Raw genomic sequence first — 72,089 nt, 5'->3', positions numbered from 1 at the left:
TTCAATCCAAAATATGCCTGTTCAGTTTTTCTTTTTATATAAAAGCGACTTTGCATGCAATGCAATTGTATCTCACTACTGTTGAACAACTATTCCTATTTTCGTTGTTTTCATCCTTTAGAAGAATTAGGCTTTAGTCAACATTCAAATAGTAATGGCACTGTCCTTGATGGAAATATAAGTAAAGAGAATTGTGTGAAACATTGATTTTGATCTTTATTTTCTCTCCATTCAATCTTGATACCACATAGACCACTCAAACAACATTACCTCACCACTACCTTTCTCAAAATACTAGTAGTTTTCAATGAGCAAACTAATATAGAGAATGGATATGAGAATACCAAGCAAATGGATCCAGCTTAATCACATCAATTATGATTGAAATAGTATAATGAAGATCCTGCATGTTACAAGTCCAATCCGGCAAAGTGAAAGTAATACCCAAACCCACAGAACCCAAACCAATGTGGGAAAAAAAGGTAAGAGTAAAAGAAAATGAGAGGTACAGTTTTACACACCCAACATATTGACATGTCACCAGCACCTCCTACCTGTACTGTACCCCCAACTGTGTATTTGTCTCATCTAGTATCCAAATCCTGTTTTCTCACTATAGATACAAATGGATTCTTCAAATAGTGAAAAATCACTATAACCAAATTGTTTGATGGAGTAAAGAATAAAACTTTTTCAGGGCCCTCTATGCTTGCGGAAGCAAAAGCAACCCTGCTGCTGATCATGAGGGATCATACCTCCACCTTTGGATATGTCAATGGCCTCCAGCATGGAAACTACCTCATCCATCTCCGGCCGCTTGTCAGGGGAGGCATCCCAGCACTTCTTCATTACATTTGCTAGAGAACTAGGGCAACATCTTGGTATTTCTGGTCTCAAATTCTAAAGTTCCAACAGAAGATAATAATATAATCATAATGGATTCACAGAAACCGAATCCACAGTGATAAACAAGCACTGCATGCTCAAGTGAGAAAGTTCAATCAAAGCAGAGAAGAAAATATACCTGGCGAACAACAGCCGAAGTAATTTCTGAGAAACTTAGGTCAGGATATGGCATGTCACAACAATATATTTCCCATAAACAGATGCCAAAACTATACACATCACATTTCCTGTTATAGGGGTTGCCGTTTAAAACCTGTAAACCATTCCCACAGGGAAAATAAAAAATAAATAGTCAATTACAAGGGCTTTCTCTTTGATCAAATTAAAATATTTTATCTTATCTTTTTTCTTTTTGATTCACAGTTTCAGACACTATTTTCTGCAACATTAAGGTCATCATCATGCATCCTCATTGAAAAACTCTCTGAATATGGCAATTGGAGACATCTACCCCACTTGGATGAAATATGGGGACCGGATACACTAATTCCCCATCAAAAATCTATTTGTACACTACATGCCTTTGCACTAAGGCCTCCACTGTGTCACACATACTAGCACAATAATTTCTAATTTGTAAACGATTTTAAAGGTATTGACTACACACCTCTGGAGCCATATAACCAAGAGTACCAGTCTCCCCAGTCATATCATTAGGATTTGATGCCTCAACACGTGCAACGCCAAAATCAGCAATTTTAACTGTGCGGGTCTTATCCAACAACATGTTCTCTGTCTTTACATCTCTGTGGACAATCTTCTGAGAGTGAAGATAACTTAGCCTGTAAAACCAAGTGAATTCAAGTTGAGTAGTTACACAGACAATAACGAGAATTGTTGTTCTCAACCTGCTAAACCACAATAGAAAATGTAATTACCCTCTTGCAAGATCAAGTGCCAGCTGGATGACAACCTTAAAAGCTAACTTCCTCCTCCTGTTCTTTATAAGGTATTGTTTCAGATTGCCTCCAGCAAGATACTCCACAACAACACAACAGACATTGCTCGGCATGCCAATTAGACCATTATCAGTTTGTATCTGCAACTCAGAAGACCCCATCGTTGCGCCTATAAACTAAAAATGGAAAATGTAAATGATTAAAAAATCTAGGATAGAAAAATGCTTGCAGAAAAGTGCTTAATACCCTATGGAAAGAGAGAAAACAAATTAACTGCAAAATATCACAAGATTGAACAGGAAAGAGAATATGTCATGAAGAAAAAGAACAAAAAAGGTAATAGGGGCTTGATGATTACACTTGTTTTCCATACCTGCGTGCATCTTTAGTACCAGGACAAATGGACAAGGACCAGATCAGGAAACCCCCAACATACCAAATGAATGGACATAAATGTAATGAAGATACAGAATATCTTTTCTTTGGTCCAAAAAGGGTCTATGTTCATTTGAAGGAGAATGTGATAATAGACATCAAATTTTCCAAATAACAGATTCACTATAAACAATAGAAACCTGAAGACTAGAAGCTTTCATTGCAAGTAAATTTCAAAAAAGGCTGGCTTATTTATTTACAAGCTTCTGTTGGAAAGGTTGTAGTTAAGTTACTAGTTCTATAATCAATTCATAAAGGATAGGCTATAGTCAATAGGGAATTTTATTAAAAAAAGAAAGAAAGAAAGAAAGAAAGAAATCCAAACTTGTTAAAATTTAGTCCACTAAATATTATCTAAAAACTCTTGAATTCAAGCACTGTATCTTGTTAATAAGGTTAGTATAAGCAACTAATGCCAAAAGTAAATGCAATGATACTTCTGTGAAGATCTTCTACGAGAAGACTCAGATTAATCTATTCCAACTTACATATCACAAGAATCTCAGATATCAACAAAGAAACAATAAGAAAGAAAAACATATCTAGGACAGTTAGGTTCATATGTCGTGAATAAACTTCAATATTTTACAACAATAAAAGTCTGATCCCACTGAGATTGCCTACATGAATCACACGATGTCATTGGACTCAGATAAAGATCAAATCCTCATAGAACTTATTCATCTTGAGATCTCTCTTAAGTCTTAACAACTTCCTCCACTATCATTATTGGTCTCCCTCTCTCCCTTTTAACAAGACTAAAAATCATGCCATCTACTTTTTTCACGTGTCCTTCTAGATGTTTTCTTTGTAGGTGTCCAATAAACTTCAGTATTATAAGATTAACATATTATTACTTCTGTAAAATACTTGAATTTCTCATATTTCAGTGTTCTACCAATGGATTACTAGAATACCATTACAGTAGGTAACCTGCATACATCATGCCCGTATAACAATGTGCATGAAAATTTTTAAAACAATTATTATAGCCCTCAACAACAAAAAAAGGAAATCCCTTCCATAATTGCAAGCAGATTCAAGTTTAGTGTGGATTTAAATCACCTGTCCCATTTTCCTGTCTCCAACCCTGTCCCCCAATAAAATTATGACACATCAATTAAAATGTCCATTAACTTCATTAGTGTAACTTCCTATTTTCTCTTTGCATGCTCACCTTCTCCACCATTAACATGTTCTCGATCTCATACACCACACCAGAATACTCATTTATGAACCAGAGACAGTTAACATTCATCAATCCTAGATTACATTGTTTCTATATTGCTTCCTGTTTTTGTCATTTTACATTTCACCACACTACTTCTGAAATTACTGGGACAGCCGGATGGCATAGCAGACTGGAGCAGGGTGAATCCTCTGCACTTCAGTTTCGCATTTCAGTTTCTTGCAGTGCCAGCTCAAAAATGCAGTTATTGCTTGGGTTTCATTGCTGGTAAATGTGGTCACCTGTTGGATTTTCATTATCGCCTGAGATTTTGGACGTTATGGTGCCGCTATTGGTTTGGAGATTTCCTGGTGGGTAGTCATGTTTGGCATGTGGGCACATCTGGTGTGGCACATGATATCAAGAATATGTTATGGTGGAGAACATGACAGTAGGGGGGAAAGAGAGGAAGTTACACAAACTGCGCCTTAATATCTGTTAAATTCTTTTACACATGAGCTGGACATTTTAATTGACGTGTCATAATTTTATTAGGGGATAGGATTGGAGACAGGAAAATGGGACAGGTGATTTCAATCTGTTTAGTGTAGGTGAAAGGAGAACAGAGAGCTAAGGTGGGAAAGTGGTGATGACGTAGTTAAGAAGGAAATCCCTGAAATGTAAAACCCACAAAACTTGGCATCCTTGAGAATTAAATATTTATCAAAAGACATAATTACAATGACAACACAAGATTTTAACTTAGGATTCTATACATACTACTTCAAATCCCTCTATCACTAGGCCAACTCTAATAGTATCCAAAGACATAATTACTTGAACCCTTTGAAAGACATCATCAATTCATCATATACAAGTATGCAACAACAAATAAAGTATAAAACTGAAAGCAGATCTGCATAGACATAATATGCAAAGGCATATTTATAAACAAGGACTGATTTGGATTCTATTAAAAATGATACCCTCTGCTAATAATATAAGTTCACAGGACCTCAGACGGCAGGAAGTTCTATGTTTGGATGGATCCCTCCGTCCAAATAATATAAAATAAAATCAGCATACGCAACATTGAAACCACAGTTCAGCTCGACAAATTATAATTACAATAACAATAACACAAACAAAATAACATAAATTGATGTTGAAGAAATTGAAATTAACCTTTGTGACATTGGGATGAACAAGTTTATGCCAAACAACAACTTCCTGGGTAAACGCTGCCCTCAACGAGGCAACTTCTGCTTCTGTCCTTTGTCCTTCTTCTCCCCAGTCCAACAATTTCACTGAACATTAAGCAAGTAATCACACTAACTGTGATCAGTTAAATGCAGAAAAGGAAACCACTAATTTTACCCAAACAATAACATCGTATTAATTAAATTCACCACCCATAAGACCAAAACCGGAACGGAGGGATCACATGAATTTTAAGACGCTAAAAGTATCATCCAAATCTACACACTATTATTTCCACAAATTCAACCCCACACCAAATCATTGTAAAAGTCAACTCTTTTCGAGAAAACCCAGAAGGGAACTAATTGGAGGAATTTAATTCAGATGATAATTTTGCTGAAGAAAATAAGAACTTCTACAACTTCATCCGTCGAAATTTATTTATTATTTACACGGATTAAAAATTTAATTTTGAAGAAGAAAGATGGTTAAAAAACACATTTTTAAATAAACTCCACCAAGTGGGAGGGGAATTATGCATCTGAATCTGATAAGTAAAAAATTGATCCCAAAAACTTTCTATTTTTTTTTTTTTTTTGTGTCAAGAAAGAAAACACAGACCAGCAACATCTTGGGTATCATAGACACCACGATGGACTGTGCCAAAAGTGCCACGAGCAATAGGACTCTTGATGATGAGTTTAGAAGGGTCAATCTCCCAGTCCTGCTTTCGCTTCTTGAAGTTAACGACAGCAGTGTGTCTCTTAGATGCAGTTGGAGAAGCAGTGGCGCTGGTGGTGTGAACATGAACTTGATCAGCATCTTCATCCTCTTCGGAGCGCTTTTTCTTATCTATGGTCAACACCTTGTTGAGGTGCCTCTGCAACTGTTCGTCTATGCTCTTCAGATCAATCTGATCCGCTCTCACGAACCCATCACTGGTTTCCTTCATCTTCTTCTATGTCCTTCTTCCTCTCACAGAGAAAGAGAGAGAGAGGGAGAATTTGGGTCTTAGATGTTTGAGTTGGTGTTGGTGTGTTGCTTGTTGTTGTTCTTCATCTTCTTCTTGCCCTCATCCATGTGGCCACATGGAATTGCCTGCTCATAACGTGTCCATATGACCCACTTACATCTCTCCTCTTTCTCTTCTCGTATTTTATTTATATATTGTTATTATTATTATTAAGGAGATAAAGATATTTTTGTGTCTTTAATTTTATTTAAATATTTTAAAATTAAATTAAAAATTAAATTTAAATAATAAAGATATTTAAAAACTTAAAAATTTGAGTAATTAAAAATATTTAATTTATTTGAATAATTATATAAGTGATTATTTTTTATTATTTAAAAATTTAAGATTAAATTTATCTAAAAAGTGTAAAGAAAAAAATAATTAGAAATTCATGTATCCCTTTTATATGTTGATATATTTCATATTTTTATATTTTATTTTAAAAAAATAAAATAATTAAGATTAAATAATAAAATAAGTGATTTACGACTTGAATAGTTATAAGTGATAACTTATTTGAGTGGTGAGAATAAAAAAAACTTTTAATATTATTTTTTATTATTTAAAAATTTAAAGATAATAAATAATAAAAAAATATGAATTAAAAAATTATTACAAAATGATATATTTTCTTTATATATGGATATATATTAATAAAGTAATAAATAAAAATAAAATAAAATAAAAAAGACACCACGTGATTATATAAGATCAAAATGAAGTCTAAAGAATCAAGATACAATCTTGAATCCCTTAAAGTGTTATAAATTTTAATGATAACAAATAATTTTATAAATAGATTAGAGTTTTATAAAACACATTTTATGACAACAATAAGAAGTCATGAGTTTCTCTAAAAGAGATTATTTTAGACGAAATAGATGTTATATTTCTTTTGTAAGACTATATTTATTTCTCGTTAAAAAATCAGATTATTCTTTAAAAAATATTAATATTTTATTCCTTAACAGATCAAATGAAAAACTTTCTCGAAGAAAAATGAAAGGTTTCAAAAAGAGAAAGTCAAATCATTATGTCGGGATAGAAAAAGAAAATCTCGGATATCACGGACAAGACACTAAAAGAGATTACTTTACACTAGCCTCAACTATTGTATGCTGACACCACTCTGTCACACTCAAAGTAAAAAGAAAAAGATGATAAGTAGTTGCCTAGATCAGATAGGGGATACATGCATCTCTAATCAGCATTTAGTGCTTTCATTAAATACATCAAAAGTAATCCCTATGATCAGGCAAGAAGATAGACAAAGTAACACTTGAAGAAATATAGACGTCTAAATTTGAACCTTACTGCAACAATCATCTTCTCTAAAGCTACTATATAAAGGTCAAGCCCTCAAGCAACAAATAGAATAGAATGCACAATGTGAATAAGGATGGGTGTAATATGAATGATGAAGTAAGAAGAGTATGCAAACAAAACAAAAGAAAGTGCTAAAAAACAACAAAAAAACAAAAAAACAAAAAAAAATCTTACACTGAGAAAACTCACGCAATGAGAAATGTAAGCTGAAGCTCTACGATAAAGATCTTCATAGCAAATCTTGTATAGAGTTCTTTGTAGACTATGTGTACTTAATTTGCATAACATCATGTTTAGAAGAGACAAAGCTATATTTTTGCCTGGAGAGACTTGTGTAAAGAATATTTAGTGTTTGAGCCTAAATGAGTTTATTAAAAGAATACTTGGGTTTGAGCCTAAAGAGACTTGTTAAAAGAATACTTGAATTTGAGTCTAGAGAGACTTGTTGAAAGAATACTTAGTTTGAACTTAGAGAGACTTATTGAAAGAATATTTGTATCTTCTTGAAGATAGTAGAACTCAATCTGATTAGATTGAGAACTGGATATAATCTCTGGATTGGAGACGAACAAGCATAAAACATTTATGTCATTTCATTTGTTGTTAGTACTTCGTCTTATCACCTTTTGGCACTTTATTTGTTTGCATTTTCACTCTCTCATTGCAAAAAGGCAAATTTTTTATATATAATATTCAAACCTTTTTTTAGTGTGTATCTTTTTTTCCAACAACGATATTAAAAAGAAAAATAAAATAATAAATTTATCTTAATAACTTATAAAATTATTAAAAAAATTATGTATATTTATTAAGAATAAATTGAAAAATATAAAAATGGCATCAAATGAATTTTTTTTATTATTAGCAGTATAAAAACATAGATGTGTACGTATTTTATTAAATAACAATTGCCCTATATGTAGGTTTAAGAAAAATGAAATATAAGTAGAATATGAAGATGTAATTAATGTGAAAAATAAAAATAAAATACCAACAACTACAAGTTATTCATCACGATTCAATAACATTAAAAAAAAAACAAGTATCGGTTTTTGTAAATATAAAAAATACAACTAATTTTTATATATTAAATATAAATTTTTATTTTATATGAGAGTGATTTTAGAATTTTCTTCAATGATATAGTTTTTAAAAAAGTTTAACATCTTATCTAATTTAATTTTTATTTATCATAATTATTTATTAAATAAATATTAATATTTTAAAATAAATTATCAATAAATAAAATCTTTTTTTTAAATTAAAATTATTATCATAAATTTAAAATATAATTTATATATTTTAAAATATTTATGTATACTTAATTTAAATATAATTTATATATTCAAATATATTTTATATATATATAATCATTATAAATTTTAATTATATTATATATAATAAATATGTTTATACATTACACATGATAAATTAGTAGATAAAATCAAAAACTACTAAAGATGTTACTTTAATCAAGTTTTAGAGATTAATCAATGATACGTTACATTAATAATATAATTAGTAAAACTAAATAACTTTTATCTAGTATTTATGAATAAATATGATAAAAATATTATTATTTAAGTATACTTTTTATAATATTAATTCCAATTTTATAAATAAATAAAAAAAGAATCCTAATGCACCTGATCATAAATTCAAATTTTGATGTCATTTTTTAATTTTGATGAATAAAAAATTATAAAAAAGAATTTAAAATTAAATTATTTATAATTATATATGAATGACGTAAATTAATATTTTTAGAAAAAATAAGTAATATATTTATTTTATATATATCATCATTCAATTAGAAATAATTATTTATAATAAATTATTGACTTTTATAATAATTAAATAATTTCATAACAATTAAGTAAAAGATAATATTAAATGTAGTTTGTGATTAATTAATAGTGTAAATCTATTTTAACATTGTGATTACATTATTATTAAACTCTTTGTCTTTTGTGCATGGAGAAAGCGAAAACAAAGAAACTAAAATGTAAGAGAAAAGGAAAAAGTCTCTATCTAAAAGATCCACACGGTGAAGTTTGGACGTGTATCCCAGTTGAGGTGCCTTCATTCTTAGCACCACATGCTGCTAAACTATCTATCACAGTTTGCATCTCTGCTGTGAATATATATGTCGGAGTGAAACCTCTTAGTCTTTATCCAAAAATTTGTGGATATCCCATAACAGGTCTCTCAACATGTGGTGACCTATCACTCTATGTCCCAAATGCTCGAGGCTTTTGTTCCAAAACCAAGTCCTTGTTTCTAGTTTCATCATATGACTACTCCTTCTATACCAAAATGATTAGTCGTGGATGTATAGCTACCATCTGTGTTTAATTTCACGTAGGATCATCTTCTAGGTTGTGGGTCAGGAACGTAAAGCTTGTGTGTGATATTAATGTTACGAATTTACATACATTATGTTCCATTTCTCTTGAGCAAGGAGCATGTTATTTCTCCATCTCTATGCCCACCAAATAACAGCAATGATTTTGGGAACCTTGTGATTCAGTAGTGGCCTCCAGATAGTTTCGGTTATGTTCTAGAGTCGTCGAGAGTGGAGCAGTCTCTAAGTATGTGAAATTCTTTTTTTCTCTAATATGTCTAGCTATATTTCTTTTAAAAAAAAATATTTGTTTTCAGTCAAATTTATTTTTTAAAAAATATTTTTTCCTAATGTCCAACCACAATTTGTTTTTTTCTAATTTTTTTTCTTTCACAAATAAGTATCTGACCTAATAAATAACTCTTCCAATGTAACATTTACTTAAATGAATAAGTCAGTTATAGATTTTTATTATTTTTTATGAGTGGACGATAGGTTTTTAATTTTTCTACATAAGTGGATGATAGATTTTCTTTTTGTGAGTGGACTCATGATTCAATTTGGCTCATTATGCGTTCAATTCGGGTGAGCCTGGTTCTTAATGGGCTGAGTTTAATTTTCAGCAATATTAAAATTTGTAAATTTTTTTAATCTCAACCAGGCTCGATCCTATGGTAAGTTGAGTTGACTCACGGATCGTGACTCATTTTGACAGCTCTAATTTATCTCATATATTATAACCAACTTTGTCACCACTAGAGTCATGGCTCTTGCCACTATTACAACTATATCTTCACTAATTATCAATATTATTATCACTACTATCATTATCATTAATACATTTACCAGCCTTATTAATGTCATTAACGTTTTCATTGTTGTTGTTAATATGGTTACCATCACCAATTAAAATAATAATATTAAGAAGGATAATATTGTAAATTTTATACTACCTTTATTTGTATATAAGATCTAATTGCCTAATTCATTAAGATTAAGAAAAATAGTTAATTTAGTTGATAATAATACATTTGTCTTATTTATATATGTTTTTCCCTAAAATTACTTTTATGCTATTTTTCTTTCCTATTTAATATTTATATATTCTCTAACAAATTAGAGTGTATGACTTATACTATTTGTCTCTCCTAATTAATATTCATTTTTTTCTTAACCAATTAAAATACTCTTTAAAAATTTATAATTAATAATATTTAATCAAAATAATAAAATACACTTTAATTAAGTATAGTTTAGTCTAAAAATTATTAATATATGAAACAATATGAATTGAGTCTTATATAAAAATAATTTTTTAAATTAAGTTTTATTTTATAAGATAAAAATAATATTATTTTATTTGTATTACACATTGTATACCAAATAATACACAATAAAAAAATTGTTTAGTAACTCAAGCATTTGTAATGTAATGCTCCCCTTATGCTTGTACCTAAGCGTGTGTAACTACACCATAGTCTTATCCACATGTAATAGTTTCACATACTAAAAGTGAACTTTTACATATTTAGATAAGACCAAACTTTTGCATATTTAAGTGAATAAAAACATACTTTATCACATCAATTTGTTTAACATTATATATATATATATATATATATATATATATATATATATAATAAAAAAATAAAAAAAGCTATAGAATTATTTGATACTCTCTGTCTTAAATAACTAATTGACTACAATTTTAACATTTGAAACAAATTTTAAAATAACATATTTTTTATTTTTAATGTAATATTAATTGTGAGACTATTTTAATAATATATAATATTATATCAAAAGTGGTATATTAAATTGTTGTTCTTAATGCGATGAGGAAAAAAACGTGTAAACTTGATTCGATTAGCTTTCATCATATATTTCATCATGCCCGAGTCATTCTTTATACAAGTTAGAAAACTTGTGAAAGTTGAGTACCTGAATTTGCTACCTTTCTCGTCAACAATTGAATCCCCTTTGACACATACATATATATGATCGGATAAAAAATAAAAACATGTGTCGTACGTTGTTAAATTATCATAAACATATTTTGTTACTTTTATTTTTTTTAATCCAATATTATCATGCATTTGTACACTGGTTTTTGGTTGAAGCAACATGTTCTTTATTATTTTAACCCTTTCTTTGTGACATTCTTAAGAACACTGATTAGATAATACATCACTAATTTGGCTTTATAGACTAAAAATAATAGGATAATATACAATTATTTTTACCTGCCAATGAATTTTGACATCTGTGGTGGTTATGAAAATTTTTCAAATATGAAGTTATATTAGTCTACAAAATAAAATTATAATTATTTTTGACACCTAAAATTATAATGTTAGATGGCATATTAAATTTATTAAGTTAATAATATTATCAAATGTCACTACAAATTAATATGATAAAATATATTTTTATTCTTAATTAAAAGTTCGATTTTAATTTTTGTCAAACATAGGATGCAAAACCATAAAGTCATATAAGGGTTCATTGAATTGTGTTAGGATCCATGTAACACCATAATTATATGTGACGATAGATAATGTGCCATTTTCATCCACTCGGATTGACAAAGTCAGCTTGAGAAAAAGAAAGGTTGCATTTTAAATTTAGAAAATAAAAAACAAACGTTCTCCTATTTAAAAGGCTTAAAATATATTTAACCTTAATTGTACTTAGATATCATCCATTTATAATAATATAAATGAAAATGGTTAGTTTGTCACGAAAACATGTTTTCAAGCATTTGGGAATTTCAGTCTCACCCGCATTTGGTAGGAGATTTATTATCGCCAGCATTGAATGTTGGTACGTGTCTTACTCACCAATGAATTTTATTGAAAAAAGGAAAGAAAAACTCTGATTCGCTTCATCCATCGATTGAAAAATATGATACTGTAAATGGTTTAAACACCAAATCAGTTGACTTAATCCCCCCGAGACTAATTAAATGCGCCAATGGTGGTTGCAACATACAAAATTCCAAAACGTATTTGAATACTTTCAGATTAAAAGTGAAATCAAGAAAAAGAATTTCCCATCAATAATAAATGAGTAGCTTACTTGAAAATTATGTTTCTTACCAATTATTTATTAAAACAAATACAAAATGCATATTTTTATAAATATTTTAGTTTCAAATTTCAATTCATAAAATGTTAGGATACTTAAGTGATAAAAAATCATGAATTCCAGTTAAAATTCAATTGTAACTGATGTCAAATTGATCATAATATTAAAATTTCACATTTTTTTAAATCAGGAAGGTTAATATTTTAAAATTAAAGAACAAATTGAGAATTGGCAAAAAAAGAAATGACTAATGTGTAATTTAGCTTAACAAAAATAGATAATTATTAAGTAAAGTCTCTATTCAAATCTTATGTATGAAAAAAAATGTAATTAAGAGAGAATATTTTACTAAAAATGGTGGGTTAAGTTTTTTTGACACAAAAATTAGTCATCAATAAAGTTGGTAGATATTTTATATTAATAATATAATCATAAAAAATATTAAATATTTTTTTTAAAACTTTATATAGATGCATACTTTAACAATTATTGTTCTTAAAATAACAATAAAATTAGATTTTAAAAGTTAAGAAACAAAGCTTAAACACATAATAATAACAAAACAACAAAAGTAAAAATCCAAACCTCCTCTTTGATTTCTCCCCGGCCCTGCCCCCCTCACTAAATCCTATGGTTCGGTTCACCATTTTAATTAAATTCAATAGTAAACCAGTAACTAAAAAAAGACACTTTTTTTTTTATATAGCTCAAATTCACTACAACAAAATAGATTTTTAGTAACATGTAATATGATTTTTAGTAGCAATAAAAATTGCTACAAAATCTTTTACCGGCATTTTTACATTAATTATTGTATGCTCGCTAAAACATTTAGCGGAAATTATTCTAAACATTTTTGTGACATTTTTTATTTTTTAATCGATATGGGACTTGTAAGATGAGTATAAATACTCTTTAATTACTTTATTTCTAGTCGATGTGAGACTTGTAAGATAAAAGTTGTCTTCTACTTATATATTTTTTAATTTTCTTATTTTTTTAATTACCTTATTTCTAGTCCCTTTAAGTTTAAGGACTATTGAGTTTGATAATAGTGAATAATCTCATACCAATTTAGAATAGTAAGTTATAGGTCTAATTCAATCCTACATAACAAACTTGTAAGATGAGAGTTATTATCCATTTATATACTCTTTAATTATCTTATTTCTAGTCGATGTGAGACTAAAGTTTTTCTTAATGAATAATTGTCGCTAATAGTAAATTTTGGTGTGATATAAATACATTTTTAGTGACCATTATATATTAGTCATTAATACTTTTATTAAATAATAAAATAAAGACAATTAACTTATTATCGTTAAATAATTGTTGGTAAAAATAAATTTTGTTGGTATGCACAGTTAATATAAAAAAACTATATTATTAATTAATTAGAAATCATGACAAGTAATAGTTTTAAGATGATTATAATAAAAATTTAAAAAATTATATATATATATATATATATATATATATATATATATATAAAGTTCTAATTAGATTATGTTTATATATATATATTACATTATTTACAACTATTTACTTGTTTCTATATAATTTTTACAGGTGAAAATTACAATTATATATAACAACAGAATTCTAACTTAAGATTTATCAATCTTTCACAACTGTCAGATCGATAGTTATTTATTTTATATGCTCTGAAGTTTAAATAATATAATTCGTTAGGGTCAATGCCGTAGGTGTCCCCCCCGAAAATGATTTTATTGTTCCTAAGTTACTGAATATTCAATGAATAATCAATGGTATCACCCATATACACGTTGTCTTATTCTTATATTTATATAAATTTTTTTATTTGATTATAACTAATTGTATATAATACTTATAATTTTGTTTTACTATGTACTCCCATATTAATATAAAATATATAATGTCAACGTAGAATTGACGTTTTTCATAAATCTCATTCATTGTATAAAAAAATTAGTTTTTTATCCATCAAATCTAAAATCATGTGTATACTATCTCAATCCTCTCATTATTAAACAAACTTTAGTGGTTTCATAATTTGATATTATAATTTGTTTTTTTATGTAGAAAAATGAAATTTCTTATTTGTTGCATTTTTGCATAAACTTAAATCTAATACTCTATACAAAAAGAGTATATACATGAATTTATTAGAGGAGTTATATTTTCTATGTAAATTTAATATATAATAAAAATAAAAAATACTAAATAAATTAGATTATTAGAACTTTTTATATGTCATATTGATGCTTCATGTCCTTATGCCAAGAACACTCTAAATTTGTCATTCATATCCTCTTGAAACACCGATTGACATGAGTTTTATTGGGATTTAAGATGGAGTTGTTATACCAACAAGAAGTTGGAATTTGGATTTGACTGCTTAGTTGCTTGATAATATGATGAATCAAAGACACTACTAGCTTTAATAATACCCTTGAGTATATTTGGTTATGGTGTAATGAATTTGTTTTCCAATGAAGAGTATATGATATAGGTGTGATTTTAAACAAAATCTATCCTTATTAAAAGATATTGAGAGATATCCAATGTTCAATTAAGGTCAAAGATGTATTAGAGGGTTCCTCGACTATTACAAGCCAGTTGCAATCTATATCATTAGGGCCCCTTGTCTATCAGTATTCCAAAGGTAAATCATGATGGTGTATTTTGTGGTGTTTTCAAGGATATAATTATGGTCATTTTATCCTATATTTTCTTACTCCTTTGACCCCTATTTAGTTATTGTTGTTGAATTATGGCCAATGATATACAATCTAAAGGCTCATCAGTTAGTTTGAGTTTGCGAATATGATTGTCAAACAAAATTCTTAGGTGGTTCCATCTTTGATAACAAAGAATTGTGACAAGTGACATTTGTGTTTTCCTTGGTGGATGCAGTTCATACAATGAATAGCAAACTAACTCATTTGGTACCTTACATATCTTTAAAGTGTAAAATCAAGTGACGAACTTTTTAGCTAGGTTTGGACTTTCCCTTACCTTACATAAAATGAGTTTTAAGAGTACTTTTTCTTTTGTTTTGATTACCCTAATAAATATCTTGCTTGTATCGCTCACCGTCATAGTTTTTAATTAGTGAACCTCTACTTTTGTCCCTAATAATATAATGTGTATTCCACTAAATCCTTGAAAGAATTATAATTACAAATTAATCCTCGAAACTGCACTTTGTCAATCATTTCAGCCTAAACATTACACCTTTTGTTAGTAACTCTAGCAATAGGTGAATAGTGACACATTAAGTTCTCACTTAGCACATCCTTGCTCTCCTATGTGATCTTGTATCACTTAGCCAGCTTAGATGGACTAATTTGAAGGGGTTTTAAGGAAGTCGATGGAATTTTGAAGAGATTTTGACATTTTGTCTTATTTATGTATTTCTTGCTAATTCGTCACTAAGAAGTAATGAAGCGAAATGTTATTGTTTTTTCTCTCTAAAGTGCTATGAAGGATATCGATGAAGGTGTATTCGAAGATTGTAGGGCATTAAAGCTCATTTGCAAGGTATAAACTATCTTATTCATTTTGTTGTTGTGAAACTGGCTAGTTTTGTAAACTTGAAGCTCGTTTTATTTTATTTTATTTTATTTTTTGTAATGGCATTTGGGTGATTTAAAAAAATGGTGGAGCTTTACAAAAATTAGGCAAATCAACATGGTAACAATTAATTAAGCAAAAAAAAAAAAAAAAACTTTCGTTATTCCCTCTGTTTTGGCATTATAATACTGATAGTGGTTTGTTTGATTGGGTGTGTGCGAGTTCCCTTATATGTTATGGATTTTTTGGATGTAGGATGGTTTTCATTTTAACATTAGTGTTACACCATGGAGATAGGGTCAATATAAACAATATGGGATTGAGAGAATATGTTGATGGTGAGATTTGTGTTTGGGAGGATATGGAAGATCGGACTATATCCTTAAGGAAGGGACATAGAGATTATAATAATATTGGTAATTTATTTTTCCTTATTGTAGAACAATGGAAGATGAGTTAGTGGAGATTACAAATGATGAACATGTACATGTTTTATGTGAATATGGTTCAACAAACAAAAAGAAGATGGAAATCATCTATTACAAATTTGAAGATGATCTTGAAATTATGCCTAGACTCATTGAATGTTAAGAACCTATTTAAAAGGAAAGAGATCAGGAAGGACATTAGGATGATGTTGAAGGTGATAAATATAGGGAAGCATAAGTGGTAGGTGATGGGATGTGAAACCAATTTATTAAATGGGGATAAAAAAACACTAGAGTGATGAATCAAAAGACTATAAAAGTGTTAAAGACATCTTGTACAAGCCACCTCCACTTGAGTATGAGGATGATATTAGTACAAATGTTGAAATGGGAAATTAAGGTGGTGATGATGGGATATCAGAACCAAAAGGCAATGAAATTGATGCGTAAAATACTTGTGCTTATTTTGTACAAAATGGTAGGAGGTTAAATAGAACTAATGATTGATTTTCAATACAATCTAATTATTCATTTGAATATTTGAATATGAATGAGCTAATTATTCACCATGAACTAGGGACTAATGTTGATGATAATAGGTAAAAGTCAAATGTTGATGAAAGGGCTTAATCATCCAATTATCACTACGAAGAATTGAAAACACATGTTAGAATAAATGATGTAGGCGACCAAAGTGGCAGACCCACATTCCCAAAATTTATAGATTGGTCACAATTTAGTACTATACACTTATAAATTGGTACATAATTTTGCAAGTTGGCTAGTTGTTAAGGATTTCACTATCTGCCATAGGGAAAAATTAAATGGATGAAAATGAACCATTAAGGTCGACTTAGTAGTGGAGAATTAGAATAATATGCACAAGGTCTTGAATTTGAACCATATTATCTCATAATAATTCTTATGGATGAATAAAATTGGGTGAAAAATGATAAGATCAAGGCAAGAGCAAAGTGTGTTGCAAAGGATTGTAAGTTGGAAAAAAAAAATTGTGAATGGAGTGATGTTTAGATTTTGTGGCAAGCGAATCAAGTCTATTGTAATATAGAATTTAAGTATGGATTGTTGATCCATAGAGACTTGAAAGACATTTTCTAATTTTTAATATCTTAATTAAAACTTGAAAAAGAATTGTTCTTACCGGAAATCTGCTGTAGAGATGATCCTCCGAGTAAGATCGGTGAGCCTCCTTCGCTGGTACGCTTGATGCTCCAAGATGGGGGTGGTACCTGTAAAAGAGACTCCGATGCTAAAGTTAGTGTTTGTGGGTGTATGAGTCTCGTATAAGTAATGCACGTACCTTTGTGTGTATTAGGGTTTTGTTGGGCCTTGAGCCCGAGATCAGTTTATGACCTAATTAGATAGCGAGCCGATGTCGCCTAGCGCGTGTCCGAGGTCACTCCGCGCTGTGATGCCGAGCTCAAGTTCGGCATAGCGGTACGGATAGTACACTAGCCCCCCGAGCTCCGAAGACCGTAGGTTGAGGAGTTAAGACTGAGCTTGACAAGGGGTCGTGACTTTTCGCGTACGCCTACGCCATGTGTCATAACCGTCACCTCGTTCCCATAACGCATGGGCAGCGCGGTGACAAGATTGTATTTTTATTTGTTTGATGACGTGGCCTCTTTGGGCCGATGTGGTGTTCTGATGTCCATGTTTCATGGTCGGGCTGAGGAGCTCGGCAATAATGAGCTTACTGCTTGGTTAGGCTGGTAAACCTTTGACCGAGTCAGCAGATTGGTGAGGGACAAGTCGGCAACTCGGCTGGGCAGTACAGGAATGATTTTTAGTTGAATATGAACACATGATTTTGCATTGAGGATCAAAATTTTCACCAAATCAAATTTACTCTACCCTTTTCAAATGGCTAAATGGATTTGGCTCTATTGCCAATCTTGCTCTACCTCTAACCCATTGAGCCCTTGTAGATTGGCTAAGTGGATTTGAAGGATTTTTGAGGTCTTGTGTCTTCATTCAATATGTAAGCAAAAATAAGGGTTCATAAGTAAAAAAATCTATCAATTCTTAATAAGTTGACTTATTTATATATCATTTTGATTTCTCTAATATTATAGGGGTTAAAATACATATTTATTTTAAACCTAGTTAGATAAATGTCAAAATAATAATAATTTTTAAGTAAAATTGACACTTATCAAGTGAGCAAAACAAAAGTTTTCAATTGAAAATATATGGTTATATTTTAACAGTTAGATCAATTAACTATTAAATATTTTCTTTCTCTCACACACAAACCTAGTATAATTTGATCTTTTCTTTCTCTCACACATAAATATCAACTTTTATATATTAAACACAAATCTATCTGAGACAAGCATTTTTAGAATTTTTTTTTGACAAAATATTTTTTTAGGATTTTTTTAAACTTCTTATCTAATTCTATTTTTATTTATATAATTATTTATAAATTTAATTTAATTTTTTTAAAAAAATTATTAACAAATAATTTTTTTTTGTTATAATATAAATTATTTATTATAAATCTAAAATATAATTTATGTGTTTAAAAATATTTATTTATACAAATTTTAGTGATAATTAATATATTTAAATATAATATTTATTTATATATAATTTATTATATTTTATTTAAATATAATAAATATTTAACATGTGTATTGTACATGTTAAAATATCAATATATATATCTATATATATAGAGAGAGAATTAAAATAATAAATATTAACTATTAAATCTTAAATATAAATTAATGATCAAAATTAAAGTCACTTGATCACTAAGAAGAGTCATCTAGCATTTAAAAAAAAACCAGGACTTGTACATTCTTTTACAAGATTAAAAAAATAGAAGAAAAAAAAAGGTAGAATAATATACCCAACTAGTTTAGATAAAATCTAAAATATATCAATTAATATAAAATATTTGAAATTTCGAAGAAATTGTCTGCGCAATTTATTAAAAGGAATTTAGTAAGTTTAATATTTTTTAAAGTTACTCTAACATTTCCCATAAAAAAAAAAAAAAAAAAAAGTTACTCTAACATTCCCTTAAAAAAGCGTTACTCTAACATTGACATAAGTTAATTTTTTAAGGAAATATAAAATAAAAGTAAATTTTGGTATTCATCTTTATTAGAATTAAATCACTTTATCAATAAGTCATTACTTTAAATAGTACAGAATTTGATCGTCAATAGTGGCCTTGAACATGATTAAAGTGAACAATCACTCAGGCTCCATTTTTAGAGGGATACCAATTTTTTTTAATTTATATAAATATAAAAATAAAATTTATGGAATTAAATTATATAAGAAAAATTATTATAAAAATAAATTAATCAACAACAATTAATCAAATGATATATAATAGTTTTATTTCTCAGTAAAAATCTACTTATAATTTTAGAAAAATGACTCGATGATGTTAAATATAAAGAGAAAAAAGTGATATATAATATAATATAATATTAACTTATTTCCTTTAATTTCTCTTTAATAAATAAGAATTGTCTTGAATTTTTTCTCTTTCCCTATATATATATATATATATATATATATAAAATATAATATAATATAATATAATATAATCTCTTAGATCTCTCTCTTAATGAGAATCTCTTATATTGTGTTAAGATTCTTAAAATTAAATTAAAAATTTTTATGTGTTAATCACTACAAATTTATTGGTCAAGTGCCACTATTATTATTTTTTCCATTACAACAAGTGTTCAAAGTGAATGTTTCAAAACAAGGAATCATGTACTATTGTTTTATCTTATTGTCAGTTACTCATTAAAGATTTATAATTTGAATCATAAATTATAATTTACTTTTTTTTGTCTATATTTTTTTAATTGTTTGGACTTGAATATATTGTATACAAAATAATATTATGGTCATCTAAAATGAAAAAAAAAAATTTGATATTAATCTTGTAAAGAGTGCTCTTGATTATTTTTTTGTTAAACATCTATTAATTTTCTTTGAAATGATACAAATCTAGATAATCTAACCTTCAAAACTAAGAATTTTGTGAATGAAGAGTCTAATATTATAGTTAAAATTAGTGATAATAATAATGATTATTGTAATAAAATTAAATATTTTAATAATAAAAATTAATATATCTATGATAGACAACTTAATTAGTATAATTTATTATACATTTATGATCTAATAACATGAAATAATTTTATTAGAAGTGATTTACAATATGAATTCCTAAAAAAAATACTACTAAATGAAATATAATTACTTTAAATAGTCTTAAAAATATTTTTAATATTCTAATAATTTTGTAATAAAAAAATACCAAGGCAATAACGACATCATGTTTTGATTCTTCTAGAACCTTAAAACTGAGGGTTGACTCTACCAATCATCTGAACAAAACTTAAAATTGAGTCATGTAAATTGAAAATTCATAATCAAGAGAAGAGACTCAATAAAAATGGTTGATTAGAGTCTTTGCCGCACAATAATTATTAATAAGGTTAGTATTTACTGTGATACCAATTATATTCCTTTAAAATTTCAGGTAAGTAATATATATAACATGAAAGTGATTATCGGAGACTACCACAAAATAGTCCTGGTTATTGTACATTCTTTCCGATGTATTTATGAGTGATATTTTAAAAAGATTAATATGTTTATTTAATTAAAAAAATATTTTAAATTAATTTTGTTCTATTAAATAAATATTTTAATTAAATTTAGTCTTGTTGACTTGATCTTTTAGATTAAGTCTTATCTTATATTTTAACTTGTCTTTAAAAGATAAGTATAACATATAAAAGGATTTGAGAGTGTCTTTTCACATATATCTTCTCTTAATTATATTATGAGTCTCATGAATTATTCTTACTTAAAAAATTTGTTAGTTCTATTACCTTAATTATTAATTAAAAAGAATATATTATATCTTGAAGACTTGTACATTAAACAAATAAATCTTTAAGAAAAGTGTTATCACGCGTGTTAGATTATCGTTAATTTTGTGATCCTATAACTTTAATATGAAAAAGAGAATTGTTGTTTTTGATGGATGAATTTTTGTTTGTGATGGATGCGAAGATGTACAAAAACTTTACAAGACTTTCATCCCTGTGTAATTAAAAAATCTGTCCAGTCTTTTTAACTAGAAAATTAAAATCATTAGTTTATTCTTTATTACAAGGAGTGAGAAGTGATATTAGTGAACAGTGAATAGGTAATGCAGCCATTATTAGACAACACAGCCCGCTGGTGAGTTACGCGGAAGCTTCGGACATGCAAAAAGTCATGCCACGCGACTTCCAACTAAAGCATTCAGTAATTCTTAAATATCATAATTAAAGGAGCACTTTGACTTGACTAGAAAACTAAAGACAAGTTAACTATTTGACCTCGTGCTGTTTTAAGATGTCCACATCATGTTCCTCACCTATATATGATACATGAAGCTGCAAGGCAAGCCTCTCGATCCATGTCCTAATCGTATTTTCGGTTTGGAATTTTGTTCTCTTATATGCATTATTGATGGCATTATTGATGGTTTTATGTTATACCACGTTTGTAAAATAAAGTCGCAATATATGGTTGGTAGTATGTACATTAAAATGGATGCATATAACACGTGATTAATTATCAGCGTTTGGTTTAGACTTTCATATTGCCGGTTTAGGAAATATAACACCTGACTAATTATTATGTATTATAACATTTAGTTTAATCTATATAACATTGTTAATTTTATGTATAAATTTTTATTGTTTATATATCAATTATTGTGGAGAATTTTGTGTCAAAAGACCTTGAAACTCCAGACAGTTTAATTAAAAATAAGTAGATTCAGCTTAAGAAGATTTTTTTTTTTTTTTTTTTAAGTTTTGGATCTCATAACTCAAGTTTTCAAAATTTTAGAAAGAAATTAGAAAAAAATTCTCCGAGAACAAAACCATTTCCTTCTTCCTTTTCACTGAGAAATCTTCCTTTTCTTTTACCCTTCAATTGGTCCAAGTTATCAGTAGCGAAGATCCAAGCTTCCAGTTTTGGAACTTCAAGTTGACGGGTGTAGAGTCTATGGTTCTTCTCTTCCCTCTTACAGTCTTACTGATTTGGTTCTTTGAGAGGTAAAGGGAACCGTGAATTGAGTTAATTGAAGAATTATATTGGTTATTGTTGTTAAAATTTGTCAAACTGTTGGCTGTTATGAATGATTAAGAAGAAGAATGAGAGTGGGTCCTTAAGTTGTTGGTGGTGCTGGAAAAAGTTGTGATGATCTATGAGTTTTAGTGTTTGCATGTTGTAAATGAGGTTGCTTGAGTTTTTTATAGTGCCTAAATGTTGTTTTATGCAATGCATGTTGGAAGGTTGCTAGTTCTCAAGTAGATTGGATCAAAAATCTGGTTCTACATAAGTGTAGAACTGTTACCGTGTATGGAACACTTTTAAGGCGTCCATTATGACTCTAAAGAGGGGTCTCTATCTTGCTTACATCGAGTGCAAAATTGGTGACATCAAACAAGAGGAGAAAGAATCATTTTAGATTAGAATCATGTCAAGCATGGGTTGAAAGATACTCGGCATGTGAAGAAAGACTCGTCTCTGCCTAGATTCATGTCAGACACTAATGGAGTGGGTTTTGCCATGCCAGACGTGAGTATCTTAGTGTTGTAAATTAATGTCATGGTAGACTCATACTCAAACTGTTTTACTTTAACATTACTACTATACTTCCTTATTTAAGTGACAGAATCTAAGAAATCAATTTAAGTCGTCTATACTTCAGACTCCATTAGGCCTAACATTTTTTGTACCTGACTTGGTTGAAATAGTTCAAATGTAGTTCAATAGGATTTAGCCACTTAAATTACTCATCTCTATTGTAGAAGATCTCTGTAGTTTATAATATGCGTAACGATGCATTAGTCGTATATTATTATATAATGATTATGTTGTTGAGATGAAGTTGAAAGTTATTTATGTTGTAAGTTATATGAGTAATATTAGTGACGGGTTGGATTTGATGTTTTTGTTCATATATCTTAATTCGATATTGTCATTGTATTTATGTTATTTTATGTCCCAAGTTTATCCTTCCGTGTTTATCATGCAACTTGGAACTATGATAATCATACTTGTTATACAAGTAAAGCATAAATAGATTTTAATTAGGGTTCAAGAGTGGAGACCACTAGGTGAACGATGACTTTTGTTGTGTTTTGGTGCTACTTTTGAGTAATTTTGTATAGTTGTATTTGACTGGTATTTAAGTTGTACATTCAACGTTTATTGGATTATTATATATATAGAGTTAATCACTTATACACTGCTAGTGTAAAATTTTACACTGGCAACCAATCATATTTTTTAACAGTGACATATCAGATGCTTATTTAATAAAATAAAAATAAAATAAAATAATTTAAAAGATATGATTAATTGTCAGTGTAAAAAACTTTACACTGGTAATGTATGAATGATTAACTCATATATATATATATATATATATATATATATATATATATATATATATATATATATATATATATATATATAAGTATCTGTGAATATATGAGGTCGTCATTGTCTCCCTTATTACGAACCAACTTGAGGAAAAAAGATGTTTGAAACAGAGCGGAAAAGAGGTGAATTCTCTGAAAGACCACTTTCACAAGTGGTCCATGGGTGCATCATCAATTTTCACCCTTAGATGCATCTAAACTAGTAGACCATAATACACCTTACCACACTGGATCTAAATTTTCGAATTTTTTACTGATTTTTTTTTTTAAAATTACCCAAAAAAAAAACACGTGGCAACAGACGCAGCTGCTACTGACACTCGGAACGGGCCATTCTGAAATCAGAACGGGCCGTTCCAAATGAACAAATAACACATAAATATTGGACCAGAACGGGCCGTTCCAGATGACAAAAAAACACATGACGAATGGAACGGAACGGCCCGTTCCAACATCAGAACGGCCCGTTCCGAATTCAAAAATGACACATCAATAATTAAATCAGAACGGGCCGTTCTGAAAACGGAACGGCCCGTTCTAACTACAAATTTGTCAAACGAATTTTTTAAAGCAAAATAATATATTTTTTTCCATTCTACTATATTACATCTACACCCTAAGCCCTAAACCCAAAAAATCTTATACTAAGGTCCATAATACAAGACCAAACAATATAAACTCTTGTACTATCAAATATATAAGAAAAGTGGTCATCCACTAAGGCTCATAATACAAGACCAAACATTATAAACTCCTATACTACCAAATATATGAGAAAGGCGGTCATCCATGTAAAGTCCAAGTAAAGAGAACCTTAGGCCCACCAAACCCATTGGGCTCACTAAGCTCAGAAGTAAACAAAAGCCCAAAGGCCCACAAAGCCCAAAACTAGGCCCAATAAGCTTAAAACCCAAAAAGTCTTATACTAAGGCCCATAATACAAGACCAAACATTATAAACTCCTATATTACCAAATATATGAGAAAGGTGGTCATCCATGTAAAGACCAAGTAAAGAGAACCTTAGGCCCACCAAACTCATTGGGCTCACTAAGCTCAGAAGCAGTCAAAAGCTCAAAGGCCCATGAAGCCCAAAACTAGGCCCAATAAGCTTAAAACCCAAAAAGTCTTATACTAAGGCCCATAATACAATACCAAACATTATAAACTCCTATACTACCAAATATATGAGAAAGGTGGTCATCCATGTAAAACCCAAGTAAAGAGAACCTTAGGCCCACCAAACTCATTGGGCTCACTAAGCTCAAAAGTAAACAAAAGCCCAAAGGCCCATAAAGCCCAAAACTAGGCCCAATAAGCTTAAAATCCAAAAAGTTTTATACTAAGACCCATAATACAAGACCAAACAATATAAATTCCTATACTACCAAATATATGAGAAAGGTGGTCATCTATATAAAGCCCAAGTAAAGAGAACCTTAGGCCCACCAAATCCATTAGGCTCACTAAGCTCAGAAGTAATCAAAAGTCCAAAGGCCCAAGAAGCCCAAAACTAGGCCCAATAAGCTTAAAACCCAAAAAGTCTTATACTAAGGCCCATAATACAAGACTAAAACAAAAGCCCAAAGGTCCATGAAGTACAAAACTAGGTTAGTGAGCCCAATGGGTTTGGTGGGCCAAAGGTTCTCTTTACTTGGGCTTTACATAGATGACCACCTTTCTCATATATTTGGCAGTATAGGAGTTTATATTGTTTGGTCTTGTATTATGGGCCTTAGTATATGACTTTTTGAGTTTTATGCTTATTGGGCCTAGTTTTGGGCTTCATGGGCCTTTGGACTTTTGATTGCTTTTGAGCTTAGTGAGCCCAATGGGTTTGGTGGGCCTAAGGTTCTCTTTACTGGGGCTTTACATAGATGACCACCTTTCTCATATATTTGGTAGTATAGGAGTTTATATTGTTTGGTCTTGTATTATGGGCCTTAGTATAAAACTTTTTGGATTTTAAGCTTATTGGGCCTAGTTTTGGGCTTCATGGGCCTTTGGACTTTTGATTGCTTTTGAGCTTAATGAACCCAATGGGTTTGATGGGCCTAAGGTTCTCTTTACTTGGGCTTTACATAGATGACCACCTTTCTCATATATTTGGTAGTATAGGAGTTTATATTGTTTGGTCTTGTATTATGGGCCTTAGTATAAGACTTTTTGGGTTTTAAGCTTATTGGGCCTAGTTTTGGGCTTCATGGGCCTTTGGACTTTTAGTTGCTTTTGAGCTTAGTGAGCCCAATGGGTTTGATGGGCCTAAAGTTCTCTTTACTTGGATTTTACATAGATGACCACCTTTCTCATATATTTGGTAGTATAGGAGTTTATATTGCTTGGTCTTGTATTATGGGCCTTAGTATATGACTTTTTGGGTTTTAAGCTTACTGGACCTAGTTTTGGGCTTCATGGGCCTTTGAGCTTTTGATTGCTTATGAGCTTAGTGAGCCCAATGAGTTTGGTGGGCCTAAGGTTCTCTTTACTTGGTCTTTAGTATAGGAGTTTATATTGTTTGATCTTGTATTATGGACCTAAGTATAAGACTTTTTGGGTTTTAAGCTTGTTGGGCCTAGCTTTGGGCTTCATGGGCCTTTAGACTTTTGATTGCTTTTGAGCTTAGTGAGCCTAATGGGTTTGATGGGCATAAGGTTCTCTTTACTTGGACTTTACATAGATGACCACCTTTCTCATATATTTGGTAGTATAGGAGTTTATATTGTTTGGTCTTGTATTATGGGCCTTAGTATAAGACTTTTTGGATCTTAAGCTTATTGGGCCTAGTTTTGGGCTTCATGGGCCTTTGGACTTTTGATTGCTTTTGAGCTTAATGAGCCCAATGGGTTTGATGGGCCTAAGGTTCTCTTTACTTGGGCTTTACATAGATGACCACCTTTCTCATATATTTGGTAGTATAGGAGTTTATATTGCTTGGTCTTGTATTATGGGCCTTTGTATATGACTTTTTGGGTTTTAAGCTTATTGGACCTAGTTTTGGGCTTCATGGGCCTTTGAGCTTTTGACTGCTTCTGAGCTTAGTGAGCCCAATGAGTTTGGTGGGCCTAAGGTTCTCTTTACTTGGTCTTTAGTATAGGAGTTTATATTGTTTGGTCTTGTATTATGGACCTAAGTATAAGACTTTTTGGGTTTTAAGCTTGTTGGGCCTAGCTTTGGGCTTCATGGGCCTTTAGACTTTTGATTGCTTTTGAGCTTAGTGAGCCTAATGGGTTTGATGGGCATAAGGTTTTTTTTACTTAGACTTTACATAGATGACCACCTTTCTTATATATTTGGTAATATAGGAGTTTATATTATTTGGTCTTGTATTATGGGCCTTAGTATAAGACTTTTTGGGTTTTAAGTTTATTAGGCCTAGTTTTGGCCTTTATTCATAAGATGTTTGATGTCATTGAGGAAGGGGCTTCATATCTCGCTCAATTGAAAAACTATACTTAAATTTTAAATGTGATTTAGTAGAATGAAAAAAAAAAAAAACAAATATGTAGCCAGAACGGGCCGTTCCGAATTCAGAACGGCCCGTTCTGGTTTAAGTAATCATATGTTATTTTTAAATTTGGAATGGGCCGTTCAGATTTCAAACGGCCCGTTCTGGTATAGTTTATCACGTGTTTTTTTTCCTTATAGAACGGCCCGTTCTGGTGCATTATTCCTGTGTTATTTTTTCATCTAGAATGGGCCGTTCTGGAAGTGACAGCTGCTGCGTCAGTCATCGTAATACGTGTTTTTTTTAGGTAATTTAAAAAAAAAATTCAGTAAAATATTCAAAAAATTTATCCAGTGTGTGAAGGTGTACAATATATTTTCTCACTAAATCATAATCTCAACCATTCATTGTTTTTAATATTATATCTATAGTGATTTTAAATGCACCATCCATGGACCACTTGTCCAACTTCTCCATCATAGACATCACCGCGGAAAAAATGAGTGTGCGCATGAAAATATTCATAATTTCGGCAGATAATTTTCGTCAAGCACAACTAAAAACAGCAGCGGGGGCCACCATCGTTTTATTCATACTACTTTTTCTTTCTTATTGAAGGTCTCCATTCCTGTCCAAATAGCACGCAGCATTAAAGGGTGGCAAAATGGCATATATATTTATTCTGACCGGAATTTCTCTTTTATTACATCCGATTTTTTTTTACAAATTTTGTATTAAAATTTTATTTGTAGGAATACTTTCGTGAATAATATATTTTTATAAATTTTAAAATTCGTAAAAAAAAATTTTGCAAAATGTTTTATGAAAAAAATTTACAGAAAAGTTTTCTGCAAAAAAAAATTCACAGAAAAGTTTCCTGCAAATTTTTCGCATAAAATTCTGCAGGAATATTTTTTACAAAAAAAATCAAAGAAATTATTACAAATTCTATCAATAATTTTTCAACTTTCAAATGATTACAATGGATTTATCCGAAGCATTTATTTCTACGCTTCCAACATGTGATATATAATCTTTTAAACTCTAAGATTGTAGATTATAAGTCTAACACTCAACCATACAAATCAACTTGTAAGGTAAGTGTTGCCCCAACTTATTAGGGTGTACTTAAAAGAAATAATATGTTATAGTTTATTAGCTTGGTAGCTCTCCTAACAAAAATGCAAATTTTAAGCATCCTTTGAAGAGAAGTTTATTGATGAAATTAATGCTTGAAGTTTGAAAGTCAAGTTTAAAACCCTAATTCATGTCCAACTAATAATAGTGACATTTATAATATATTTTTTCTATGGGTCTGGGGCGTTCATATATACTTGAGGAATCAAGGGGTAGGCAAAATGAACTGAACTGAACTGAACTTATAAAAACTATACTGAACTTAAAAATAGTTCTCATGAACTGAACTAAACTAAATATTAGTTCAGACGAACTGAACTGAACTATTTTTTTGTGTCATTGAACTGAACTGAACTATACTATAAAAACTTGAACTAAATTGCAATTTAAACTGCATTAAACTGTTATGATATTTTGAATTGAACAATTTTGACTCATTGATCTATCAAAATAGGACACATTTGCCAACATTACTTTATTTTCCATTTTATTTAAATTTTTCAAAGAAAAAAATATAAAATTAAGTCAAACAAACTCAGTAAACTTTAAGCCTAAAAATAAGTAGTCCAACATAACTCAATTGATCCGTTAGATTCGACAAAATTGATACAATTTTTTTTGGATCACTTTTTTTTTCTAAAGTTTTCGGTATTAGACTATCGAGTTAATCCATTAAGACATAACATGTTAGACACATTTAATTTCTATCATTTTATAAAAATAGTTCAATTTTTATAATTCAGTTCAGTTTTATAGTTCAGTACAGTTAACTTTCTAATAATTCAGTTCAATTCAATTTTTTTTAAACAGTTCAGTTCAATTTTTTTACAAACAGTTCAGTTTTTTATAGTACAGTACAGTTCAGTTCACCACCAGTTCAGTTCAGTTTAGTTTTTGAATCAGGAATGTGATATGTGCCTCTAAGCTATTTTTCTTCCATATATCTTGGGAAAAAATAAATGGTCATCATTATTTGTGTCGCACTTGCAATTTGTGGTCTCAACCTATAATTTTTCATCCGCTTTACATTCCCGTAAAATGAAAATGTTATAATCATAATTCTAAATTGATGATTCCACCATCTGTTGGCGAAATATTACCATTCCATTGCTGTAACTCACAACTGCGATGTGAAGTTGAATAAAAGTAGTAAATATTTTGAGTCACAATGAAACTGCATCACTTTTTTTTTGTCAAAAATACACAAAGATCCGTATTTCAAACTTCTATTCTGATGAGTGTGGTCATATGAGATAATGGAAGAGGGAGGAAAGTAACTGGTAGTCACTGCTGGAGTGTTGTTTGATTCATACTAAGAGCATTGGAAAAGGAAGTGTGAAGTTAAAAGTTGTTAAAAAAAAAGTTCAATTGATTTGTATTGTTGTAAAGTTTGATTTTTATGTTATTTAAACAAGCGACAGCAAACATAATGTTTTGAGGGTATATACTTAAAGCTAGCGTTAATTCATAATTTTGATCACAGCTCCAACCCTACATTTTAACTACAATAACCTTAAATATATATATATATATATATATATATATATATATATATATATATATATATATATAAGGTTGTATTTTATTTTAATGAAAAATAAACTGGCTGTGAAGTCTATAAATTAAAACCATTAGGAATATTAGTTCACAAGAAGTGACTGCGAACCAAATAATAAACTCATGAAATTAAGTAGTAACGTACATTATCTGAACACGTGAAGAGAAGAAAGTTCTTTAAACAAGTAATTATAACTAAGTATCCGTGAAACATTTGCAACCTAAGCTTCGTAATACTTCAGATTAAGGTGCTACGGCATGCATATATAACTGCGCCCATTGGCTATTGGCTATTGCATGTTGTCATTTTTTAATGTGTTGTTGGACGGGGCTCTCTTGATTTGCCTTAATTCATGATATGTATTCCCAGCTTTCTAGTGGCGCAATCAACTCCCGAAGCCTTTGATGTACTCTTGTAGGCTCAACACCAACTCTTGATATTTTAACCTGATACCAAAAAAAAATGTTATCAAAATGAAAATAAATTCTGTGATCATTCTTCACACCCTAATTAAATAACTGGGCCCATAAGAGAGTGATAACAACTCGAAACTTACACATATCCACACACATTACAAGGCCTTAATTTAATTTACTAGGTATATGTGTCCGTGTTTAATTGGATTTGAGTATATATGATTGTACCTGAGCATGAAGGGTGTAAACGATCTTATCAGCGACGGTAGAGAAGTTAGCACTGACAACTTCAGCGCCTTCTTCCTCAAGGACACTAATTACTTCATAGAGCATGAAGTTCTTGTTCAACCCACTAATCAACATCACTTCAATGCCCGAATCGAAGTACTGTATATTGAGTAAAGGCAACTCTAACCCAATATTGAAAATTTTATTATTGTTTTGGTTTGATCTCATCATGTTCATCGCTTGCTCCTTCTCCCCCTTCAATTTCTCTATTCTTTCTCTCAGATGCTTTATATACGTGGCCGCTAGATCCAGCTGATCCTGCTGCGAAAGCATGTCCTGAAAATAATATTCATTCTCTTTTAATCAATTCTCAACTTGTATATTTTTCATGGATATAGTAAGATACTTACTTAACCTTACGAAATCCATGAAGTACATACCTTGGTGGGTTTGAGATACTTAGAAGGAATAGTAGAAACAAGCTTGAAGCATAGAGCTTTCATGTGGATTCTTCGGTTCTTTTCAATAGTTTTGCGATCAAGTTTTGATGAATCACTAGTAGTGGCGTTTTTCATTTTTTGAAATTTACTATGTAGTGCTTGAGCTACTTTGGTTTGAAAATGAAGAGAGGCACATGCGTTTATATATAGATAAAGAGGGAGGAAAGGTGAGGAAGAGTGAGGTGGATACAAATGAATAATGATGGATCCTTTCATTAAGAAAAGCTTATGTGTCCCCCACAATTGAAATGACGAAAAAGTCCATCAAGTTACTGATGGGTATACGGCACTGGAACTGGGACCCAAAACTCTGCCTAATAAGAACACACCAGTCAAGCTGGTCCAAGTCATCACTCACACTCAATCTGGTCAATCTTCACACTTAAATACAGTTTTCTAGATGAGTTTAGTATCACAAAATGATACATTTTTAAATAAGAAATATGATATACATTTCATATCAGTTTTAGTTTTTTTCTTCCTCTAAAATGTAATGGATTCTGGCTTATACTCTTTAATTTATCGATGAGTTTAAAATTCATTTAAAGTTATATATTTCTTCGATTCCTTTTTATTTGTTAGAGCTTTAGTAACATTTTATTTTTATTTATTTTTTATTTTAAAATTTTAAGATAACACTAATTATTATTTTATCAATTATACTTTAACATCTTATTTAACTTTTAATAAATTTATATATAATAAATAATATGTATTTATTATGAAACAAAAATTTTAAAAAAATATAAGAGAAAACACCAAAATCATTTTGTAGAAAATAAAAAATTTATCAGGTTATTTGATTTTTGTAAAACAATCTTAAATAATTATTATAAATAAAAATAATAATATTTAATAATTAATGATAAAAATAATTGTATAATAATAATATTATTATTAAATAAGAAGTCTATCTCAATTAATTGTGAAATCAATTCTTATAAATAAATATGAAAATACTATAAATGCATATATATATATAAAAAAAACAGTTGTATATATAATTTTTTGGCAATAAACCGTTATTTATACATTAAGAAAAACAGTACTTAAAAATACTTGTAGAATAAATCTAAGTTGTCTTAAAAATATTTATAAAACCGCGTTGGCCCATCTTGACAGAGAGAGACTTCTCCAGAATAAATTGAATGGGTTGGCTGATTTCAGGGATGAATCTCGGTGGCCGAATTTTGTCATTTCCACGAAGCTGACATGCAGAAATTCGGCGCTAAGCCTGTTTTTTACTAAAATTACTATAATGACATACATATGATAATTTTATTAATAAAAATATTAAAAAAATAAATTCTATATAATGTATTTATCAAAATTTTTAATAAATTTAAGTATAAGAATTAAAATAATATTTTTTTGAAATTATAATAATTAAAAAAATCTTTTAAATTTAAAATATTAAAAATAAATTTATTTAAATTTAAATAATCAAAAAATATATTTAAATCAATTAATTTAAAATATGTTCTATCAGAATGAAAAAGGATAAAGAATTTTAAAATATATAAAATTCATTTCTTATATTCCATTTGGATGATTTTTTAGTTTTTTAGAAAATAAAAACATTTTTCATATCTTATTTGGAGATTGGAGTGTGTTTTGGTTTTTATTTTTTTGGTTTTTTTTAAAATTAATATTAATTTCTAGATTTTAGTTTGTATAATTTCAAAAAAAAATTATAATTATAATTTTTTTTGTCAACCTTATATGCAATCGGTTATGTATTTTACAAAAGTGTTTTATAAATTTTTTTGGCACACTTTTTTAATGAAAGGGTTCTTAAATTTTTTTAAAACTTCTATCTTAATTTAAAACTTATTCATTATAACTATTTATAATTAAATTTTAATAATATCAAAATAAATTATCAATAATTAAAAATAACTTTGTATCATATAAATTATTTATTATAAATATAAGATATAATTTATATATTTAAAAATTCTTATTAATATAAATTATAAATATAATTTATATATTCATCAAATATAATATTTATATGTATATTTAATTTATTATCAATTTTAATTATATATAATAAATATTTAATTTATGCATTGCATAAATTAAAATACTAGTTTTCTTATAATAAGTTAAGGTTTAAATATATTTTTTATCCTAAAATTTTGCCAACTTTAATTTCTAATTTTTTTTTCATAAAAAATAAATTTAAATGTCATGTAGAGATGGGAATACATCAAATAATGTTAGAATTTGAATAGGCTAGCCTACATTTTATTATAAACGTTTTTTAAGCATAATTTGACATTTTTAAAAATTTGGCATGACTTATTAATCTATTTTACATTAATAAAATTAAATATAACAACTTAATCTTAAGTAAGTCAACAAACATATTTGTAAATAAGTCAATGATTTTTTTTTTTAATTTGTATGGTAAAAAAGGTGAATTACCCAATTACTATTAAAAATGATCTTTATCTTCAATGTGAGAGTTTTCAAGTTTATTTTAACTTCTTATTTATTCAATGTATATTTTATCATTTTTAAAATTAAATTTTAATATTTTAAAAATTATTTATAAATATTTAAAATAATTTTATATCATAATATGAAAGTTTTAGCCTTCTTATCACATAATAAGGCATGTTTCTATTGGATAAACTTTCTATATATTTTTTTGGTACTAATAAAGATTCCTATATATAACATTATGTGTATATTAAAATAGTTATTCCAAATCAAAATATTTTTAGGAACTATATTCTTTAATGACACAGTAGATTTGAGATTATTTTTTTCAATATCTCATCTCTTTTGATTTATTTTTTATTTTAGTTTTAAACTTAATTTCAATATTTAAAAGAAATATCAATAATTAGACATTTGTATTATAATATAAATTTTTTGTTTTAAATCTAACATATAATTTAATTCAAAAATATTAATTTATTATAAATTTTCATTATAAAAAAATTTAAATATTATAAATATTTATTTATTATAAAATATATCTATATAAAATAATGATTAAATTATTTTTTATCCTTTATCTTATTTATTAGATTCATTTTGATTTTTTTATCTTTTTAAAAATATTTATTTTGATTATTTATCTTCTAAATTTGAGTGAATATAGTTCTTTTAAAATAATATTTTTTTAAAAAAAAATTTAAGATATAATTTTAAATATTATTTTGATTAATTTAAGACTTAAAACTTGTTTAACTACATTTATATATGAAAACTTTAGAATATAATTGAAGTTCATACAAAAATGTATTACAAAACATGGTGAAAATTACATAAAAATAAATCTATAAATAATTATAAAATTAAAAATATAAATCATATTAATTTTTATTTACTCATGAGATATAAAAGATTGATTCAAAATCATGTCACAAAATTAAAGAGTATTATTTTTTAAAAGAAGAAAAATGATTCAAGTATAAAAGATAAATAATCAAAATAAATATTTTAACAAATAAAGAATCATATATAAAAGAAAAAGAATTTAAATGAATTTAAAAATTAAGATAAAAAATAATTAAAAAAATAACTTAACCTAAAATAAATATTTATTTTATACATTATATAATAGTAAATTTTGATGTGATGCAAATACATTTTTAGTGACCATTATATAATAGTCATTAATATTTTTATTAAATAATAAATAGAGGCAATTAATTTGTTACCATTAAATAATTATCGGTAATACTAAATTTTATTGTAATCCTTATAAATTATCAATATATATAAACTAATTAAAAATTAGGTAAAACATATATAATACTATAAATGAAAAATGGTAATTAATGTTATTTTGAACTTCCATAGAGACAAAAAATTAAAAACAAAATTTTATTTAAAAGTCCATAATTAAAAAATAGAAGGAATAGCATCTATCCCTGTATTCTATGTTATAAACAATAAAAAAGAAATACATATTTTTTTAAATATAAATAAATTTTAACTATTTTTATTTTTTTATAATATATTTTATAAATCATCTTTTTTAATGTTTGATATATTAATTACATTATTTCTTTTATATCTATACTTATATATAAAAGTAATTATTTATTAACCGTTTATTTTATTATTTTAATTTTTATTATTTTTAAGATTTAAAGAAACACGAAGTAACTCTTTTTCATTAACTATAATAAAGATAAATTGAAAAGAATTTTATAAAATTAATTTTTTTTATCAAGATTTTATAAAATTAATAAAACTTAATATAAGTAACTGATTTTTAATATATGTAAAATAAATTTTTATTTTTCCTATAATTTATACTAATGATAAGGAAATTTTCTCCTTTGATGTCAACTTTTACTTTTTCCAATTTATTCTTAGAGACTATACATATTTTCTAATAATTATACAAATTATTAGAATATATTTAATTATCTTTTCTCTTTTTTAACATAAACACGTACTTTTTTTTTTCAGAGGTAGAAATAAAGGAAGTTTTAGTTAAGGCTAAAACCCTAATTTGGTCTCTTATAATATTAAAAAAAATTGGTCTCACTTTAATTTTTTATTTTTATTTCATCCTAATTTATTTAAAATACTTCAACGTGAGACTTCTGACCAAATTTCACAAATAGCATTAAAGGTCCGTGAGAATCATGCCCGTGATTCTAAATCACGACCGTAATTCTCACGCCTAGTGTTAAATTTTTATGGGAAAGAGTTTTTCACATCCTTGTTTTCGTTCTTCGTTCTCCGATCACCACTAACGTCGGAAACAGCCGCACGTCACCTTGTTAAATCTTGGTGGATAGAATTTGATTTTACATATATCTTATTTACATTTCAAACAACAAATATTTGATTCTTCTCAACTTACTTTTAAAATATTGTATTCAAATGCAAATTAATTTACTTAAAATTAATTATTTATAGTTAATTTTACCCAAGTTGTTTTTATCTAAATTTCAAATTAACGATCTATTAGTGGCTATTTCCATTGCCAATACTACATTATTAACGTGATTTAGAAGTTTTAAATTCGAATTTCTCATTATACCTAAATTTTATAATTTTGCTTACAGATATTACTTCGGTTTTAAATATAATTGTTATAATAAATGAATAGTAACTGGAGAATTCTTAGTAGTATGAACTCTAAAAAAATTTAGTTGTCGTCTTGATCTATAATATTTAATAAGTGTAATCTTACTTTTCGTAAAATTATTTTTTCTTTATATATATATATATATATATATATATATATATATATATTAAAGATATGAATCTTTTCCTCCGATCTCAATCCTTTAAAATACATATGGATATTATTTCCTATAATGAGCCTATAAATCACATTTATAATCGTAATCAAACATATACAAGAATCATGGGAATCATGATTCTGATTAGTTTTAGGGAACCCACTCGACATGAAACCCATGAGTGACCACAAATTTGGCTTGCTCGATTGGATGGGGATCTAGAGGATACATGACCCTCCGTGTTCAAACGTTATAAGTGTGAAGAGTCTTTGCTTGATTGACTAGAGATCTTAAGGATATGTTTAACATAAGCTCATTAATCATGTTTATGATTGCAATCAAATCTACCTGAAAAATACGACATTGGTTAGCCAACCCCCTTGATCCAATTCGGTTGGGAATCTATTATTGACTATAAGTTCAATTTAGTTGGTCAAAAGAAGAGTCATACATATAAGCTCAACCAAGTCAGTTGGCTGGCAAGTTGGATGGTACATGCTTAGTTGGCCAAAAGAAGAGTTGTACGTATAAGCTCAATCAAGTCGTTCGATTGGATAGTTAAATGGTACAGTAACAAAAAAAATATTTATGCTAATTAAGAAAGTTAGTTTATATAATTTAATTTTGTTAATCTCATCTAAAAGATAACTTGTTTTTTAAATTATCCTTCTCTAGAGCTTGATATTGAGAAAAACAAAAATATTGAAAATATAATCTCGATTAAACAAAGAGGTATTTTGAAAATGATAACATTAAATAGAATGAAACCAATTGAAATTTACTTATATTTAAAGAGTTAATTAGTCATATACTGTTAGTGTAAAGTTTTTTTTACACTGGCTGTAACGTAGCAAGTTGTTTTAGAAGACCCAAAAGCCCAGTATGGTTGATTCAGTAGCCCAGTATGGGTGATTCAGTAGCCCAGAACGGGCTGTTCCCAAACTAGAACGGGCCATTCCCAAACTGGAACGGACCATTCCAAACTACTGAATTGACCTATAAAATGTAGTTGAGAACGGACCGTTCTAAATGGAGTACGAGCCGTTTTGGATGGAGTATGGGGCGTTCTGGAGGGAGTACGGGCCGTTCTGGATGGAGAACAGGCCGTTCTGGATGAGTCCCGGAACGGGCCGTTCTGCATGTGATTTTTGCACATGAGGAAGAGGTGCAGAACGAGCCGTACTGGATCGGAACAGGTTGTTCTGGCCACTCCAGAACTTCTATAAATAGGGGTTGCCATTTGAGGAGAAAGTGAAATTTTTAGAGAGAGGTTTTTAGAGAGAAGAACTCTGGGTCTGTGAGCTCCTTTCTCTCCCAAATTTCTCTGTATGATTCTTTTTCTCCTCTAGATCACTAATGTCTTCTGTATTTTCTTGAAATTTAGACTAGAAAGCTTGCTTTGGGAGGATTAAAGTTCCGGGTTGAGCTTCGAAAGGGAATTCTACTTCTTTTCAGTTATTGGCTATTTTGAGCCAATCTTCAGGTGAGGGAAGCTAGAATGTTTGTTGTTTAAGTTGCATGTGAGTTTAGAAACTCAATTGATGCATGAAAGTTGAGGATCCATGGCTGGATCGGAGAATTCGCTCATTTTTTGGGGTTTTCATAAAAATCGGGTTTTTCGTGAATTTGATGCATCAGATGGGTGCATGTTGATTTTGAGTTTGTTTGGTGTTGTATGAGGCCTATGCATTGTGTTTTTGTGTTTGCATGTGGTTGGATGAGAGTTTTTGAACTCTCTGACTGGGATTAGGCTAGGTGCAGGTTAAGCGCGCCAGGCGTGGAAGAGCTTAGGGCTCTCGGGTTGGATGTTGGGCCAGGCGTGATTTGGTTGCGTTAGGCGTGGAGACTCTTAGGAGTCTCTGTCTCAAGGACACCGAGCGTGAGTTGAACGCACCGAGCATGGATGAGTTTTAGGACTCTCAGGTTGGGATTATGCTGGGCGAGCTCAGGCTGCGCCGGGGGTGATTATGTTTATGAATGAAATAATGCTAATGCATGTTAAGTTGAAGTTTTGGATAGTCGGTGGGCGAACTCCACAATTGACTTGGTTATGCATGCCAAGGTCGTGGTAAGCCCGTACCCAACTGTGTTATACCTGACGGTGGATCTGGACTTTCAATTGTGTAAGTGACATCATCCGAGTAAACTCGAGTGAGGATTATATCCTGTTTAGCTGTGACCGAGCAGACGCATTGGGCGTGAAAACGGTTGGGTGGTTTCGATAGGATAGAATGTCACTTATACAGCTCTGTTGTTAGGGAGATCTCCTAGGTGTATGCGTGACGACGCATTAGATGATTGATATGCATTGATATCTGTCATGAGATGCATTTATTGCATGATTAGTAATATGATGAAGTGTGGTGTTTGAATTCATGATTGGTGGATTGTATTTTATGCATGAGTAGTATTGGATAGAGTGTATGGTGTGACTCTATGAATATGATTAATAGTTGGTTGATTGTGTAGTATAGATTATTGTTCTATACTTGTATGATTGATTTTTGAACTCTAGCTTACCCTTCTGTTTCCATGTGGATGGACTGCGATGATCATACCTTGTATGAGAGCAGGTCAAGGCTAGCTTGGAGTTGGGGTGACCGCTGCAAGACGGGGAGTTTGATCCTCGTGTTAGAGTTACCATTTTGGGTAACGGTTTTGTCTGTGTTTGACCAGCACTAGGGAATATTATTTTTGGGATGACTGTACATATATGGAGTTCTATTTTTGTATTTAAGAAACTTAGTTATTTTTATTCTTATCTATACCTGTATGTATGAGTTATCCAACTTAATATTTCTCTTAGTTCACTAGTAGTAGTGCGATTCCACTAAGTGTAGAGACCATGGCGGGTCGTTACACTAGCAACCAATCATACATTTTAATAGTGTCATGTCATTTGCTTATTTAAGCAAATAAAAATAAAATAAAATAATTTAAAAGATATGATTGGTTACTGTGTAAAAAACTTTACACCGATAGTTTATGGATGATTAACTCATATTTAAAACTAACTAATATGAGATTTTTTTTTGTTTATATTCAAAATCGAAGAGAATATGTACTAGATCAATTATAATAACCATGTATTAGTGTTTCAAATATTTTGACTTTGTTTGAATAGTTGAAACTTCATTTAATAACAATTTACATTCTGCATCCCATAATAAATGTTATCTTAGCTTGTTTTGCACAAATCAAGAAAAACTAATAAATAGATAAAAAAAATGATTTTAAAAAATTAACCTTATAGTTAATTTTCTTTATTAAAAATGATACAATACAAAATCCACTTTCTACACAAGACTGTTAGGGTATATATATATAAAAGGTAATTAATACCGCATTGAAAAATTAATATAACACTTATTTTGAAACTTGTTTTTCTTATAATTTAACACTTATTATAAGAGTATCTATGGGATTTGAATCTTAGCCTTGCATGTGAAGTAGACTATGTTGGAAGGGAAATACTTGTCTTGTGTACGCTTACAATTTCTGACAGAGATCAATCACTATTTTTTACGATAAATACTTTGTACTAATACTATAATTATAAAAATAAAAAAAAATAAGTAACCCACTCATATTCTTATTTCACTTTAAGGATAACCCACCATACTAAATCATTCTTAAACAAGTCATATTATATTTTAATAGATTTTGCTTTAACATTGAAATCTTATAAGTAATGTACACTTTTATATTTTTTTTATTTGCATTTTTGCTTTTTGAAAACTTAAAATATATTTTGATTCCTTGTAAAATAAAATAATTTAATTATTATAATTAATATTAATTTAATGAAACATATAAAATTAAATTTTAACAAGTAGGGTTGGTTATATAAAAATTAATGTTTATTTTTAAACAACCCATTTTGTGACGTGAGCATACTCTAATAAAAATTACTAGTACGAACTGTTGGTTATTATTAATAAAATAGCACTTTAGGATAGATGGTCTGAGACGGAGGGAATAATCAGTAGTGATCTCTTTATGAATTTATCTCTACCCCGATAATGAAATGATCGACGAAAATAATGCCAAAATTGAATGCAGGTCAATTCGCAATTATTCAACCAACTCAGGAGATATACTGCACATTGCAATTATGTTGTATGAAAGTTACACGAGTGTGTTACACGGTCACAGCCTTGTACATTGAATTTTGTATTTGCTGCAACTGTCCCTATGCTGTTTCTATAGGAGACCAAAGTCTTCTGTCATTTATTCTACTAAGGCTACAAAATTAACATCAAGGATCCCTTTCTTTAATTAAAAATCATATTACCCAGAAGAATCAATATATTTCTTTACCGTCTGATTTATAAAAGGTCATGAAAGAGGATAAAAACAAATGAAAAAGGTTAGAATAAATGTTTAATTATATTTCACTAATTAAACCATCTGCCGTAAAAGTATTTAGTTCTTAATGTATTTAATTCAAAAAACAAAAAAATACCATATTGTTTGTGTCCCTAAAATATTCCATCGTAGGGATATCAAATACATATAATTTCCTCTATCTAGAGAAAGCATGACCAATCGTATGTATAAAGTTTATTATTGACTAGTTTCAAAATACCTTCTTTTACCAAATTTCTTAGTTAAGAGGAAAGTCAGACATGGAGATATTACGCTTATACCAATAATGATGTCCAATATCATATACTTTCATTAATTGAAGATTTTGACAGTACTATCTACTTTAGTGGAAATAAGTTTTCCGGCACATGTTTCTCGGAGCATTTGAAATCTATGTAAATTGATGGGTCCAAATCTTAATGGATTTGGCTTATACAAAGAAATTCCTGACTACTTCGAGCAATATACTTGTTCATTTGATACACCATTACACACAAAAATATATTTTTTTATCCCTTATATTATTTATTAGTATTAATTTAATCTCACTTTAATTAATTAAATCAATTTAGTCTCACATCTTTAAAATGTATCTCAATGTTTGATTTTTTATTTTCTCCATTTAAATATTTAACAGATTTGACACGTGTTATACCACGTGTCATGTTGTCATGCCATGTGTCTTGTTATTATGTCACGTGTCATACTATCATGTCATGTGTCATCTCATCATGTCACGTGTCATTTTATCATGTCACGTGTCATGTTGCATGTCGTGATGTCCAACCATGTGATATGACAATATGACGTGTGACATGACACGTGTTATATCAGTAAAGTATTAAAATGAAGGAGACCGAAAATCAAAATTAAGATACATTTTAAAAATATAAGACTAAATTAATTCAATTAATTAAAATAAGACTAAATTAAATCTAATAAATAATATAAAAGATAAAAAATATATTTTTGCCCACCATTAAACCAAAAACATTCTAGTTCACAGTCAAAATAAGCTTAAATACAAATACATTCATAAATTAGATACCAAAAAGAAAAGCTCAATTACAGAATACAGGAAAGATATTTTCCAACTCAGCCTAAAATCATAAGAATCCCTTCCAAAGTCATCTCCTTTTTTCCACCCCATTGACCATATGAACAATTTTAGAAACAGTAACTATCATGACCAGAAACCAGGCAATACCAAACACATCACCACCGAGTGTCTAACTATAAGGTCATGAGTAACTCAATCTTTCAAAAATTAATTTGTAAAATAAGAATTATTTTTTATTTATATACACTTATACACTGTTATAATTTTTTTTATTGATGTAATATACACTACAAGAAAAACACTGATTTTCGATGGAAATTTCTGACAAAAATAGATAAATTTCCGATAGATTATGCTTTTTCCGACGGATTTCAATCCGTCGAAAAAAATGGTGTCGAAAAAAAGTCCGTCGAAAATTTCCGACGGAAATATTAGTAAACTTGAACGGAATCGACCACTTAATCGTGAACGACTTTCATCTAACAAACTCCAAAGCGGTACTTCAAAAGTGTGAAAGATGTTGAGTGAGAACCTTCAAAGGTGCTTCAGAAGAAGATGGTGGTGGCAAAGTTGCTTCCACATCAAAAATAAATTAATATCTTACATTAAAATATGTTAAATTAAATTAATATCTTGCATTAAAATAAATTGATAGATGTTAAGTTTTCAATGGTTCGGCAAATCATTCAGCATATGTATTTCGAAGGAAAAAGCATTTTTCTGTTTGAATACACGTAAAAAGTTGTTTAAAAACACTTTTAAATTTTAATTCACAATTTTTTTAATATAAATTATAACATATTCTTTATAAGTCAACTCTAATATATTAAAAAAAATCTTTATTATGTGCGAGGGTGATTTTAAGAGTTTTTTTATGAGAGGATTTATAAAAAAAGAATTAAATTTTTATTTATTTATTTATTTTAGTTTTTATTAATAATAATTATTTATGAGTTAAATATTAATATTTTACAATAAATTATCAACAAATAAAAATAATTTTTTTGTTACAATACAAAATAATTTTCGCAAATCAATCTTTATATATTAAGGAACCTTTCAACGTGCTTATATATCAATGTACTTATATACTTAGCCCGATATACATTTCAAATAAAGATAATCTCTAATAAATCTAAAGTGTTATTTAGTTAAAGCCTTCTTAGTAAAGATATTAATATATTGGTGATTAGTATTAATAAACATTATATCAAAAAGTTTTTTTTATACATAATCACAAAAATGGTATCTTATTTTTGTGTTTAGTTTTGGAATGCTATATGGAATTTTTAGAAAGATTAATGATGTTAGTATTATCACATAAAATAAGTATATTATGTTCAAGACTACAATTGTCTTTCAATTAATACTTTACCCATAATAATTGTGAACAATAACTAGCAACAAAGATGTATTCTGCTTTTGGAGTGAAAAGTGCAATGAAATTTTACTTTTTGTTTGCCCAATAAATAAAACGAAGACCTAAGAAATGACATTCTCCACTTGTGTTTTTTCTTTCAATCTTATCACCAGTATAGTATACATCACATAATCCTGATAACCTAAAATCATTATTTTTCTCATAAAACAAACTTTAAGTTAGTAGAACCTGTAAGATGACTGAATATGTGCTTTACAACTTTAAGATAAGACTTTCTAAAATCATATTGAGAACGTGCACATAAACATACACTATACATGATGTATGGTTTGCTAGTAAGATATAGAACTGAACCAATTATACCTTTGTAGATTTTATGGTCTACTAGTTTACTTGATTCATTTTTTGATAAGCTTACAAACGGAGGCATAAGTGTATGCATAGGTTTTAGCCATTCTTATGTTACCAATTGGATTGGGAGAAAAGAGTTGGGATGTGAGTTGTGTTTTGTTTTGAAAATTCTGGTATAAATATATTTTGGTATTTATGTGATTTTTATATGTGTGATTAATGAAATTGTGTGTTATTAATTTTATATAAGTATCTATAACAAAAATCCATATATAAAAAGAAAGGAGTTTTTTTGTTAGAAATTCAGTTATTATGTATAACTACTTCATTTTTTTTATATATATTTTCATAGTTTAATTTTTAAAATAGTTAATTGAAAAATAAAATATTATGTCAACATGATTTAAATTATTTAGTTATCAAACTTCTATAACTCATTTGCCTAATTCTATAAAGTATATTTTGATTAAAGGTCAAATTAATAATTTATTTTTGTGATATTGCAATAATAATCCATAAATATAAATTTTCTTTGTGTCTAATATAAAATTTGCATTATATATATTTTTTATAAACATTTTCATCTTATTATTTTATTCTAATTTAATACAGAGTTGTTTAAACCATGTGTATTTCACAAAGTAATTAGCAAAAGACTACACTCATACATATGCACTACTTACTTATATACTAATTAGTTTTAAAAATTCTTTCTCTTCACTTGTGATTCAAATATTGAGCCACTTCTTCTTCCCTTCTCTTCTCTCAAGTTTCAGCCAAAGAAAATTTCTAATTTTTCATTTCCTTCTCTCTCGTCCTCTCCATTAAATTTGTTCCCCTCTCTTCCTTTAAACTAAATGGACACTTAGTACATTACTTAAAGAATAAAAATAATTTTCTTTTATTGAAAAGCGTACTAGACTTTCCCTCGTATAATTTTATTTGAATTTTCAATGAATATTTAGGACACTAATTAACAAAAACTCTAATTCAAATTCTCACATTTTCTGCTTCTTTCAAAAAAAAAAAAAAAAAAATCTTCTTTTCGTCCGAACTCCAAACATACAGTTTATCTAGGTAGGAAAATAAGGCAACAGAAAGGGCGCCAAATTAGGTGACGTAATCAGTACAATAATTGTGCCGAACCACCGAGGGCAATTGATACAGATGCAGTAGAATTGTGGCACAGGTAATTGGAATTTGATTTGAAAGTTTGATTTTTTTTTTCATCTGTTAAACAAAAAACACACCAACAGGTCTATTTAGTTAATTTTGACCCGTCTTTGTCCAGCTTTATAAAACTTTCATGACTGCTTGTTATTTGTCAACAACACATGTAAAACACACTCTCCAATCTACATGGGTGCATGCTAGGGAGAAAAACCCTAGTCAACAAAATGTGTTTGAAAATTGAAATAAACCAATTTAGCAACACTCTCTTTCCACATCAATCACAATTAACAAGAAATAATATTTGCACCATTTGAGTCTGTCGACAGTGAATGCTAAAATTAAGAGCGCACATATAGATGAATTTGACCGGTCGTTGTCGAGTATTATGCATGAAAGTGAAACAAAACTTGTTTGAACGTTGCTAGCACATGAAAAACACACTTATTATATGGCATGCAGAAGGGACCCAAGTAATGCCGCAACATAAATAAATTAATAATATATAAGTTCTGATTTATGAACAGTGTAAGGCATGACAACAAAATCCTGCCATTGACTTCGAACAACACATAAATATCTATTAGCTCCTCATGTTTCAATTTCGCACATGTAATTGAGATTATATATATATATATATATATATATATATATATATATATATAAGTTACACTCGATGCAACTAAAAAAAAAAAAACTCTAGATCAATCTATCAAAATATTGATTTAAGATTTAATGATCTAATTATAATTTAATTGATATTTAGTAAATATTAATAATAATGTATAAATATAATATTACATGAACATAATTTTATAAAACTAAAATTATCATTTTATATATTTTTATTTTATAAAGTTTATGTAAAAGTTTAAATATAATATTTAACTTTAACTTTAATAAAATATAACAATATATATTAACAATTTTATATTTAGAGCAGAAAAATCTCAAATTAATATAATCTAAAATATAAAATATCATGATATAAAAATTATGAATTAATATAGATGATTAAATTATATCTATAAAAAATTATATTAAAAATATTAAATAACATAATTTATTATAATTTATAACTTTTAAGTTTAACTTTAATAAAATATAATAATATATATTAACAATTTTATATTTAGAATAGAAAATTTTCAAATTAATATAATATAAAATATAAAATATTATGATATAAAAATTATAAATTAATATAAATGAATATATTATATCTTTAAATAATTATATTAAAAATAATAAATAATATAAATTAATTATAATTTATAATTTTTATTAAATATACTTATTTATTTATCATAAAAATATTTTAAAAAATATAGAAAATAAATAAAAATTAAAAGACCAATTCAACCCAATTTTTTGGATTGGTTTTCAACTGATTTTGAATTGATTCATGTCACTTTTATGAATTCTTTTACACATCAATTTTGTGATTCTTTCATATTCCCAATTCAACCAATTTAGTCCAATTTTGACAACATAGGTTTGAACTAATTGATTGGAAAAGTTGTCGCAATAAAAATAATTCAACAATGGAGCAATAAACAATATAGAAATAAAAATTTTCAACTTGCAAAAATTTGCAAGAAATACCAACAAAATCAAGAAAAATAAAAATTACAATATGCACAGGATGTAAAGAATATTTTTAATATGAAAAATCTCTCAATATAAGAGTAAAAATTACAAATCCTCTAAACCAAAGAAATAATTTTACTATAACTAATAAAGAATACAAAAGAGTCTTCAATAAGTGCACAAACAATGCATATATACAATCAACTAGATCACCCATGCTTACAAATGGTGAATAAAAAGATGAAACGCTTAAAAAAATAGTGCCCCTCTTCCAAACGAATTTTCTCTCTCCTTAGACCTTTCAACAACCCTATTGTTTAAAGAAGAACTACATCTAACAATCTTGTTATCAAAAAATCAACTTGATCCAACAACAAATGAATCCCTAATTATAATTGAATTGTGGATGTATGGTGAATATGCAAGTTGACCTTTGTTTTATTCTATATTTTCTTTAATAGTTGTTGCTCTCACTCAATAACGAGTCTAATTTTTTTCTAAATGATCCTTCTTCACTTGATTAAGTGGGATATAATGAACTTGCATATTTTTTTTTGAAAGTGACACCAAATATGATCATTCACATAACCATGTACAATTAATAAATTTCATTTTATTGAATTTTTTTTAATATTATTGTGTCCATCTAACCTTTTGTAAAATCATTTTGAACTAACAATGAGCTAAACTTTTTACATTAAATACCACATTTTGTTATGTTTTTCATCTGTACAAAAACTAAAATATCTAGTGTCGAGAGTCATTATATATCACTTTTGTGATAATATCTATAGAATACCATCTTTGAGTCTCTAAGCTTGCACTAAACAATTTTGAATTTCTTGACATAGGAAGTGTTGTGATTTGTGTTTTGTTTGAGAAAAAGCCAACCTAACAATAGATGATCACCTCCCTCCCAGCACAAAGAAGAAAGAGGTGTTGTTTGAAAATTTGATCACACAAACTAACCTTAAGTAGATAGTCAAATAAATTGTTTGACCATTTGAGCCTATTCTTATCACAAGAAGGAAATCCAAAAGCTAACATAATTTTATTTTTAAAAGCTAACATATTTTTTTTTCTTTTTAAACACATAACTTTATTTTAACAAAATTACTATTATCCTAACAATAATCAAACTAAATTAGAATAATTTAGATTTCTTAAAAATAAGAAAAGACAAAAAAAAATGAAAAAGACAGAAATGACGGTATTTCTTAAGGTGAAAAACAAATCATTTCAAATACGTGGAAAAAAAATTAATAGATTGAGCTTACTGATATCTATTCACTCAACAATTTTTATTTTTTTTTATAAACTCACAAGTTTGTTGTGTCGAACCCGTAGCATCTCTAATATTTAATAATAAATATGAGAATATATTTAATGATTAAGGAGGTGAATCTAACTAGTAGGAGACATGTTACTAGAAAGAGAAATAAATCTTGAGCCTCGTGGTACTATTGTGCAGATAAGTTTATGGAATAACTCATTTTTGCCGAAGGAAACAAAGATGTTGTAGAGGCACAATCATACTAAGGGTTAGAACCAAACGTATTGTTGGATGAGAATATAAAAATATTCTTGTTTGAAAAAGAAAACACATAGGGTGGATTAAGTAATTATTACACTAAAAGTTATTTAAAAAAAAGACATAAACCACTTTTACAGTTTACCAAACTTTGACTGTTTTCATATTGTAAGATAAGTCTAAATCGCAAAATTCCCATGTAGTGTAATGTAGGAGTGTTTTTAAATTTAAACAAAATTTTATATATAAAAACAAATTAAAGTTAAAAAATAATTTTTTATGATTATTAATTAATATTTCATTATATTAAATTTAAATTAATTAAAAAAGGCTTTTACTTTAAAAATTATGAAAACAAATCATTAAAATGAAAATATATTGTTTTATTTATATAATATGTTAAAATTTAAAATTAAAGTCAAATTAAAATAATGATAGATTTAAAAAAAAAAAAACAAACTTAAATCTATACCATTATATAAAAAAGGTATCCCTTTTAATAATTATTTTTTATTTTTATTTTAATATGAACCATTTTACTTTTTTTTTAATGCTAGTTTAACATAATATATTTATATCTGAGATTTAAAATTTGAAGATAAATGGTGTCGTTATTTTTTTGTCCACTAAAACGGTATTCCGTGTATCGTCGTTTACGTGATGGTGGTGGTATCGATAAGGTTGTAAACCTGTGGCATTAATTGGAACAAAATGTTGGCACCAAATCACACGCGCGAGACACCTTCTCTTCTTCTTCTTCCACAACCGTCGGGTCTTCCTCCCGAGCCCGTCAACATCCTCCTCCGTCGCCGCCACCTCCTCAGCACCACTGCATTCACCATTTCCTTCAATTTCAATGTCTCTTTCACAACCTCCCTCTCCGTATCAGACCCGGTCGCCAGCGCCACCGGCCTCTTCCAAATGCCCCCGCCTCGCCTCCTCAACCGGTAATCCCTCAGCCGCTATGTTACTGTAGGATTTATCTATCATTTTATAAAATTTTAGGAGAATTAGTGTAGATAATAATAATAATTATGAAATTGAGAGTTTTGTTTGCCAACTTTTGAATGTCAATATTGATATGACAATGTCTTACAAAATCAGGGCTAAAATGTTGGTATACTCTAATAATTAGTAAATATGTTCTTACTTGGGTGGTGGCGTACGTGTTTGTGTTGGAAGGTATTTTATGGTGAGAGCTGGTGAGTCTGAGTTCGAGAGCATGGGAATTATCAACACCAACCCGGTGGCTAAGACTTCTGTGGATAACGGATTGTCTGAAAGAGGGAAGAAACAGGCTATTAAAGCAGCTTTTGATTTGAAAGAAATGGGAGCATGTGACAAGGGCTGTTGGATCTGGCCTGCTATAACTCAGAGAGCTTACCAGACTGCTGAGATCATTGCTTCTGTTAATGGAGTTACCCGTAGGTTTGTTTTTCTCTTTTCTATATAATTCCACTACTCTTCCACATATGGAACCTCACCATACTTGTAATTTCTTTCATTTCAGTTATATAGTCCCAGAATACAGCTTTCTCGATGCCCGTGGATTGGGTGCTTATGAAGGGAAAAATTTGGAATCTGTTTCAGAAGTAGGATTTCTCCCTCTGCCTTTTTCCTTAAATAGCACAATTCAATACATTTGTTTAAGTTTCATGCGCTTTAAGTTCATAACACACCACGTTAAATCTCTTGTTCCCATGGTTATAAAATCTGCCTAGACACGAGAATCCTTATAGTGCTTTCGATATCAATTTTCATCTATATTAACATAATATTTGATTAAGATCACGTTTTACAAACTTAAATTAATTATTAATCGACAACTTTGACATATTATATGCCAAAAAAAAAAAAGAAAAAAAAATTCATAACTCACCAACCAAGACGTGGTGACACATTGTCAAATGATAGTGTAAAAAAAAGAAGATTAAAACCAAAGTGGGTCCTTCAGGTGTATGCGTCAGATGGTGTATCTCCAAACATCAAACCTCCTCCCATTGATGACGGGACTCCGAATGAGAGTGTTGCGGATGTTTTTGTTCGTGTGACACAGCTCATGTCAATTCTTGAAACTCAGTATTCTGGTGACACGGTTATTATAGTCTCGCCAGATTCTGACAACTTGACAATCCTTCAGGCTGGTTTGATAGGACTTGACCTGCGAAGGTAACTAAATGCATAGTCCCGAGCTAAAGCTACTATGTGTATGTATGGTTTTAATTAAAACTTCAATTAATTAAGGTTTTATTTTTGTTGCTTTTCTTGAATTTCAGGCACAGGGATCTGTCTTTTGCACCTGGTGAAGTCCGCTTTGTTGATCCCAATGACATTCCTACATATAAACAGCCTGCATCTGCTGTATATAAATGTTCCAAGAACCCACCAAATTGTAACTAACTGTTTTCTTTCTCGTTATAGCAGGAATGTGGATATTGGATAACAGTTCAAGTTCTTCTGATGTCTAATTATAAAGTAAAAAAACCTATTATCCTAATTCAAACTAAAGATAATTAGATGAATGTGAGTTCATAAATCTTAAGTGAAAGCCTAAAGATCAGTTTGGGTTTTGTATGAGATGATTTGGGCCTTGAGGTGGTATCCCTGTCGTGTATTATGGGTCATTTATCCCTGACTCTCTTTGTACTTGAATATATCCAATTTGAAGCGCACAATGATCAAGACTACAGAGATGACAATATTATGGAGCTAGTAATGACATTCACATATTATTCCTTAATCAAAACAAAATACTCAAGATAAATTTTCCATCAAAACTTTGTTCAAAGACAAGATCCATAACATAAGTAATTCCAATAGTATAGTCCAATGTGAGGTACAGTTTCAGAAAGGAACAAATGGAAATCTATTTCTATACGACTATATGAATATTAGAAAATTAAGAGTGACAAATGTTTTGCACAATTGTTGCATTGTTTTAGTGATTTTCTTTTCCGCCAAGAACTGCATTATTAAAAGATTAAAGGTATATTTAATTTCACCCGAAATTGAAAGAGGTCTGATAGTTGAATTTTAATTTAAAGTAGGTTGGATGTTGTACAGTGGATATAAATTTTTCTTTGGAATTGTTGGCACCATTCACTTGAAATTCATTTGTGTGTTCTGTAGGTTGTCTATACGTGTCCACCTGAAGAAGTGTAAGAACACTTTCAATCACGGCAGTAATTTTTTGGAACAAAAATACAATTTTTCTTCAATTACAGGATTTGTTGACACGGTTTGTTAAAATATTTTGAGAGAATTGTTAGGTATAGATTTATTATTATTGAAATATGAGTGCAACAATATGAATCGAGAACACAGATACAATTGCTTTTATTATTGAAAACTAAAGCTATTGTCTTTGTTTAGTCATAGACGTCACAGACAATAATGTTTTTATTTTATTCTTATCTTACTATGTTTACATGAAAAATGATGAATAGTAATGATGCTGCTATAATTATTGTTTGATATTATAAATTGATCTGTTTTACATTTTATTGGTTAATTATTTTTTCTTTTTTTGCAATTTTTGATCCCCAATCTAATGATCAAGTATTTCTCAAAGCATCTGTTATGGAGTGGCACGTTCCCCACCACAATTGAGATAATTGAAATCTAATAAAAAGTAGTAAAACTGAAGTTACGAGAGTGACGACGTAGACACACGCACGCGCTAAAATAAAAAGTAAAAAGTAATAATAAAGAGTAAAGTCACCCTCGCAGTGGACATGACAATTTTTAACGCCGAGTCGCGAAGTAAATATGAAGAAGTGCATGTGTACAACACGCGCGCACACAAACATATCCGCACAAGTCAATGTCGTTGGCGGTGCGGTGCGTGTGTTGTGTTGTGTTGTGTTGTGCTTTGTTAGTTCATCCTCTCACACTCACACTTCAAATAGACACTTTATTTTTTATTTTTTTATTTACTGTTTCTTCTCTTTTTCTAATCCTGCTTCATCTTTCACTTCACTCTTCTCTTTTCCCCTTTTCCCTTTCTTAATCTTCGTATGCATCTATATCCAATTCCGATTTCACTCTCCATCCGATTCATGTATTTTCCTGCTGCTTAGGAAGATTCTATAATACGACACGGTTTCTTTCCCTTAGGGTTCTTTTAAATCATTTCTCATGGCCATCAGAGGCGTGGATTTCAAGTGGTTTGTTGTTTATCTATTTTATGAGTTTGATTCCTATATCACCTTGTGTTTTATTTGATTGAATGTAACTTATTTCTTGCAGGTATGATGGCTTTTTTTTGTCCATGCTCGCCACCAGTGTGTATCCTTCCACTATTCCATAATTCAGTTTCTGGATTTTTCCTAATTTTGCTGTCTTCCTGCATTTTCATTTGCCTCGTAATTCCTTCCTTATTTACCCGTTTGATTAATGTTTTTCAACACAAGTCATCACTCGTCACTATAGCTTTGTACTCTACTGTTATATGCATGTATTCTTTAACCTTTACTTCTAGAGTCATTGTTGCAATTAATTGGAATCGCTATCATTCTTGCACATATCCGTTGCACATATGGATTGTGGTGGGGTTTTCTTTCCTTATTTAAATTATTCCTTTTAAGTTTGTTATTATTTCTATTTTTTTTCATATGATACGGTTGTCTTGTAAATGATCCCTTTCCTTTTCTTTCATTGTTTCTGTGTTCAGGTCGACTACACTACCGTGTTTGTTTTCCGGCTCTTGATGTTTGTTGATAATGGGCTAGCTGCGGGAATGGGTTTGTAAGGCCTTCCATTCATAAATATTGATGTCATTGTTGACTATTTAATAGAAATGTTTAAGTTGTTTTCTTCAATTTTACATTGGTTGTATGCACTAATATAATTGAAATTTGAGTATGATGGATAAGGTGCGGTGTTTCACCGTTCTTATATGTTTCTTTTAGTTTATCTAATAACATCAAATGTGCATTAAATGCATTTTGTAACTAAGGAGAAATACTAGCATCCCTTCTATCAAATATATTATTATTGGCTGAAGCTTATTAGAACTCGCAGAATAATGTTGGTTTCACTCCCTATTAATAAATTTCAGCAACTAATAAATAATGTGTTAGAAAGTGTTGTTAGCTAGTTCCTCGTAACAAAAATACTTGTGCACATGTTGATTTCCAACTTTTAGCATGTGGATGTTGTTGATGAATTCAATCTACAATTCTGCATGCAACTAATGTGCTCATGTCTATGTGGCACATCTTTGCATAGCCTCTCCAACCCTTTGTATCTTTCTTCCTCGGTTATTCCTATGGCCTCAAAGTGCTGCTCCATTTTAATCAGACACCAATAGGCTTCTTTTCGTGCAAATTCTGGAATCATCTTCAATAATTGATATCCACAGCTCCAAGATCGGAGCTTTGATACTAGGTGATAATAGAAACTAGATTAGAATTATAGAGAAAATGAGGGAATTTCCCTAATTCTATGTGTGATAGCAGAGCTTTAAGGGTCTGCACCTCCCAATGCCCAATGGCCCTAACTTTTCTCAATTAACAGGATACCCGATGTCTCAATCATTCCTCCTATTTATAATCATTCAGCCCCCTAATTACAACAAATGAACTAAATATAACAATTAACTAAGGCCTCCAACTAATATGTACCTATTAGAGAACATGACTTGCGCACATTAATTAATTTTGGGGGAAAATAATACAAATTGTTAACAAATTCAATGCTACTAACTAAACTAACTAATTTTTTTAATGAGTGTGAATTAATTAAAATAAACTTATAATTAGGGATGGAGGGAGTACTTAACAATTTGATTCACTATTTAGATCTTCTATAAATGATGTTCATATTTAATTCTATGTAATTATATATATTCTTGTCATGGTGTCTTATAATTTTGGACATTACTGATGTCTACATGTTTGTCTCTGTTCTGATGCCATTGTACGGATGATTCTAATTTTAACATGAGAGAAATTTGTTGAGACAGACTAGTATGCATCCTGAATCACATAGGGCCTTGAAATGGGTGGCATGGCTTAAGTTTAAATGTTAAAATAGCACTGCAGAACAGGTGGACATAAAAGTATGGAAAATATTAATGACCTGTTTTGAAAAGGTTATTTTCATAGGTATTTTGGAAAGGGTTTTGTGGGTTCGTTTTCCACTTAAGTTCTCTTGGGGGCATTTATTTAAAGGTATAATATTGCATTCTTAGTAATACAATACTCTAAGAATGTTTTTCCTGGGAACATTTTGGTTAAATTTTAATATTCTTAGGAGTATTTTTAAAATTCAAAATGATTAAAATAAAAAATATAAGTAGAATTGGTAGTTATATTGAGTTGGCAAATAACATCCGAGATTCCCATGAGAACAAAAATGAAGTAAAAGAAGGAATTGTTACTTTTTCGGGCATGAACATTACATGGGAATAATTTTTTTGATAGGAAACATGAAAATACTACATTTCCAAGTTCACATTCCCGGGAATAAATTTTAAACCTTTAAACAAACACACTTTTGGCAGTTGAGCATTCAAGTACAAAATCATTTAAGATCATTTTGGCTTGATGACTGACTTTTTGATTTCATAATATTATCAAACTCAATTAAAATGGTTCTGAATTTTTGTGTTGCATTTAAACAAACACACATATCAAATGATGCTTTAGTTTATCAAATCCCAGTACTAATTCATTGCACTTCTATGCCCCTTCCCTGGTTGTATGCTTCTAGAGATTTTGGGTGGCAGCAGAGATATGCTCGTTTCTGTGGACGAGTGGTTGTCCTTTCAATCCTTGTGTTGCTTCTCTATCCATTTCTTTGGACTTGGACTGTAATTGGTACCCTGTGGTTCAGCAGTGCCAAGAATTGTGTATGTGTTATTCTTGTTCAATCTTCAATGTACTCTTGTTAACAAGCATATGATGCATAATTCAAATAATTATCTACAGTTGCCTGAACAGGGTCAAAAATGGGGCTTTCTCATCTGGTTACTTTTTAGTTATTGTGGACTCCTTTGCATTGCTTGTATGTCTCTGGGGAAGGTTAGTAGTGCTCTATTGCTATCACTATATGCTTTTATGGCTTGTTTCTTTGTGCAAAATCTTTTTGTTCTGTTTGTCATAGTTTTCTTGTTTCTGAACAACCCATCAACAGGAAAAATCAGCAGAATACTGTTCTCCTTTGTTGTTTATTATCTAGGTTGGCACCATACTCATTATGGTTTGTTTAACTCATTGCAGTGGTTGACACGAAGACAAGCACATTTATTGCGTGCCCAACAGGGTATCCCTGTTTCCGAGTATGGGGTAAGCTTTACCTTTACTCAACCTATGTTACTGTGTTAGTTATATGTGTTGTGGATACTGCTCTGTCACTGTGTTATGAGTGTTTCTAAAAAATTTTCTGAATAACCTAGAAAAAGAATTCCTTCTTTTTTTCCCCTTTGCAAGGAAAGGGAACAAGGGACTGTTTCTCTTGATTTTGTAGTTGGTACAGGCAATTATTTGTTAAGTTTGAAATAACTCGTAATTTGACATGCTGTTGAAGCTAGCTAATCATCTGATGCAATCTTTTCTAATAAATACACTAAAAGAGTACGAGTCCAAATTGCCTTGTTCTAATTTTATAGACTTGTTTTTATTTTGTGAACCATGTCACAATTTTCATTTTATAAAGTTACACTAATCTTGGTCTTACATTTTGGAGAATGCTTACTTGCTGAGTAGCATGTTAGATTATTTTGTTTTGTGCACATTTTCCAGATTATATATTGAATTGTGTTTTATTTCGCTGTCAGCTTTATGGTTGGTTTTTCTGTCAGTTGTCCATATATAACAGTGTTCTCATTCTCACTGTTCTGGGACACAGCCCCTTGCCTATGGTAACAAAGTTGCATGTGGCTGTAACCTCTCTCCTTCCAAAATACTTGTATCTGTAGCTGTCATGAATGGAATGAACACTAAGTATACTCTACCTCATTCGTGGGATTCCCATTTTCCAAAAACTACAATAAAAGCCTTATTTCATTAGGTGAGGTCAGGTGCATGGATCGCATGACACTATTCATCACAGTTTAAAGGCCAAACTTTAGAGATAAAATTTACCATCAGATCCCTCTTCAAAGGACTAAACCGAACATTCTACTCTGCTCATTGGTGTTTCTACAGGTCTTCTTTGTATGTGTTCAAATCACCTTAACTGGTTTTCTGTCATCTTTTCCTTAATCGGTGTCACACCAATATCATCTTGTAATAATATACAATCATTTTGTATCCCATCCTTTCTTGTGTGGCCACACATCCATTTTAGCATTCTTGCTACAACTTGTTTTTGAGCTCGGTAGGTACTTTGCAGTCGCATATAATCCCTGACATCTTTCTCCATTTTAGCTATTCTGCCTGTATCTATTGTGTGACATTCTCATTTATTTCTTCATCATTTTGTAGTATTTGGTCCTAGATATTTAAACTGAAACCTATGGTATAATATCTTCTCCCAATTTTACTTTGAAGTCGTATTTCTCTTGTCTCTTGCTAAAATTATTATGCATATATTTTGTATTACTCCTACTTAACTGAAAGCTTTATTTCCAAAGTTTGTCTCCTAAGCTCAAGTTTAAAGTTAACTGTTTCTCTTGATTCCACAATCAAAACTAAATCATCCACTTTACAATAAAAAATATTGTTACCCTACTCATACTGCTGGATTCTTTCTGGAGGCAATATTTTTTTATAGTAACTATGGTATTAGTACAAAGTATCCACCGAAAGCAGTGACTAATCTTTGTCAGAGACCACAAGTGCACACAAGGTGGGTATTCCCTTCTTATCATAGTTTATTTCATATCTAATGTCAGCATTTGGACCTTGAACATTTTGATTAAGGGACACAAGTTGCAATTACTTGTGTCAACCAATGTTGGTTTCAAGAGGCAATATCATTAATCTATTTGTCTCTTATTTCAAAGATTTGTTGTATATACTATGTTGATTGAAGTGTGAGCTGTACTCATATTCTTAGCAATCTAGATGCATATTAATTTCTTTTTGAGTATACATACTTTACAATTTTTAGATTGTAACAATTGCTCTTTTCTTTTTGTTAGGTTCTGGTTGACATGATCCGAGTGCCTGATTGGGCATTTGAAGCTGCAGGTCAAGAAACAAGGGGCATGGGCCAAGATGCTGCTGCATATCATCCAGGACTTTACCTAACTCCAGCTCAGGTAGTTTTGACCGATGTTTCATGTCTTATTGGTTTCATATTAGAACTTCTGTAAAGTAGGAGAATAGGAGATCACGTTATTCTTTGTCAAGTACAGTGAAGTTTATTGTGAGTTAGTCTCATTAGTTAATGGAATACATGGCTTGAATTTTTGTGAATTAGTCATACCATCTGTTTTCTGTTTTTGGACAATGTATTGATTATCATTTTGTCGTACATTTATCTCTTATTGAAATTCCTTTGGTACGTTGATTCAGTTTCACTTCTGATAGTTGGGATTTTTGTCTGGGTTGGGTGCAGAGAGAAGCAGTTGAAGCTTTAATTCAGGAACTTCCAAAGTTCAGGTTAAAGGCTGTTCCTACTGATTGCAGTGAATGCCCCATCTGCTTAGAAGAGTTCTATGTAGGGAATGAGGTATACTTTTTCCTAATTAAGGGTCTCAAACGCGTCATACCATGCACTGGTTGCTATCCATAACTGAAAATGTGCTCCTTGTCTAACTTCACGAATTCTTGGATCCCTGCATTTTTAAGAATGTTGAGATGCAATGTGTATTGTAAAAAGCAGCTGAAAATTAGTCTCGAGCTTACTTTAATGCAGGTCCGTGGCCTACCTTGTGCGCACAATTTTCATGTTGAATGCATTGATGAGTGGCTTAGGCTGAATGTGAAATGTCCTCGTTGCCGTTGCTCAGTATTCCCAAACCTTGATCTTAGTGCACTGTCCAATCTCCGTGCTGAGCCTGAACGATCTTCTGCCAGTGTTGTGACAACAACCAGATATGTGAGAGGTCAACCATCTAGTCAAAGTTACCGGTTAAGATTGCAGGGTCTTCTGCGCCCAGTCCGAGCTGAAATTGCAGAGCCAGTGGGTGACACAACTAATATGTTGGAAAATGCTGAGAACGGTGTTGTATCAATTGTGACTCAAAATGCATCATCTGAAGACCATGTCTTTTCTGTCGAATCCATGCCTGCCGCTCTCAGTCTTTCTTCTGCACAAAGCTAGGTTATACTGTTTCTGTATTTCTATAATATTTCTAACCCATTCTAGAGAAGGTGAAAAATGCATATCCATATCTGGCCCCTATAAAAATGGTTCACATTCTAACAAGAAATTTTCATGTTTGATCCATAAAGAATTGGGTCAGTTTCTTGTCGGGGCGTCTCGGAGTTGTAGGACTTGAAAATCAAAGTATACCTTTTTGCTTAACTAACATAGATTAGAGCTGGCAAATGTGTAGTTGTCTTTTATGTTTAATGAATTGTAAAGAGTTTAAAATTCTAATTATATATTGAATTCTGCTTTTGCCTTTTTCCATCTTGCAGGGATAAGATATTTTCACTTTTTTTTTTCTGCAGCGAGTTTAGGATTATGGACATCATAATAGAAATTATACACTTTTATGGAATGTGCATATTTTGTTATTAATTCTTTATATAATTGCTAACATGATTAATCTTTTCTGGAGCATGTTTATGAAATGTTAATTTTCTCAATTTCAGCTACTTTTTTAAGGGAAAAAACTATTTGCAAAATAAATTGTATAATTGAGATAACAGTTTAAATTTGTAAACAATTTCTTTTTCTAAAAAAATGTTACTTTTATGAAGCTGAAAATGTAAAGTTTAAGATTATGTTTCTATAATTTTTTCTTCTTCTTTTAAGCTGATTTACTACATGATATTTTTGTTGTGTTTAAATGAAATTAAGTATTTTAAAATTGTTTTTCAACAGAATTATTCAAGCAAAATTTTATTCTAATTATAAAATATTTAATTTTTATTAATATAATCAATTATTGAAATAATTGATTATGTTGATAACTTTTTCACAATTCTTTTTCAAAACGTAACTTCAGTATTCGCAAAACTTTTATAACTTCCAATAAATTCTTTTATATATATCCTGTGGTTATTCTTTTCTCTGCAAAGACAGGAAATAATAGTCAAAGTTATATGTTTCTTATGCTCTCTTGAAGAGGAAAGAATATGATTATGGTATCACAAGCTCGCATGTGCCTCAAGATAATTTTGGGAGAAAGATGCACTTGAGGGGTAGATTCCTGTATAAACCTATACGTGCTTTTGGTGGTGGCCTGGTGGGTGAAGATAATAAACGGTGTTCTGTGACAAGTAAGACGAGCTTCCTTTCATCTTATAGGAGATTACTTTACTTTACACAGCAGATTTTAATTTATTTTTTAATAAAATGCGTCTCATTAAAATGCGTGGCAGAAACATTGCCAATAGACGTTTGGTTGTGGTGTCTTAAGGAATTTGTGCCTTTTCTACACGTAAGATAGCCCACTCATGAAAGAAATGCGATGTGTCTTTCTCCATTAGAAAAGTAAAAGCTTGTAGCTATTTAGACTGGACCCACTTGGATTTCCTCCAATTATTTTTCTTGTAAATTATCTTGTTTGATCATGCAAATTTAAAGGTGAGGAGAGTGAACTTCTTGTTATGCAAATATAATGTGGTCATACTCCCCGTTATTATCAACAATTGTTAAGCCTAGTTATCAAAAAGTTATTTTAGGGATACTGAAAGAAAAAAAAATTACTGAATTAATGAGGCCTTTTTTTAAATGAGAAACATTAAAGAAAAAAAAGGCATTATTGAGTTAATGAAGCTTTTTTTAAATGAGAAGCACTAAAGAAAGTAAAAAGGCATTATCTCAACCCATTTAACTTTTTTCTTTTTGTCAAATTTATGTTATCTTTTATTATAAAAAAAGTGATTACCAAAATATACTTAACACTAATATTCTCTCAAATATATAAATATGTTAAACTTTAATAATGAATTTCTTGATTTACATATTTAATTGTTATTTTAAAAAAAATATTTTTTTAAGTTATCAAAATCAAAATAAAAAAATATAAGTATAATAAAATAAACAGGTATTAAGATAATATTTAATCAATTTAGTTAATATAATTTTTCTATAAATACTTAAATAAAATGATATGTTTTATTATATAGTATTAAATATATATATATATATATATATATATATATATATATGTATGTATTAAGGTATTATTAATTTATTAATAAAACAACAGGAAAGGTGAATAATACAATACTTATATTTCTTATAAAAGAGAAGTGTAATTTATATTAACATGTTAAGTTAAATAAATTAAATTATATATTTTAATATAAAAATAAAATGATAATATAATATTCTTATTTATCATTTCAAGGATCTTATTTTTGTCTATAATTATTATCTCTTCTTGTAAAATTTAATTTATAAAAGTTAAATATGTATGTGTGAAGAAAGATCTATTTACTCCAAAAGTAAGTTTATTTAGCCTTACTTTAATCAATAACTCATGATTAATACCAAATTTTAATGAATCAACTATTGAATTAAATTTTTTTAATACATAAATCAATTATGAAAATTTTAAAAAATATATATTTAATATTTTATTTTATTAATTAAAATTAACAGATAATACAATGACTAGATCATTAAAATAATAAAACACAAATTATTAAAAAAAGGTAAATCTGGATAAACTTATTCTTAAAATAAGGTAAACTCTAAATCTTAAACTAAATTAGAATAAAAAATTAAAAAATCCCTACGGTCCCTTTTAAATAAAATTTAAAAAAAAATTATAACAACATAAGACAAAAATTGATGTTTAATATATATAAGGTTAAAACCCTTATTTAGTCTCTGATAATATTTTTTTGTTTCAATTTAGTCTCACTTTAATTTTTTATTTCAATTTGGTCCCCAACAATTTAAATTATTGTAATTTGGGACTTCCGTCTAAATGATTTAAACAGAGTTAACTGTTAGCCACGTGGATGCCACGTAGATGCATAGGTGGATGCCAAATTTCGTGAATACACCTGGAACCAGAACGGCCTGTTCTGATTGCACATGCTATGTGTTAATTCTGCAACTGGAACGGCCGTTCCAAATGCAAATTTAACACAACATGAGTGCAGTAAAACGGGCCGTTCTGAAATCAGAACGGGCCGTTCTGCTGTTAGAACGGGCCGTTCTGGAACGGACGCCAACTTCATGCTTTTTATTGTATTTTTTTATTATATATATATATATTAATAAAATACAATAAATAAAAAATACAATAAATTAATATTCATTTATGAATAAAACTAAAAAAAATTAAATAAGATAAGATCTTCCAAAATCCTTCTTTGATTTGAACTTATCTAGTTCAAAATCTTGACCAAAATGCCCCAATGTGATTTAAAAATTAAAAATAAAAATTCATATCATAAATTCAAAGACAGAAACATGGTTCGGAAACTGAAAACAAAAATTCAGAACATAACATATACTAAAAAAATTCAAAGAAATTACTGAAAAAGGAAATGGGAAACGCTGAAGAGAAATCTTAAATCACAAAAATTCAGGTTGTACCTCCTGAAGAACAGATTGTTATTGTTGGGGGACATCGTCAATGACTTCAAGGGAAAACACCGTTTCGTTTCATCCTTGACTGTATAGTGTCAATTTGGTAGTAAGTGATTCACTCCAGTTTGACTAACAATGAAATAAAATCTGCTATCATTGTCCTTAGTGATACACTGCATCGTCCTTAATGATACACTGTATAATCCAAATGTTTAGTAATTGAAATTATCAATCTCCATTGACAATATTACCAAATCTAGTGTTTGAAATGCTTTGTATCTTAGTTGTTTTTTTTTGAAATTCTAGAACTCGTTCTGAAACTAGAACGGCCCGTTCTGGTTACACTATTGATGTGTTATTTTTGCATTTGGAACAGCCCGTTCCAAGTACAAAATTTACACACCAAGAGTGCAACCAGAACGGGTCGTTCTGGTTTCAGAACAGACCGTTCAGGTTCCAAGTGTATTCACGAAATTTGGGATCCACCTACGTGACATCTATTTGACATTCACGTGGCTACTAGTTAACTCCGTTTAAATCATTTAGACGAAAGTCTCAAATTGCAATAATTTAAATTATTAGAGACCAAATTGAAACAAAAAATTAAAATGGAACTAAATTGAAACAAAAGAAATATTATAAGGGACTAAATAAGAGTTTTAAGCTATTTATAATCATATTTATAAAAAATAAAAAATAAAAAAATAGTGAAAGTTGAGTTACGAATCCTCTGAGAATATCAAGTTCAAGTTTGAACACAGTGGAGTCCCGTATCTGATACAGAAGCCTCACTTTATGGGTTCATCCTCTCTGCACTCCAGGAATCAAAAGGCAAAACTGGTGGTAGGACTATGATACGTGGCACGATCACAACACCCTTGAGGAGAAGGCGAAGCTTATTGGAAGAATAAAAGCGAGGTGGCAGGAAACCCCGAAGCCAAAAATCCCTACTCCCCACGGTTCCTTTCAACTTTCTCTCTCACTCAGAGAGTCACAACTCACAACACACTCTTCTTCTTTATTCCCTCCTTTAAATTCCCCCATCACACCATCGTCACTTCCATCGCACCATGAACACCCCTCACTTCGAAGCCCCTCACTCCCCTCTCTACGACCGCTCCTCCCCTCTCTCCGACGCCGCCGACCCCTTCCACTCGCCCCAAAACTCCCCAGACAACTCCAGACATATCGTAATCCTCGAGACTTCAGCTCAATTCGCCCAGGCCGCGCCCCCCGCCCCCGACTCCGACCACCAACCCCCGCCGCTCAATGTGCCGCCGGAGGTCCTCGTCACCCGCCACTCCAGGCCACAGCCTCGCTCCCCGCCCACCGCGCGGGGCCGACCGAGGTCCGCCCCCCCGCCGCTGCCGCCGCCGCCGCCGAGGCCCTTGATGGCGAAAAAGGTTGCCCTAGGGTTCCGGTTATGCGAGGTGGTGCTGTGTCTTATTTCGTTCTCGGTTATGGCTGCGGACAAGACCCGTGGTTGGAGCGGTGACTCTTTCGATCGCTACAAGGAATACAGGTTTCTTTTTCTATTAAAAATTGATTTTTTTATTCCTCGGTTGTTTTTTTGGTACTTGTGTTGTGTGGTTGTTATTCGGGTCAACGCGTTATCAATTGTCATAATTGGGATTTTTATTATTATTATTTTTTTCAGGTATTGTTTATCGGTGAATGTTATTGCATTCGTATACGCAGCGTTTCAATTGGGCGATTTGGGGTTTGAAATAGTGAGGAGGAGAAGCATGATGAGTCACCACCTGCGTTACCACGTTGATTTCTTCATGGATCAGGCAAGTAAAAAGGATAAAAAGGTTTAATTTGTTGTTATTTTATTGTTTTTAATTAATTTGTTGTGGGCAGGTTCTGGCGTATCTTCTGATATCGGCTGCATCATCTGCTGCAACACGCGTTGATGACTGGCAATCGAATTGGGGAAAGGATGAGTTCACTGAGATGGCGAGTGCTTCAGTTGCGTTGGCGTTTCTTGCTTTTTTTGCCTTCGCTGTTAGCTCATTAATTTCTGGCTACAACCTCTGCACTCTCTTCTCCTAGCAACATTATATGCTGTCTCTTCAGACATGTACACACTTTTTTTTTATACTTTTTTACTGTTATGGAGGAATGCATTCATGAGTGTCGCTGCCGATGATTTTTTTACTGTACAGCTACAGACAGAATTGTGTTAGTGGATACATACAATTGCAGGATATTCTTCCTTCTTAAATTGGAAGGATGGAGAAGGAAATTTTTTGTTCCCTTTAATTGTTTAATCATTGTATTTTACTGTTCTTGCGTAAATGAAGTCAAGATTTAAGTACTCGCCAATTGGTATGTTATTGATATTGTTTATGTTATTTCGTAAATGAGGTCAACATTGAAGGATTCGCTAATTGGTATGTTATTATATTTTAGGGTTTCGAATTTGTTAGGGAAACAGAGAAAGGGAAAGAACTCGCCCTCTTTCTGTTTGGTTTGGAATTTGGATGGAGCATTTGAGTTTGAGAGGATAGGAGAGCAAGGGAATTCGTTCGCAACATTTCTTGTTTGAATAGTTTATATTTTTAATTGCTCTTCGTAGTGCTTTTCATTGCTCTATGTAAAGGTTCCTTAAACATCACATTAGTTATAGTTGCATCATTAACTTCATTCTAACTTATACTCCAGCAATACTGATGTACAGTGAAATTATTAGAATCTTGGATCACATAATCTCTAATTAGTTTTTATATTTAGTTTTTATATAATATGTAATCAAATTTATTTAATTTCTTCTTTTCTTCTTGTAAATTGAAATTTTTTTTAATGCATGTCGATTAATAATTTTATTGAAAGGAAACACATGAATTATGATGTGTCAAAAAGCACATTTCCATTTTCTCAAATAAATTATATGTAGTATACTCAAATCTCCCGACCTTAGAATAATATGGAATATATTGACTGAAGTAGAAAGGCAACATATGATTGATCGATAGAGCACTTTTTATAAAAAGTAAATTTCAAAAATACCTTCCAAAGATAGATAACCTATCAAATACTATTATCAGGTATAAACGTATCATAATCATGCTCAATCAATTCTAAACAATTCATGCTTAGAATTAGTTATAAGCGATGAAATGACATAGAGAATCATCAATCACACTTTTAGATGTACTAAACAATTTATTGGAGTTGCCTTTAAGATTTAGTTAAGCTGAAATAATGTCATGCTAGTTGATTCATGCCCTCATTTTAGGATTAAACAATAAATATTTCAATTAAAAAATATTAGATGAAAAACAATAAAATAAAATAACTAAAATAAAATTTTTACATTTCTATTATCAAAACTCTTCTAAGTCCAATGTGAATATATTCTTTTATCACATAAAACTCCAACTCTAAAAGAATTTATATTTATTTAATCTGTGTGATTTCAATGTCTACAACTATGAACCCATCCCTATATTTTTATTGTGTTGAATTTTGGGAAAAGAGAAATGTTTGTAGGCATTATGTTGTTAATTAATTATATATATAAAACGAAAAAAGATAAAGTAGAGAGAAATATGTAATTAAATGATCGATATAAATCTAACTTTGCATTGAGTCATGCCTTTTTCTAATCTAAAATTTTCAGTTATCAAAATAAAATAAAAATGAGCAATATAATGATAAAAATAAGGTAAAAGATGGTATCTTAGAAAGTGTTTTAAAAAATTATTGTAATTATAGAAAAGGTTTGTCATTTGGTTGTGAGTTTCAAAGGCTTAGTCTACTTAGTGGGAATGGGTGGGACAATTTGTAAGGTGTTCCATGATTAGGGAACAATCCTAACTAAGGGAGAGTCTTTACATTATAAGGAGAGGAGTGTAAGAGTCAAATGATCTAATCTAACTTTTAATGCTTAGGTTTTATTAAAAATAAAAAAATGTTAATATATTATTCAATTCAAAAGCAACACATTCTTTTTTGTTTAAAAAATAATTCAACTTTTCAATTTCAAATTTTTAAGATATTATTCAGATATAGGAAGATACTATTTATCTTTTCAATGTTATTTAAAATTACAATATTATATTTATTTTAAAGATTTGTTTCCACTTTTAAGATTATGATGTTAAATCAATAAATAGAGGTTTTTCAAAATGATAAGAATCATCCAACTTATAAAAGGGGTTACCGCTTCAAATGAGAAAGAGATTCATATGAAGGAGAGTTTCCAAGTCTTGTCAAAAAATTTGTGAGGGAGAGGTTTATGAGTTTCACCTATAAAACATGTAAGGAAGGGGTTTACAAGTTTTATTTATAAAACTTGTGAAAATAAAACTTGTGAAGGAAGATTTTTAAGTTTTACCCACAAAACTTGAAGGAAAAATTTTTATAAATATACATATAATACACTTTGAGATAATAAACATTCTTATGAACGTAGATATGAAAGATTGAATCATATTAAATAAATTTGTATAATTTTTTTTATTTGTTTATGGCGTCATTTTTAATGTGTTTATTATCATTGTTTCGCATAAAAGAGAGAAAAAAATTCCAACAATTTTGTATCACCATCTTGTATGAAAGCATTAAGAGTTGCATGTTTTTATTTACCTTTTGATTTATGGGTAACTACTCTTCCAAAAAAGAATCTTTACTACCTCTACCACTTGTTTGAATTACACTCGGTGTATAAAAATCAACCTTACATTATTGACTTGGTTTGTCTTCCCATGAATGGGTTAGATGTTATCTTGGAGATGGATAATCATGTTGCAATAAATTGTTTTGCTAAAACCAATTTTGTTATTGAATCTCAACCTATCAATATATTTAGTCCTTTGTGTCGAACCTTGTTGTTTTTGTCATGGTTTGCCACATATACTTCGTTAAGAGAGCTCAAATATACATGTCCTATTTTTCAACGAAGTTAAAGGTCTACTTGGATTTGGCTCAATACTCACAAAGCGCAACTTTCCAAACGTGATTCCTAAGAAATAGTTTCCTGTTTGTAAAGAAGTTAAGTTTGCCATACACTTAGTATCGGGGAGTAGACAAATGTTGGTAGCACTCTATAGGATGGATCCATTAATTAGAGTTAATAAACTTAAGAAACAAATAAATGATATGTTAAAGATGGGGTTTGTCAAACCTGATGTATCACTTTGAAGAGCTATAGTTCTCTTGGTAAATGTCAAGAATGAGAACATGAGATTATGTGTTAGACATTAGAAAATCAAATAAGGTAACCATTAATTAAGAATAAATACATCTAACATAGAATACATGATCTCTTAGATCAATTAAGAGGAACTTCATCATTATTAATTTTAAGAATCGTATTTTTAAACTCTTAAAAATATTCTAGTCGAAGATTTTTTTAAAAAAATATTTGTTGAATAATAACTTTTAAAAATGCTCTCCCTGAGGATTATAACTTTTTTATTTTATTATATATATATATATATATATATATATATATATATATATATATAAGCAATTGAAATAATATATTTGGCAACGCAAATAAGCCGGTTTCTATCTTATTTGATTAATTTAAAAACTTTTTTGACTAACATATTATTTCAGTTTTTTTTTTCATCCATAATGAATCACTTCAATTGTGAAAAAAATTAAACATCTTAGTGTGTGTTTAAATTTTTGTGGAAAATTAAAATAAGAAAAGAATCAAAGTTCTATTTAGTTTGAAAACAACTTGTGAAAAAATTGTAATTATAACTAGCTTTTATAACAAAAAAATACTCTTTACAATCGTAAACAAAAATAAATTAGCTTTTACTTTGTATAAAATCTTTTTAAAAAATAAATTAACAAGCTCTAAAATAAAACTGTAGCAAATGAATTGTAAAATAGAACTATTTGGTAAAAAAAAAAAACGTTTTTTAACTAATTTATACCAGGGTAACTTTGATGTAGTTGTTTCTACTCATATTTTTCATCTTAAAAGAAGTTGGTTCAAATATATTTTGAAAACCTCTGAGCGCATAGATAAATTGATGTTAGAGATTTTAATTTAATCAATAATTTTGAATTTAAGTTATGAATATATAGTTGGTTTAAATATTCGAGAGAATAATAGTTGTGGTGTAAAAATCAATACATTTTGAGATTTTTTTTAAAATAAGGACCTTAATTTTTATATATAAAAAACAAAAAGTGGTTTTAAAGGGAAATTAATTAAAATATATTCTTTATAAAAAAAAAAAATGGATGCCTTAGTCTCTATGACAAGTAAGTTTTACTTTATTTAAAAAAAAAAATTAATTCAAATTAATTTGTAAGGTAAAAAAATAGAGTTGGGTTTATAAGCTCCCAACTTGTTATTTTTTCTCATTTTTATCCCCATCATTTTATCAAAATTCTTCTTATTTTACAAATAGAAACATGACATGATAATGATAATATTTTCACAATTATAATGTAAATTCATTTATATGATTTTTAAATAAATTATTAATAATTAAATACATAAATTCACAATATAAATTATTTTTCATGAATATAAAATATAATTTATATATTTTAAAATATTTATTTATAAAATTTTTAAATTAATATAAATTATATATTAAAATATATTATTTATTTATATGTATAATTTATAATAAAATTCATTTATCTATAATAAATATTTAGTTTATGTAAAACACATGATAAAACACTAGTTAAATATATTATTATATTATGTATATTTTCAACTATCATTGATTTCATCGGTGTTATGTTTAATTCTTAATTCTTAAAATTTGAAGTTTGATAAAAAAAAAAATTAAATGATAAAAAAAAATATCATATATATGTTTATAAGTTTGTCTAACAGCCACTTTTTATAATACTTTAAATTCATTGAACTAACTTATAATTAGCTTATACCTTAGTTTGAAATGATTTTCAAGAAACTTTCCAAGTTAGTATTGTATTTAAATTCATAATTTAATGTAACACCGATTACGTTCAAAAAGCCCGACAAAAGATTAAAATCACGTTCACTTGTATTACTTGAGCAGATATATAATTGATTTAGTTCACTGATTTTATTTTATTTTTATTATGACACACTTTACTAATAATTTTCTTATTTTAAAAGGGATTTGATTTGACCTCTTTAAAGTAAGACCTCAAATTTATTCTCTTTAAATAACTTGTGTATGAAAGAAGCATGATAATTGGGAAAGTTGGTACATAGTGCGTACCAATAACATGGCCATAGAAGAAAAAAAAACACTTTACCAAAAATAAAATAAAATAAAATAAAGAAAGATGGTTAGAAGAAATTGGGAGGTCCAGCTGGGCTAGGGCAGTGGTTTCTCCTGAGCCCTGTCTGAGGATATAATTGGGCATTGGGCCCCCAGTTAATGTTGGATCCCAGTTAACAAAAAAAAAATGTATATAAAAAAGAACAAAGATCGTTAAACTCATGTTCGAACCAACAACCGCACGTTGTGGGGGATTTTGCCCTCCCTGTTAGCTGTTACATTACAGATCAATCCATAAAAAGTAATAAGTGCTTCTATACCAAAGACAACAAAAAATCAAAATTAAATAAAAGGACTAATGCACTATAAATGTATTCCCATAAATAATTATATATGATTTTATCTTATTTCGACTCACCATTTCACAAGCCATTTTTTCTATCAGGTTAAGGCTTCTTAATTATTTATTTCAATTAATTATACTATGACATCAATTATGGTTCTTTACATTTTTTTTTATCTCTTTCTTATTTATTTTTATAAATTCGCCTCTCTATACTCTTTCCATGAAATACTGCGAAAATATTGTACCCAGAGTTAATTCAAAGTATTTTTATTTATTCCAGGATTAGATTATTCAAATTTATAATATTTATAGAATCATTATAAGCAGAATAACTCTATTTGAGTCACTTTAAGAGTGAGAAATGATGTAGTTGGATGGTTTGGAAGACCCTATAACTTTTTTTTTTCTTTTTCAAATTTATATTATGTATAATATTTTAATATTAGGATAATTGTTTTTATCTGGGAGATTTGATAGTAGAAATAAAAATATTTAAGTGTTATTTACTCTTTTTACGTTTAACAATATGTTATTCTCTTTTAATATATATAGTAAAGATAATGACATTCTTTATTCTTTTTAGACAAATATACCATTATTTTTATAGTCTTGTGGATATATATATATATATATATATATATATATATATATATTAATTTTTAGACAAAAAATATATTTTAATAATAGTATTTTCTGTAATATATTATTTTTATTTAAAAGCTGTAAATGATTGACTTTAGAATCAAACAATCAACTTCATTAGTTTTTTTTTATATTGATTTGATTATAATTAATTTTTTAAAACATACCAGCAATTGTTTTTTCTTTTTTCAGTATTCTTCGTATATTCTCCTTGTTTTTTGTTCTTATGTCATTATTGTGTTTTTTAAAAGATAACTTGATAAGTAATATAATTGATATTTTACTACATTTTTAGAACATAATTGATGTTTTTTTTAATTATTGTTAATACAAATGCCAATTTTTATTATAAATTCACGATGTCTTTTAATAATATGAAATTAAAGATTAACATTTACAATATTGAGCCTTAAAAAAATATTAAGTTTATTTTTATGTTTAAATATATTCTCTATGTTTAAATATGATTTTCGGAATTTTTTTTGGAAATTATTCCTATAAAATTTAAACATCTTGTAAATGTTAGATTAAACCATCATTCTTGAAGTTGTTGTCAAGGTAGTCCCCCAAAAGACAGCAATGGACCACAATTAAGCTATATGGTGTGTATTTTTTCTCATATGTGGTATTTACATGTTAAAAATGAAAGAAATGCTGTGTGGTGAGTTAGAAAGTTTGAAATGTTTAAAGTCATCTTATAATGTTGAACAAGGAAAAAGTTACTTATTAAATTTGTTTATTTAAGTTTTAATTTTATTAATTTAAAATTAATCTTGTTTATTATATATTTATGCCTTAAATATTTATTCATGCCTACAAATATTTTTTTCTCTTTTTTCCTTTTAGTTAATGTATTTTTAATTTTCCTTCCTTATAAATTCATGTGTTTTTTTATTTTTAATTTTTCATTGTTCACGTGACATATAAACTAGTGATCCGTTGATCTAGTATTTAAATTGAGTCTATCGCTAATCCAATTATAATAATAGTAGTTTGTTATCAGAAAGTAAAAGTGAAAGTATAGATAATATAAAATTAAAAAGAAAACTAAATTAGGGGACGAAAATATGTAAAATAAATAATTAAGAATATTTAGTATAAAATTTAATGGTTTTAAGGATGAACTTTAATTCTTGTAATACTGGCCCCTCCTTTCAAGTAATTTAATTTGACCCTTCCCATATATATATATATATATATATATATATATATATATATATATATATATATATATATATATATATTAATAGAAATATAAATGAAAGATAATGTCAAAAGCTTAGCTTACTCTTTTGGCAATGGAGTTTGTAAGAGAGGGTTATATGAATTTTGAAGTAGGCAGAATAAGTGGACAACTGATAAGATATGCACACAAAATCTGGGCCATCCGATTCCGATCAATAAATGAAATCTTCTCTTTCAAGCCTCATATAGTTATGGTTAAATACCTCTTTTGGTCCTTTACAATATTTTTTTGTTTCAATTTAGTCTCACTTTAATTTTTAGTCTCAATTTGGTCCCCAATAATTTAAATCGTTCCAATTTGGGACTTCCGTTTAAATGATTTAAACGGAGTTAACCGGTGGCCACGTGGATGCTAGGTGGATGCCACGTAGATGTCACGTAGGTGGATCCAAAAATACTTGAATACACCTGGAACCAGAACGGCCCGTTCTGGTTACATTATTGGTGTGTAAAATTTGCACCTGGAACGGGCCATTCCAGGTCCAAAATTAACACATCAACAGTGTAACTAGAACGGGCCGTTCTGGTCCAGAATTTCGTGCAAAAAAAATCAAAATACAAAGCATTTGTTTTTTTTTTTTAGGGAAGATACAAAGCATTTCAAACAATAGATTTAGTAATATTGTTAATGAGGATTAATAACTTCAATCGCTAAACATTTGAGCTATACAGTATATTATTAAGGATGATGCAGTGTATCACTAAGGACAATGGTAACAAGTTTTATTTCATTGTTAGTCAAACTGGAGTGAACCACTTACTACCAAATTGACATTATACACTCAAGGATAAAACGAAACAATGTTTTTCCTTAAAGTCATTGATGATGGACCCCAACAATAACAACCTATTCTTGAGGAGGTACCCCTAAATCCTGAATTTTATTTTCAATTTTTGAAATACATTGCGGCATTTTAATCAAGATTTTGAATTGGATAAATTCAAATCAAAGAAATATTTTGGAAGATCTTATCTTATTTGATTTTTTTTTAGTTTTATTCATAAATGAATATTAATTTATTGTATTTTTTATTTATTATATATTTATTAATATAGATATAATAAAAAAAATATAATAAAAAGCATGGCATTCTGGAACGGGCCGTTCTGAATTCAGAACGGCCCGTTCTGGTTGCAGAACGTGCCGTTCTGGTTTCAGAACGGGCCGTTCTAGTTTCAGGTTTTTTCAAGAATTTTGGCGTCCGCGAGCGCA

The 72,089-nt window shown here is 29.2% G+C and overlaps 5 protein-coding genes across 7 annotated transcripts; 3 read left to right on the top strand and 2 right to left on the bottom strand.

Moving 5' to 3' along the window:
- Positions 1-354: 354 nt before the first annotated feature.
- On the bottom strand, positions 355-5,749 carry LOC109807805 (serine/threonine-protein kinase 52). Its single transcript, XM_020370442.3, has 6 exons — positions 5,230-5,749; positions 4,594-4,715; positions 1,785-1,981; positions 1,514-1,688; positions 1,025-1,159; positions 355-900 (listed from the first exon to the last, which is right to left on the bottom strand). The coding sequence occupies exons 1-6, from the start codon at positions 5,558-5,560 to the stop codon at positions 694-696; spliced, it is 1,167 nt and encodes a 388-aa protein (XP_020226031.1). The 5' UTR covers positions 5,561-5,749; the 3' UTR covers positions 355-693.
- Positions 5,750-30,117: 24,368 nt separating this feature from the next.
- Positions 30,118-31,295, bottom strand: LOC109809125 (transcription factor bHLH167). The gene is made up of 3 exons (XM_020372357.2): positions 31,101-31,295; positions 30,661-30,996; positions 30,118-30,462 (listed from the first exon to the last, which is right to left on the bottom strand). The coding sequence occupies exons 1-3, from the start codon at positions 31,233-31,235 to the stop codon at positions 30,367-30,369; spliced, it is 567 nt and encodes a 188-aa protein (XP_020227946.1). The 5' UTR covers positions 31,236-31,295; the 3' UTR covers positions 30,118-30,366.
- Positions 31,296-48,483: 17,188 nt separating this feature from the next.
- LOC109808902 (Phosphoglycerate mutase family protein) lies at positions 48,484-50,410 on the top strand. The gene is made up of 5 exons (XM_020372082.3): positions 48,484-48,780; positions 49,016-49,261; positions 49,344-49,425; positions 49,788-50,002; positions 50,110-50,410. Exons 1-5 carry the CDS (start codon positions 48,545-48,547, stop codon positions 50,231-50,233), a joined length of 903 nt encoding a protein of 300 aa, XP_020227671.1. The 5' UTR covers positions 48,484-48,544; the 3' UTR covers positions 50,234-50,410.
- A 1,257-nt stretch (positions 50,411-51,667) lies between these two features.
- LOC109807717 (E3 ubiquitin-protein ligase SIS3) lies at positions 51,668-58,360 on the top strand. 2 transcript variants are annotated; one of them, XM_020370307.3, is made up of 10 exons: positions 51,668-51,999; positions 52,082-52,120; positions 52,314-52,380; positions 52,506-52,579; positions 54,548-54,686; positions 54,778-54,858; positions 55,057-55,122; positions 56,922-57,041; positions 57,341-57,454; positions 57,641-58,360. In XM_020370307.3, the coding sequence occupies exons 1-10, from the start codon at positions 51,971-51,973 to the stop codon at positions 58,046-58,048; spliced, it is 1,137 nt and encodes a 378-aa protein (XP_020225896.2). In that variant the 5' UTR covers positions 51,668-51,970; the 3' UTR covers positions 58,049-58,360. The 2 variants fall into 2 exon arrangements, with proteins under 2 accessions (XP_020225896.2, XP_020225895.2); XM_020370306.3 differs by having other exon boundaries at positions 51,669-51,999; positions 54,766-54,858.
- A 514-nt stretch (positions 58,361-58,874) lies between these two features.
- On the top strand, positions 58,875-63,767 carry LOC109808701 (CASP-like protein 4A3). 2 transcript variants are annotated; one of them, XM_020371812.3, is made up of 4 exons: positions 58,875-59,175; positions 62,269-62,969; positions 63,105-63,240; positions 63,311-63,767. In XM_020371812.3, exons 2-4 carry the CDS (start codon positions 62,518-62,520, stop codon positions 63,500-63,502), a joined length of 780 nt encoding a protein of 259 aa, XP_020227401.2. In that variant the 5' UTR covers positions 58,875-59,175; positions 62,269-62,517; the 3' UTR covers positions 63,503-63,767. The 2 variants fall into 2 exon arrangements, with proteins under 2 accessions (XP_020227401.2, XP_082931592.1); XM_083075466.1 differs by lacking the exon at positions 58,875-59,175 and having other exon boundaries at positions 62,094-62,969.
- Positions 63,768-72,089: the final 8,322 nt, after the last annotated feature.

Source organism: Cajanus cajan, chromosome 5, assembly GCF_000230855.2.
Source record: "Cajanus cajan strain Asha chromosome 5, NIPB_CcT2T_4, whole genome shotgun sequence".
NCBI classification, from domain to species: domain Eukaryota; kingdom Viridiplantae; phylum Streptophyta; class Magnoliopsida; order Fabales; family Fabaceae; genus Cajanus; species Cajanus cajan.
Note: the sequence above shows the minus strand (reverse complement) of the source record. Positions and strands in the feature narration are given on the sequence as shown.

What these genes read in the sequence shown, in the direction of transcription:
- LOC109808902 (XM_020372082.3), top strand. Translation starts at nt 48,545, where the DNA reads ATGTTGGCACCAAATCACACGCGCGAGACACCTTCTCTTCTTCTTCTT. An exon ending in CCGCCTCGCCTCCTCAACCG is followed by an intron (nt 48,781 to 49,015) that starts GTAATCCCTCAG and finishes TTGTGTTGGAAG; the next exon opens with GTATTTTATGGTGAGAGCTG. An exon ending in ATAGGACTTGACCTGCGAAG is followed by an intron (nt 50,003 to 50,109) that starts GTAACTAAATGC and finishes CTTGAATTTCAG; the next exon opens with GCACAGGGATCTGTCTTTTG.
- LOC109808701 (XM_020371812.3), top strand. Translation starts at nt 62,518, where the DNA reads ATGAACACCCCTCACTTCGAAGCCCCTCACTCCCCTCTCTACGACCGC. An exon ending in GATCGCTACAAGGAATACAG is followed by an intron (nt 62,970 to 63,104) that starts GTTTCTTTTTCT and finishes TATTTTTTTCAG; the next exon opens with GTATTGTTTATCGGTGAATG. An exon ending in TTGATTTCTTCATGGATCAG is followed by an intron (nt 63,241 to 63,310) that starts GCAAGTAAAAAG and finishes TGTTGTGGGCAG; the next exon opens with GTTCTGGCGTATCTTCTGAT.
- LOC109809125 (XM_020372357.2), bottom strand. Translation starts at nt 31,235, where the DNA reads ATGAAAAACGCCACTACTAGTGATTCATCAAAACTTGATCGCAAAACT. An exon ending in AGTATCTCAAACCCACCAAG is followed by an intron (nt 30,997 to 31,100) that starts GTATGTACTTCA and finishes TATTATTTTCAG; the next exon opens with GACATGCTTTCGCAGCAGGA. An exon ending in TTTACACCCTTCATGCTCAG is followed by an intron (nt 30,463 to 30,660) that starts GTACAATCATAT and finishes TTTTGGTATCAG; the next exon opens with GTTAAAATATCAAGAGTTGG.
- LOC109807805 (XM_020370442.3), bottom strand. Translation starts at nt 5,560, where the DNA reads ATGAAGGAAACCAGTGATGGGTTCGTGAGAGCGGATCAGATTGATCTG. An exon ending in TGATACCCAAGATGTTGCTG is followed by an intron (nt 4,716 to 5,229) that starts GTCTGTGTTTTC and finishes CTTAATGTTCAG; the next exon opens with TGAAATTGTTGGACTGGGGA. An exon ending in GCACTTGATCTTGCAAGAGG is followed by an intron (nt 1,689 to 1,784) that starts GTAATTACATTT and finishes TTGGTTTTACAG; the next exon opens with GCTAAGTTATCTTCACTCTC.
- LOC109807717 (XM_020370306.3), top strand. Translation starts at nt 51,971, where the DNA reads ATGGCCATCAGAGGCGTGGATTTCAAGTG. An exon ending in CTAGCTGCGGGAATGGGTTT is followed by an intron (nt 52,580 to 54,547) that starts GTAAGGCCTTCC and finishes GTATGCTTCTAG; the next exon opens with AGATTTTGGGTGGCAGCAGA. An exon ending in AGTTCTATGTAGGGAATGAG is followed by an intron (nt 57,455 to 57,640) that starts GTATACTTTTTC and finishes ACTTTAATGCAG; the next exon opens with GTCCGTGGCCTACCTTGTGC.